This window comes from Dryobates pubescens, chromosome 34, assembly GCF_014839835.1.
Source record: "Dryobates pubescens isolate bDryPub1 chromosome 34, bDryPub1.pri, whole genome shotgun sequence".
NCBI lineage: Eukaryota > Metazoa > Chordata > Aves > Piciformes > Picidae > Dryobates > Dryobates pubescens.
The window spans coordinates 1,266,633-1,321,251 of NC_071645.1; the positions used below are offsets into that span (position 1 = coordinate 1,266,633).

The window sequence follows — 54,619 nt, forward strand, 5'->3', positions numbered from 1 at the left end:
GCCCAGCTGACCCTGTACCTCTCCCCAGCCCACTCTTGCTCATCCTCCTCTGCGAGCAGGCAGCACAGGAGGCTCTCTCCTGTGCTCCAACTGTGCCAGAGGAGGCTGGCATGGGGCTGTGGGCACTTGGAGAGCAGAGTTTCCTCAGCCTTCTCCCCCCCAGGTACCCTCTGGTGCTTGAAGGCAGGCAGCCTCGGGGAGGCAGAGGCCCCCTGAAGCCATGGCAGCAGGGGGGCTGTTGCATCACCGAGCCAGCACAATTAGCTTTAATTACACTTCCCCCCCCGGGCTGCCAGGCTTGGGGGAAAAGCCCAACAGAAAGCAAGCAGAGAAATAAAAGGAGAAGAGGCAGCACAGAGGCTCTTGCAATCCAGGGGAAGTTTCCCAAGCTGATTGCCAACACTCCAGGCTCCCAAGGGCCTTTGTTAGGCAGAGCAGAAGCACCAACCAGAGTCTTTTCTCTCCTTGCCCAGCCATCCTGGCTAGCATTCAGAACCTGAGGCCTCCATCCACGGGCTCTGGAAGGTTCTCCAGCCCAATGGGGGCCACCACACTGCAGCACTGCTCTGCAGCCCTGCTGTGGAGCAGGAGGTGCAGCTCTGACCAACTCCATCCACACGGAAAGACCTCACTCCTGAATCTCCACAGAATGGGCTGGAAGGGACCTTAAAGCTCCTCCAGCTCCAACCCCCTGCCATGGGCACCTCCCAGCAGCCCAGGCTGCTCCAGGACTCATCCAGCCTGGCCTGGAACACCTCAGGGAGGGCACATCCCCCTGGGCAGCCTGTGCCAGTGCCTCCCCACCCTCCCCATCACCAGCTTCTTCCCAACCTCCTCAAGCTTCAATCCATTCCCTCTCATCCTCCTCAAAAGTCCCTTCCCAGCTCGCTCCCAGCCCCCAGCAGGCACTGGTTAAGGTTAATCCAAGTCTCATAAGCCACACCTGGACAAACACTTCCCAAGCACCACAGCTTTGCCCTTCTCTGTGGTGAGCACCCAGGGAGGGGAGCACCCAGCACAAGAAAGCCCCAGGTGAGGCAGGACAACAGCACTGCCACCAAACCCTGGCCCCTGGCAGCAGCTTCTGCAGCTCTCCACAAGGAGCAGATTCCCAGGGGTTTCAGCTCTCAGAAAGCCCTCCCAGGAGGAGGCAGAGCTGTGTGGTCAGCAGTGCCAGCAGCAGCACTGTGCTCATTCCAACCCCTTCCCCCACCCCCCTTACACATCGTTAGCGACACTGCCCCAAGCCTGACTCTGCTCTCTGCAGGGCTGAGCCAGGGTTTCGATACAGCATCTACATTTAGCCTTCAGCCAGGGCTAAACTGTTGCTCTCATCAGGCAGTGACCCCTCCCCAGGCAAGGAAGGGGAAGGGCAGAGGAGCCCCAGGGGATGGGATGCAAATGGATTCAAGCAGCCCAGGCTGGCACCGATGCCCAGAGGAAGTGTGGAGAGCGAGACTCACCCTGAAGCAGCCACAGCAAACAGGGAGGAAGGCCTGAGGACGAGGAGCAGGGCCAGCAGGAGCAGCCCCCTCCTCCCCAAACCCCTCCCCTTTATACTGAGCATGACAATGATGGGATGGGATTCACCTGGAGCTAACTGGGGGCAGCTGCCTTGGCTGATGCCAAACTGCTAACCACCTGCAGCCCAGTGCTGGCCTGGGGCTGTCCCAGCAGCACAGAGCTACAGCTAAGTCTAATGTCTTCAAGCGTGCCCTGAGAGCATTCCCCCAGTCAGGAATCCCCTGGGAACTGAGCAGAGGGCAAAGAAACAGCAAGTGAGTAAAAGAGAAAGAGCAGAAGCTGCTTTCCTGGGCTCAAGGCTATCTCTGTCTAGATGGGAAGGAGTGAGGGCAGTGTTCCAAGGGCCCTGTGCACTGCAGTCAAGGTGTTAGCTTCATTGCTCTCATGGCAGAGAGGGGAATGGCCAATGTGCTCCTCAGGCTTGCCCTTGGTCTTGCTCAGAGGCCTCAGCTGAAGGCAGCAGGGTCAGCCCTGGCCATCTCTGCCTGGGGCAGGCTGCTCAGGAACGGCACCCAGGGCACTTGCAGGCAGGTTCCCAGACCAAGTAACTCACAGCAGATTTGCCTGCAAGCAGGACAGCCTCTGCTCACCACACCAGGCGGGCTGAGCACAGCAGATGCTGCTCCATAAGTGAACTCCACGCCTGTGGCAACCCAGAAGCTCTGCCCTGGCTCTCAGCTAAGAGGGAAACCTGCCTGGTGCCCCTCAGTGACTTCCTGGCAGAGGGAGGTCAGAGCTCTCTGCTTCCCAACCCTCTCCCTGCTGGTAGAACTTTCTGGGGCATCACTCTGGGGAGAAACCATTCTGCATTCATAACTGACTCCTGCTTCACAGGGAGAAACCAACCTCCTCCAAGCCCCTCTCTGGGAAGGGCTGAAGGAGATGAGAACTCATTTCCTTTCCAGACAGATATCAATATCCACCTTGGCTGCTGGAGAAATTTCATGCACAAGACTATTGATTTCTCCAACTTGAAATGAACTCTTCAGCTGCTCCCAGCCTTGTGTGACCAGGCTGGCTCTTGCTTCAGGGGCACTGAGACAGCCACAGGCATGGAGCAGCTCTGAGGGTCACAGCAGCTGGGTGGAACAGGACCTGCTGCATGGCTGCCTGACCCCACAGGCTCTGTGCCGACAGACCCTGACCAAGGCTCTATCAACTCTTAGGGTCCAGTGAGTTCAGCAAGGCCAAGTGCAAGGTCCCACAGCTGGGTCAGGGCAATCCAAGCACAAAGCCAGGCTGGGTGAGGAGTGGCTGGAGAACAGTCCTGAGGAGAAGGCCTTGGGGGTGCCAGGTGGTGACAACTCCCCCAGCAGCCAGCACTGGTCCCTGGCAGCCCAGAGCCAGCTGAGTGCTGAGCTGCAGCCAGAGCAGGGAGAGAGCAGCACAGGGAGGGGATTCTGCCCCTCTGCTCTGCTCTGCTCAGCCCCCACCTGCAGCACTGCCTCCAGCTCTGGGGCCCCAGCACAAGAAGGACCTGGAGCTGCTGGAGAGGAGCCAGAGGAGGTCACAGAGATGATCAGAGGCTGCAGAACCTCCCCTGTGGGGACAGGCTGGGAGAGCTGGGGTGGTTCAGCCTGGAGAAGGCTCTGGGGAGACCTTAGAGCAGTACCTGAAGGGGCTCCAGGAGAGCTGGGGAGGGACTTTTGTCAAGGGCTGGGAGTGCCAGGATGAGAGGCAATGGATTGAAGCTTGAGGAGGGCAGACTGAGACTGGAAGTTGGGAAGGAAATTCTTTCACATTTCACTCTTGCAGTGGCAGGGAGCAGTGCAGGAGGCAGCTGAGGCAGGGAGCAGTGCAGGAGGCAGCTCAGCTCAGGCAGGGAGCAGTGCAGGAGGCAGCTGAGGCAGGGAGCAGTGCAGGAGGCAGCTCAGCTCAGGCAGGGTGCAGTGCAGGAGGCAGCTCAGGCAGGGAGCAGTGCAGGAGGCAGCTGAGGCAGGGAGCAGTGCAGGAGGCAGCTCAGCTCAGGCAGGGTGCAGTGCAGGAGGCAGCTCAGCTGAGGCAGGGTGCAGTGCAGGAGGCAGCTGAGGCAGGGAGCAGTGCAGGAGGCAGCTCAGGCAGGGTGCAGTCCAGGAGGCAGCTCAGGCAGGGTGCAGTGCAGGAGGCAGCTGAGGCAGGGTGCAGTGCAGGAGGCAGCTGAGGCAGGGAGCAGTGCAGGAGGCAGCTCAGCTGAGGCAGGGTGCAGTGCAGGAGGCAGCTCAGGCAGGGTGCAGTCCAGGAGGCAGCTCAGGCAGGGTGCAGTGCAGGAGGCAGCTGAGGCAGGGAGCAGTGCAGGAGGCAGCTCAGCTCAGCTTGTTCCACTTCCAGTGCTGTTCAGGTTCTCCTCCCAGTTTTCTGCTGCAACCCCCCCCATGGAGGGAGCAGTGCAGTGACAAAGCACTGCAGGACACTCAGGACATCGCCCCAGGAGCTGCCCCACCCCTGTTAGCTCTCTCAAGCCCAAGGGCAGGCAGCTCCCAGGAGCGATGTGCTCTACTCCACATCCCCTCTCCAGCACTGCTCACTTGCAGGGAGCTGCTGGTGACCAAGCTCTGCCCCTCAAAGAGCTGCTCCCAGAGCTCCCCCAGCAGCAGCCACAAGCCAGCAATGCCCCAAACCCCCAACCAAGCAGAGAGGTTTTGCTTCTTGTAGGAAGGTGAGGTTTGGAGGCTTCATTTTTGCTTGGGCTCCAGGGGTGGCTGCACCTCAGGTTTTCCTGCTCTTGTGCTTCATTCTCTCCCATGATTCACCTAACTGGAGGGCATGACTGAAACAAAAGGCCCAGGGAAACAAATCCCACCGGGAAGTTCCTCAGGACAGCCCCACAGCCCGCTGAGGATGCAGCCCTCCCCACCTGGCAGAGCAGCAGGGAGGCAGAGGCAGGAGGTGTGATGTGTGGCACCTCTCCTCCATCAGCCCAGCCACTGCTTCAGCACAGGGCTTCCTGGGGGACAGCAGAGAAGCTGCTCTCTGTGGCAGGACAAGGGGGGGAAAGAGAGAGACATGCACATACGTGGTGGCAGCAGCACTGAGCTGTGCCCCTTAGCAGCAGTGAAACACAGCTCCACTGCAAGTCAAAAGGCCCAGGCAGATGGCAGAGAGTCAGGGAGGCTCACAGCTCCCCCGTTAAAGAGCTTCCCCAGTTATTAATTGCTAAATTGCTGTTTGCCTGATGTGGAGTGGAGTTAATTTCCTTATAGATGGCTGCACGGAAAGCCTGCTCCTGGCACAACTGGCAGCACAGGAAGGGGGGGGGAAGGAGAGGATTCTGCCTGGCCTTGAAGAAGCCAAAAGTGCTTCCAAGAGGTGCTGCCCACCCACTGAAGCAAAACACCTGAAGGGAGGCTGGGGGGAGGTAGGGGCCACGGCCTCTCCTTCTGTCACCTGAGACCAGGGAGCAGAGCCCAGTCCCCAGCTCCCTGCAGCCTCCCCTCAGGGATGTAGAGAGCACTGAGGTCTCCCTCAGCCTCCTCTTCCCCACCCTGAACACCCCCAGCTCCCTCAGCTGCTCCTCCCCAGCCCTCTTCTCCAGCTTGGTTGCTCTTCTCTGGCCCTGCTCCAGCCTCTCAATGTCCTTCTGGGAGTGAGGAGCCCAAACCTGAACACAATCTTCCTTGCTCAGAAATGTTGGCTTCCTCTCCTCTTCCCTCCTCTCTTCTCCCTCTCCTATCCATCTCCTCTCTGCATTCCATTCCATTCCATTCCATTCCATTCCATTCCATTCCATTCCATTCCATTCCATTCCATTCCATTCCACTCCACACTGGACAGTCCACATCCTCCCTGCTGCTCTGCCGTAGCCCAGCCTGGGGCACACGGAGGGGCGGGGGGGGAACACCCTGCAGCCCGGGGGGCTGCCTGGCATCCCCCGGCAGCCAGTGCCATGTGCGGGGCAGGAGGGGGCAGGGGGCGACAAGGGGGGGCAGGGGCTGGCAGGGCGGGGTGTGGCAGGGTGTGGCAGGGCAGGGAAGCAGGGGGCCGGGGCCGGCTTCCAGCGAGGCTCTCCTCGGGCTAGGGGGTCGCGGCCACCTCCCGCCTGCGGGGCCGCTGCGGGAGCACCCCCGGGCACCCCGCGCCCCGCCCCGCCGCCGCTGTCCGCCCGCTCCCGGTGCTGAAGCTCCGGCCGCCGCCGCCGCCGCACCGGGTCCCGCAGCCCCTGGGGCAGCGCAGCCGCCCGCCACCGCTGGCGACCGGAGCGGGAGAGGGGAGGGGAGGGATCGGGGGAGGAAAGTTTGCCCCCACCCCGAGGCGGGAGGCAGCGAACAGGTTGTTGGCATCTCGCCGTGGGAGGAAGGGGAAGGCTCTGAACGGCAGCCAGCCGGAGCCGGGCTCCGGGAGCCGGAGCCGGAGCGATGCGCTGAGAGCCGCGGACAGCGAATTCCTGCAGCAGAGCTTCGCTCCCGGATCGCCTCTTCCCGGGAGGATTTGCTCCCGGATCGCCTCTTCCCGGGAAGGTTTTGTCCCAGGTCACCTCTCCCCGGGAAGATTTGCTTCCGAATCACCTCTCGCCGGGAAGATTTGCTCCCAAACCACCTCTAGCCGGGAAGATCTGTTTCCAAATCTCCTCTTCCCTGGAAGCTGACTTGCTCCTGAAGTTCTGCCTCAGCCTGGACTGAAGCACAGCAAGTTTCACCTGCACCGGTCCCAGTTTGCAGGACTCAGGCAGGTGATTTTCTTCCTCTTTGTTGTTTTTTGCTCCTGTCTGAACACCAAAGACCAGGAAGTCTGCCTGGGAAGCCTGGGAAAGCTTGGGAGAAGCCGTGGTGGAGAGTTGTTTTGGATATAGCTGGACACAAAGCCTTGCCACCTCTTGCTCCAGACACTCATATGGCTTGAAGGTAAGAGGCAACTGCTTGATGCTTCCAGAAACACAAAACCTTGTTAAAAAGCCTCGAGGAGGGCATAGAGAGAAAGCAGCTGCTGGAATCACCACTGCCCAGCAGTGGAAATAAGGGCAGTGGAGAGGGAAAACCTTTGTCATTGTCCCCCCGATGAGCCACTAAGTGTCCTCGGCCGAAACAGAGTGAATCAGAGAGTCCTCAGGGCTGGAAGGGACCTCAAGGCTCAGCCAGCTCCAACCCCCAGCCATGGGCAGGGACACCTCACACCGCAGCAGGCTGCTCACAGCCACCTCCAGCCTGGCTGCAAACACCTCCAGGGCTGAGGCTTCCAGCACCTCCCTGGGCAGCCTGTGCCAGGCTCTCACCACCCTCCTGGTGAGAGGTTGGACTGAGGGCATGAGAGCTTTCAGGCTGTCCTAACTTGTTTTGTTTTCTGCCACAACTCTCCCTGCAAGGCAGCAGAGAGTTGGTTTCTAAATGCCAGAGAGGCATTTGGAGTTGCTAAGAAGCTAAGTTTGCTGCCTCACACAGACACAAAGGAGGCAGAGTGACAGGGAAAGCTGGAGGAGGAGGAGGAGGATGTGTAGAAGAGGATGTAATGTGGGTACAATCTTTTCCCCCCAGGGAGCTGAAGATTCTTCACTCAGACTCTTTGAGGGCAAACACTTCTCTCTTCTCTCTCACAACACTCATTTCTGGCACACACAGCACAGCCTGCAGCCCTTGAAACCTCCTTCTTCCTGCTGCTGTTGATGCTGAGCAGTCCCAGGGGAAGGAGCAGAGATCCCTGGGAGGAAATCTGCCCCAAACTCTCCTCTGAGCCTTGCAAGCAGATGTGGTGCAAGGTTTGCAGGAACCTCTGTGGCATGACAGAAGCCTGAGCTGCTGAGGGAGGCTGAGGGGAGAGCTCAGTGCTCTCCACAGCTCCCCTGAAAGGAGGTTGCAGTGGGGAGGGGGTTGGAGGTCTTATCCCCAGTACCAGGTGATAGGGTGAGAGGAAGTGGCCTGAAATTGAGCCAGGGGAGGCTTAGGTTGGAGAGGAGGAAAAGTTCCTTTGCTGCCAGAGTGGTCAGGGACTGGCAGAGGCTGCCCAGGGGGGTGGTGGAGTCCCCATCCATGGGGGGTGGGTCCAGAAACCTGTGGCCAAGGCACCTGGGGCCATGGTTGGGTGGCTATGGGTTGCTGGTTGGACTGGATGCTCTTAGGGATCCTTTCCAGCCAAACAGTTCTGTGATTCCCAACCTTTCCCCACTGCCCCCCAGTTAAATTTCACCCCAAAAGCTGTGAAACCTGGGGGTACAGGGCAGGGAGGCAGAGGCAGGGCTTGCTCTGGGTCCTGTTCAGCCCTGAAGCATGCCAGCTCCAACTTGTTGGCTGTGGGTGGCTCCTCCACACACAACACATCCTCACATCTCAATTCTCAAGTCTCCCTCAGCATGACTTTGCCACATGCAAAGCATGGAGCTGCAGAGCTCACAGCATGAGGAGCATGAATCACTGCTCCCCAGGCAGGGTTCAAAGCCAAGGAAGGGAGAAGGAGCTGATGATGCTCTAAGCACCCAGCCAGAGGGTGGTGGCAGAAGTGGTCAGAGGGGGAGCAGGTGTAAAGCTGTCTGGGTTATACCTCTGAAGTGCTCACTGCTGCCTCTGGCTGCTCTTCTTTAACCCCACCATGGTGGCCCTGCATGCCCAGCCCTGTGCTGGTGGGGGGGTTGATTGCTTTCCAAGTGAAGGCCTCTGAACTGCTGGCACCAGTCCAGAGGAAACCAATCCCTAACTCCTCCAGAGCAGCCTCAGGAGCTCTGTGCCTCTAATCATAGAGTCAGTAAGGCTGGAAAAGACCTCAGAGCTCATCAAGTCCAAGCTGTCACCCAGCACCTGCTGACTAAACCATGGCTCCAAGTGCCAGGTCAAGCTGCTGTCATCTTTTCCCCCCTCCCCATTTAGCTTCTTTTTCACACTACAGAACTTCCATCGCTTCAGGACCTTCATTCTTTCCCTCCTGCCCTTCCAAACTTTGTCCAAGTGCTGCCTGTTGGGTTCTGTACCATGGGATTGGCTTTTGCTTGCACAGGCACCCTGTGGCAGGACAGGTAGAGATGAGGGAGGGAGGGAGGAAGAGAAGGGCAGGCTTCCAACCTGACCATTGGGAGGGGGAAGGTGAGGAGGAATAACTCAGCAGAGGGACAAGGAGGGGGGTTTGGGGCCTGCCTTCCCCAGGGCTCTTGCTGAGGACAGCCACAGAGCAGCTGTGTGGCAAGGAGTGAATTGCCTTACACCAAGCGCCACAGGCAGCGAGATTGACCTTGGGATCCTCAGGGGGCATCTTGTCCACCCCCTGTGCAGCCAGCAGGGACCCCTCCAGCTAGAGCAGGCTGAAGCTTGGAGCACTGCAGCATTCCCACAGCTGAAGTGCACATTTCATAGACTGATGGAAGGGGTTGGGTTGGAAGGGACCTTCGAGATCACCCACTTCCAACCCCCCTGCCGTGGGCAGGGACACCTCCCACTAGAGCAGGTTGCTCAAGGCCACATCCAGCCTGGCCTCCAGGGTAGGAGGCATCCACCACCTCCCTGGGCAGCCTGTGCCAGTGGCTCCCCACCCTCACTGTAAGCCTCAGAGGGAAGCTGCAGCCCTGCATGAGCCAGGTGAGGTTGGGTTAGTGGCATAGGTGCTGGTGTAGCTACCATGGATCAGCCCAGAACCAAAGAGCTGCCTTTTTCTCCTGTCTGTTCCCTAGAGTCACAGAACTGTCAGGGCTGGAAGGGTGCTCAGGGCTCAGCCAGCTCCATGCCCCCTGCCCTGGGCAGGGAACCTCACACCAGAGCAGGCTGCTCACAGCCACCTTTGGCCCTGCGTCACTTCCACCCCCTGCAGGAAAGGCCAGGCCGGGATCTGAGCCGGAGGAGTGGCCACCACAGCATCCCTCACACCCAGCCCAGCCCCAGGAAGCCCACTGGGGGGAGTGGGTCCCAGGCAGGCAGCTCTGCAGAGCCCCAGGCGCTCCCTCCCCTCGCAGCTTGCCATCCGCTCGCTCTGCACCCCCTGCCTGCGGGCCAGGCAGCCAGCACGGAGTGCACTTCAGTCCTCCCCAGCCTGCCTGACGTGTGAGACACCTGCCTGGCACAAAGGCTCAGCCTGGCCTTTAATGGCACTTCACTGCTGCTCGTGGTGCTCCCCCAGGCTGGCAGGCACAGGCTCCTGGCTACCTTAGCAGGGGCTGCAGGCAGTGGTCACTGGGAAGCACTTCAGCTCCAGACGCTCTGGGAGCTGCTCAGATGCTGAACTCCACTGTGCTGAATGCAGCTGGGAGGAGAACAGCAGCTTCAGGGCCCAGAGCACAGCCTCACAGATGGCATCAGGTGGGAAGGGACCCTCCAGGGGCACCCTGCAGGCAGCAGGGACAGCTCCAGCCAGAGCAGGCTGCACAGGGACACAGCCAGGCTGAGCCTGAATGGCTGCAGGGATGGAGCCTCAGCCCCCTCCCTGGGCAGCCTGTGCCAGTGTCTCCCCAGCCTCCCTGTGCAGAGCTTCCTCCTGGTGCCCAACCTAACCCTGCCCTGCTCCAGTCTCAAACCACTGTCCCTCATCCTGTCACTCCAAGCCTTTTTCAGCAGCCCCTCCCCAGCCTTCAGAGATTGCAATGCAGCTCTAAGGTCTCCCCACAGCCTTCTCTTCCCCTGTGACTCAGACATGTGAAGCAGAAGGGCCTGGCACATACAGCAGGGCTTCCTGTGTGCACCTTCTGCATTAAACCAGCAAATCCCCAACCTCTCAGCCTCTCTTTACAGTCACTTTGGAATCCAAATTGGAGCTTAGGCAGCTTCCACCTCGGTGCATCCCAAAATGCCACTGGGAGCTGCTCTTTGCACAGCACAGCTGGCTGGCAGCAAGTGGGATGGATGCCTCTGTGTCCATCCCTGGATCACCAAACACCATCATCCCCAAGGGGCTTCTGGTATCCCCAGCCCCCCCTTGCTGCCCAAGTGGATCAGTTTAACCCTCTGGGTCCTCACTCCATAACATCCAAGGTGCCCTGTGAGCCTGAGCACCTCCAGGTACCAACTGCCTGAGCACCTCCAGTACCTAACTGGAGGTACCTAACTGCCTGAGGTTTTTCTCCTCCTTGGCACCCATGGGATGCTCTGAAGCTGCAGGGAAGTCTTGGATGGGAACAGAACTGGGGCCCAGTGGCACTGGGTGTCGTTTCCAGCGTGTGAAAGGAGCCATGGGATCAACTCCTAAGCCCTCTGCTCTGTTTCCTTGCTTGCCTTGGACAGCCTCGTGCTGGACACCTTCCTTTTGCTCACCACCTAAGTAATGTAACAAAGCTGAGACAGGAATCCTCTAAAGCAGCACATACAAGTGCATCCTTACCTCCAAACCCTGCACTATCTGCAGCTCCTCTGATACACATGAGCTGGATTTGGCTCAGGATCCTTCCCAGCACTGCCACCACAACTCCTTTCCAATTTCACCCTCTGTGCACAAAGTTCTTCGGAACGCTGGGGAGCTCTGGCAGTGACTCCTCTCTTCCTCACATGCACACAGCTGATATTTCCCATGCCAGGAGATAGATGCAGGACAGGAAGCATGTTCAGATAACCTGCAATGAGAGACTGACAGAATGGGTTGGGTTGGAAGGGACCTCAAGGCTCAGCCAGTTCCAACTCCCCTGCCATGGGCAGGGACACCTCACACCGCAGCAGGTTGCTCACAGCCACCTCCAGCCTGGCTGCAAACACCTCCAGAAGAGGAGGCAGCCACAGCCTCCCTGGGCAGCCTGTGCCACTGTCTCCCCAGCATCACTGGCAAGGATTTCTTCCTCATCTGCAGTCTCAATCTGCCCTCCCCAAGCTTCAATCCATTGTCCCAGGCAATAGCTCTTGGATGCCCCTGGGCTGGCTGAACCCTGCCTTGTCAGGGTCACTTTTGTAAGGCTGCAGAAGAAAATAGAGTAGGTGAGATGTTAAAATGTGTTAGGGCTGAGAGAGCTGGGGCTGTGCAGCCTGGAGGGGAGAAGGCTGCAGGGAGGCCTCAGAGCTGCAGGTCAGTGTCTGAAGGGAGCTGCAGTTCAGTGTCTGAAGGGAGCTGCAGTTCAGTGTCTGAAGGGAGCTGCAGTTCAGTGTCTGAAGGGAGCTGCAGGCAGGCTGGGCAGGGACTGCTCAGGAGGGCTTGGGGTGGCAGCAGCAGGAGCAATGGTTTGAGACTGGAGCAGGGCAGGGTTAGGTTGGGCACCAGGAGGAAGCTCTGCACAGGGAGGCTGGGGAGAGACTGGAACAGAGTTGTGGTTGAGGCTCCATCCCTGGAGCCATTCAGGCTCAGCCTGGCTGTGTCCCTGTGCAGCCTGCCCTGGCTGGAGCTGTCCCTGCTGCCTGCAGGACACCCTTGGAGGCTGCCTCCCAGCCCAGGGCCATCTGTAAGATTTGCCACACCGGGAAGAAAGCTTTTGGAGAGCTGAGTTTGAGCTCTTAACTTCCCTGCAGGTCCCAAAGTGAAGCTGGAAGCCTTGGCTGTGGCTAACTGCTTCTGTGCCAGGGTGCTGCTAACCAGATCCTCTGGGAAAGGGGGAGGCAGTTGTTTAAGTCCTGTCAAATGCATCATTCCCTCTTGCTGTTACAAAACCAACCTATATTCAATCTGAAATGATTGCTAATAAGTATTAACTCCTCTCCCAATTGTTCTGCTTCAATCATGTTTTCTCTTGCTGTCCTTCACCTGGATATTTTTAGCCTTTAGAATTTCATTATTTCATTTCTCTTTCTCCCCCCCTCCTCCTTTCTTTAAGCTGTGACTCTGAGTTCAGTTGCTGCTTCTCTGTACATCCCCTCCCAATTATCCTGGTGGGTATTTCTCTCTCTCTCTCTCTCTCTCTCCCCCCTGGCAGGGGTTTATTTCTGGTTTACTCTTCCCTGTTGCTTTCCATGTGGTGATGTGGGAGGCTGCAGATTCTTTATCAAAGCAGAGAGCCATGATTAGTCCATTCAGAAAGTGTAAATGCAGCCTGATGTGGTTATGTAGCACTGGAGGAGAGGAGATAGACTGGCAGGAGCAATCAGAGCAGGCAGGAGCAGGAGGCAGTGCTCAGCCCCTGTGGGCAGGCCTGGATGGTCACCAGTGACGTCCACACGTCAGCCTCCTCCTGGAGCCACACAGCAGCCTGCATGCTGCTGGCTGGGGACAGCTGAGCAGAGGGCAATGCAGCCCTGCTGCAGGAGCTGAAATCCACCCTCACTGTGCAGCCTCTGCAGGGAGCCTTCACACATGGGTAGATTGGCTTGGCTTGGAAGGGACCCTCAGGATCACCAAGTGCCAACCCCCCCTGCCATGGGCAGGGTCACCTCCCACCAGCCCAGGGGCTGAACTCGAGGGAGGGCTCTGCCTGCAAAGCCTAGGGAGAAGAGGAGCAAATGGACTAAGCAGGAGGGGAGCTGCTGGTGACTCCTGAATGCAGCTTCTCATTGCCCTTCCCTCTGTCTGAGCAAACACCTGAGGATCACTGAGTTGTCAGGGCTGGAAGGGACCTCAAGGATCATCCAGTCCCAACCCCCTTCCCATGGGCAGCCTCACACCAGCCCAGGCTGCTCAAACCCTCATCCAGCCTGGCCTTGAACACCTCCAGGGATGAGGCTTCTACCACCTCCCTGGGCAGCCTGTGCCAGAGCCTCCCCACCCTCACTGTCACGAATTTCTTCCTCACCTCCAGCCTCCATCTGCCCTCCTCCAGCTCCAACCCATTCCCTCTCATCCTGTCACTCCCAGCCCTCGTCAAAAGTCCCTCCCCAGCTCTCCTGTAGCCCCCTTCAGGTACTGGAAGGCTGTTCCAAGGTCTCCCTGGAGCCTTCTCTTCTGCAGGCTGCTACCCTTCTGATTGCTATCTCCCCTCCTGTCCCTGCTCCATTACTTATCCCCATTTCCAGGCTCTCCAGCCTCAGCTGTCTGCATCTGAGGCGTCCCAGGAGCTGCAAACACACTTACTCCTTGATAACCACATCTATTTGATTTTGCTCACTGCCTGAGGGTGCCAACTGCTCCGAGGCTGGGCATGGAGCAGCGAAATCAGCGCTGCTGGGGACGTGCTGTGCAATCTGCAGCTCGGGGGGGGAGGGGGAAGGTGAACTCTTCACCAGCAGCTCAGGGCTTTGAGTCATGCTCCCCCTGAATGCTGCAGCTCAAGGCAGGATCTCCACCGAGCTCCCTCGCCCCCCCTGCCACCTCAGCCCTCGCAAACGACCTGCCTGAGCCGAGCCCTCTCCCCAAGCACCGCTCAGAGGGCTCAGGCAAGGCGGCGGCGTGGCTGATTGAGATGCTGCCTGTAAAGCAGCACTCTGCTGCTCTCCAGTTGCCTCTCTGCCTGCATGCTCTGAGCTTTCAGATGTGCCTGGCAGAGGGGAGAGAGACAACGACAGGGGCACTGAAGGCAGACTTCCTTTACCTTTCATCTGCTTTCTCTGGTGACCACTCCAGGCCAGAGCACCTCTGAGGCACAGCGCTGGGAGCCTCCTCCTCACCCACAGCAGAGAGCAGGTGGTGCCCCCCAGCCAGCCTGCTTTGGGGCACTTCCACACACGTTTAGGAGGCAAACTTCAGTCACTTGTGGTTGAAAAGCTACAATTAGAAAGATCCTCTTCATTAAAATATATAACAAAGCATTAAATATAGAAAGAGCCTCCCAGGGATAGAATTAGATAGCAAGAATCACCCTGGGCCCAGGGCATGAATCATTTGCCATCCCCAGCAGGTGATGGATGCTGCATAGAGTCACAGATCCAAGCAGTGGGTTGGGCTGGAAGGGACCTTCAAGAGCATCCAGTCCCAACCCCCCTGCCATGGGCAGGGACACCTCCCAGCAGCCCCAGGCTGCTCAGGGCTTCATCCAGGCTGGCCCTGAGCACAGTCACAGCCTCCCTGGGCAGCCTGTGCCAGTGTCTCCCCACCCTCCCTGGCAAGGATTCCTTCCTCATCTCCAGGCTCACTCTGCCCTCCTCCCTCCTTGAGCATCCCCAGGGAGGAGGCAGCCACAGCCTCCCTGGGCAGCCTGTACCAGTGTCTCCCCCACAGAGGGCTTGGAGTTGAGAGGGTCCCTTCCAACCCCTGCCCTTGTGTGACTGGCACTTGGGAGCCTGACCCAGGGCTGGGTGAACCCCTCCTGGCCAAACCCACTCCCATTCCAATCAGAGCTGCTCTCCCCCCAGGGCTTCTCCACTCCACCCCCTGACAAATCCCTTCAGAATTTCTTAGCCCCCCCACATTCTGATCAGGAGAAGAACTCCTGGGCTCAGGGCTGGATGCTCCTGGGAGGGGGGAGCTGAGCATCCCTGCCTTCCACACTGAGCTGCAGAGTCCAAACCTCCTTCCTGGGGCCAGGCCACGAAAGGTTTTGCCCAGAGCAGGAGGAATCCCTGCGGGGAAGCTGTGCAGTCAGTCACTGTGTGGGAGGCTGTTTGTCTACAGGGGATGTCTGTTTCCTTGCACTTCCCTTTGTCATCCAAGTGTTGCTTTCATTTCTCTCTCTCCCTATCTATATATTTATGTTTATTTTGGTGGGGTTTGTTTTTCTTTCCCCTCACTCTGGAGGAAGAAAGCAGGCAGGAAATTGCAGCAGAGTGACAGAAACGACGCAAAGGGATGGCAGCAAGAAGGGAAAGAGGCCTCCTGGGGGGGCTACTCAGGTTGGCAACTCAGTTGCCACTTGGTGGCCTCACCTTGGGGTGGGAGATGTGGATTGCAGAGGCAATGGCCAGACTGTGGGGAAAGAGCTGACACAGGCAGAAACACTGGGGAGAGAGGGGAAGGAAAACTAAAAGAATGGGGGGAAAAAGGGGAGAAGAACACAGAAAGGAAGCCTGGAGGGGAGAAGGCTGCAGGGAGGCCTCAGAGCTGCAGGTCAGTGTCTGAAGGGAGCTGCAGGCAGGCTGGGCAGGGACTGCTCAGGAGGGCTTGGGGTGGCAGCAGCAGGAGCAATGGTTTGAGACTGGAGCAGGGCAGGGTTAGGTTGGGCACCAGGAGGAAGCTCTGCACAGGGAGGCTGGGGAGACACTGGCACAGGCTGCCCAGGGAGGGGGCTGAGGCTCCATCCCTGCAGCCATTCAGGCTCAGCCTGGCTGTCTCCCTGTGCAGCCTGCTCTGTCTGGAGCTGTCCCTGCTGTGGGCAGGATGCCCTTGGAGGCTCCCTCCTCACCTGATGCCATCTGAGCAGCTGTGAAACACTCAGGTGAAGCAACTCCTAGAGATGTGCAGGAGACACTTCCTTAACCTGGGCATTCCCCTCAGCCTTCAGTGCCCACCCCAGAGCCATCAGCCTGAAGACAGCCTTAAGGGGTGAGGTGCTGGCAACCCCTTGGTCCCTGGCAAAGTGCCTGGCTTTGAGCTGAGTGAAGAACCGAAGCCCTGGGCAACAGCAGCAAGCTCTGACCCCACAGCACAGCACTTCATTTGCAGACAGGGAGTCATTGTCTTTCTGGAGGGGCTCAGGGGAGCACAGGAGGGGCTCAGAGGAGCAAGGAGGGGGCTCAGAGGAGCACTGGAGGGGCTCAGAGGAGAGGGAAGGAGCCCTGTGTGCAGGATGAGCAGACAGAAGCCGTTCTGCTGCACTCCTTTCAGCAAGGCAAAGCCTGCTGGGGGCTGGTCCTGGGCTTGTGTGCTCGTTTCACCCTCAGCACGCAGGGCAGCTCTGTGCAAACCGTGCACAGTTTGCTTTTAGCCTCCTCCTGCATTGGGGCCGGTGGATTAAACAGCCTCTAAAGCCAGCGCTGGATTTAGCCCTGCCTCAGCTTTCCCAACACCTTGTACCTAGCCCTCGGTAATTACAAACATTAGTGGCTCCTGCTAACGTTTCGCCTGCAAGAGGATCTGCTCCCTGCCCGAGGGGCTGGGGGTGGGGGAATATTCATCACTTTGTGGAGCTCTCTTAATGACTTTGTGGCTTGCAAGAAGGTGGAATTCACAGCTGGAGCAGCTCCACAGCTGAGTGGATTTAGGAACTGGATTCATTACTGTGGAGGCCGTGTGCCATGGCTGCACTTAAAGGCCTCACATGAAATGAAAGGTTAACTGCACCAGGTGCTGGGTGTGGGTCCTGCCAGCCAGGGCTGGCATCTCTGGGCAGCTTCTGCACTTTCAGGCTCCTGTTTTGGCTCTAGATTCATAGATTAATAGACTGGTTTGGGTTGGAAAGGACCTCGGAGATCATCCACTTCCAGCAGCCCAGGCTGCTCAAAGCCCTCATCCAGCCTGGCCTTGAACACCCCCAGGGATGAGGCTACTAGCAACCTCCCTGGGCAACCTGTGCCAGTGCCTCCCCTCCCTCACTCTCAAGAATTTAATCCCCATCTCCAGCCTCAATCTGCCTTCCTCGAGCTTCAATCCATTCCTTCTCATCTTATCACTCCCAGCCCTTGTCACAAGTCCCTCCCCAGCAATCCTGGAGCCCTTTCAGGTACTGGGAGGTTGCTCTAAACTCTCCCTGGAGCCCTTTCAGGCACTGGGAGGTTGCTCTAAACTCTCCCTGGAGCCCTTCTCTTCTCCAGGCTGCTACCATCCCGATTCCCATCCTACCACTCCAAGCCCTCGGTCCAAAACCCCCTCCCCGGCTCTCTTCGTAGGCTGCAAGTGAGCCCCGAGGAATTCTCCCAGGGGAGCTGTCGGTGCAAACAGCATCCCCAGACGCTCTGCTCACCGCTCCTGACCTCAGCTGGTGCAGCTGGAGGGTCGCTGGGCTGCCGGCCGAGGGCGCCGGGGCTGATCGATCCGAGCCCTCCGCTCGCCGGGCGAGCTGCGAGCCGCCGGCTCCGGGGGGGCGGCCGGCCGGGGCCGTTCCGAGGGCACCGCTGCAAGGCAAACAGCGAGGCAACAACCCTGTTTCCTTTCTTGTCCTCCTCCCCACCCCCCGGCCCCCCGCCGCTCGGTGTGTGGGTTCGGTTTACAAACGTTCCGGGGCGCAGCAGCTGTGTTTGGTACACAGGAGCCTGGCTGCAGCCCGGCGCCGCCCAGCAGGCTGCGAGGCTTCGCTGGCAGCGCTGAAAGAGAGAGCAGCAGCTGAGTGAGAGCAGCGATCCAGCCTCAAGCACCTGCTGGGAGAGCGCACGGAAGACCTCTCTGCTTCTAGGAAGCCTTTCTGATCCCAGGCACAGTTCCAAAGGTCAGGCAGAGGAAAAGCAGATCCCCCCCCAAATGCACAGACCACAGAATCAACCAGGTTGGAAGAGATCCTCCAAGATCATCAAGTCCAACCTCTTCCCCCTGCTGCAGTGTGACCAGAGGAACGTCTCTGGGACAGAGGAGAAATCCATCCCAAAAAATCCTTTGGCTGCTGAAGGGTTCAAAAGGTAGCAGCCAGGGAGTCTGCACAGAGTGCTGAGCAGCCTCAGCAAGAGCAGACAAGAAGGAGCAGCCCCAGGGCTGCAGAGGGGCCTGAAAACCTGCCCCCAAACACTGGCAGCACCCCCAGATGGCACTGGGTTGGGAGGGAGCCTCCAAGGGCATCCTGTCCAACCCCCTGCAGGCAGCAGGGACAGCTCCAGCCAGGGCAGGCTGCACAGGGACACAGCCAGGCTGATCTGAGGGTGGTGAGAGCCTGGCACAGGCTGCCCAGGGAGGTGCTGGAAGCCTCCTGCCTGGAGGTGTTTGCAGCCAGGCTGGAGGTGGCTGTGAGCAACCTGCTGTGGTGTGAGGTGTCCCTGCCCATGGCAGGGGGTTGGGACTGGCTGAGCCTTGAGGTCCCTCCCAACCCTGACAATTCTATGATCTTGAATGTCTCCAGGGATGGAGCCTCAAGCACAGCCCTGGGCAGCCTGTGATGAAGGTCAGCTTCTCTTCCTCCTCTGTGTCTCCACGAGAGGCTCAGCAGGGCAGAGCTGTGGAGCCAGGAGGGAACAGATGCTGGATGGCTCTGGTGAGAGCTCGACTCTGGTGATGCCAGCCAGGGGTTTGGCAGCGAGTCAGGTGGGGACAGCCTGGGTGTCTTGTGGGGTGATCTGATCCCAGCTGACACTCCCTGTCACATTGCATCTTTCATCAGCTCAGCCAAGAGGCTGGGGGAAGGCTGCCTGGCTCCTCTGCTGCATCTGCCGGGAGGAGCGGCTGCCTGCGGCTGCCCCGGGCCGGGGGGGTGAGCAGACAGCCCCTGCACCAGCCCGGCAGGAGGACAGGCCTGCCAGTTTCCCCAGCCTCTGAAAGTGTGAATGACACCAGGCAGGGGCTGCTGCCAGGGATTCCAGCACTGGAAACACCACACCAGGCTCTTGCCTCCCCCTCTGGTGTCTGCCCTGACACCCAAATCCACATCCTGCCTCTGCTGCACAAGCTGAGGGCCAAATCCATTTGAAGTCAGCCCTGCTGGGAAGGGAATCGTGCCCAGGAGCAGTACATCTTCCAAGAGCACGAGCTTTTGGAGCTCAGCAAGCAGCAGTGGGAAGGATCTGGTGCAGAGGGAGTTTGTGTCTCCATGGGGAGGCTTCAGAGAGCAAGGGGGGGACACAGCAGCAGCGGAGTGGGAAGGCAAACTGGGGAGGGGATGGCAATTGCCCACAGAAGAATAATCAACTGGTTTGCACTTCTGGAAGGCATTCAGGAAGGTTTAGGTGGAGAAGTTTGGTGCAGGGCAAGGAGCCACAGGACTCTCCCAAGTGCTCTCCAGCACCATGGCCATGATTGCAGGCACTGATCCCCAGAAGCTGAGCAGCCAGCCCTGCTCCTCCATGGAGGAGCACTCTGCAGGAGGAGATGCACAAGCACAGGCCCACAGCTAGGCACATGCCCTTCTCCTGCTCACCTTCTCCTTGCAGAGGGCACAGAGGTTGGCTGGCTGTTGGAAGTCAGGATTGAAGCTGAGCAGTGGAGCTGATGTGGGTCAGGGATTAAATGATTAAAGATCATCAGGATTTGAAATGTGAGGAGCACTGCCACAGGGAGAGCAGAGAGAGCCTCCTGCATGTGGCCTCATGCCCCAGGAGGGACAGGACAGGAGCTGTCTTCTCCTCCAGCTTCAGGCACTCAGAGCAGGGAGGAGGCACAAGAACATTGCACTGATTGACACAGAATCATCAGCTCCTGTGCAGGGAAGCTATTAAAAGGACTTCGTGGCAATTGTTAGTCATGGTTTGGGGCAAACACCCACAAATGAGAGACAAAGAGAGGGAAGGGAAGGGAAGGGAAGGGAAGGGAAGGGAAGGGAAGGGAAGGGAAGGGAAGGGAAGGGAAGGGAAGGGAAGGGAAGGGAAGGGAAGGGAAGGGAAGGGAAGGGAAGGGAAGGGAAGGGAAGGGAAGGGAAGGGAAGGGAAGGGAAGGGAAGGGAAGGGAAGGGAAGGGAAGGGAAGGGAAGGGAAGGGAAGGGAAGGGAAGGGAAGGGAAGGGAAGGGAAGGGAAGGGAAGGGAATTCCTCAGGGATTCACTTTTGGCAAACATTGTTGCAGACCAGCTGGGCACCAGGAGGGGCAAGGGAAAGAGCAGATGTTAAATGAATGTTAGATGGCATAAGTGGAAGGCAAATATTTGATCTCCCCCAATCTGAATCCTTATTTACCTTTAATAAAGTATGGCTGAAGGACTCAGAGCTAAGATATCCTCGTGCTAGGTGCTGCATAAACAGAGGGAGCCTGACTGGAGGGGGTGTGTGGGGGTGGGTGGGTGGAAAGGGTTTATTCAGCTCAGGAATCAACAGCATCTACTCCTGCAATCAGATGAAGTTATACACTACAAATGCCAGGCACCAAGCTGCACAGCAAACAGCCAACAGATTAAAAACCCACCCCAGAGCTGGTTTAATTTCCAAGCCTTCTTGGGCAGCCCTTGGAAGGAAAGAGATTTGTGTGCTGCTCAAACCTCAGCTGCCTCTGTAGGGAGCTGCTGGGGATGGAGAGCAAAGGGATTCAACCTTTGCAGCTGCTAAAAAAAGGAAGAGAAAGAAAAGAGCACAATTAGCTCCACTACAGGTGAAGGCAGTGCTGGGTGAGCTCAAGCACCACAGCAAATGCTAACAGAGCTTGGATCACCAGGATCATAAAGCTGGGAAGTGATTAGATTAGTCAGAGGCTCAGATCTAGTCAGAGAGATTTGGTGTTGGGATACCTTCTGGGGGAGGGGGAAGGGGAGGGGGAGAGAGAAAAATATTGTGTGCAGAGCAGGATGTGAGGTCTGTAGAGATGATCAGAGACCTACAGAGGTGATCAGAGACCTACAGAGGTGATCAGAGACCTACAGAGGTGATCAGATGTCTATAAACTGATCAGAGATCTACAGAAATGATCAGAGACCTACTGAGATGATCAGGGACCTGCAGAGATGATCAGGGACCTATAAACTGGTCAGAGGACTACAGATATGATCAGAGATCTGTAAGATGATCAGAGGACTATAGAAATGATCAGAGACCTACAGAGATGATCAGAGATCTATAAGATGATCAGAGGACTATAGAAATGATCAGAGACCTACAGAGATGATTGGAGGAGAGACAATCAACATCAGCTCACAACTGCTGCTGTGGTTGCTGCCAGGACCTCCTCAGCTCAGCCAACTCAGCTCCTGCTGCATCTTCAGAGCCTCCCCAGTGCTGGTGAGGGTCAGCTTTATTGAAGGGCTCTGGGACCTGGCCTGCTGTGGTCAGTGTTAGATGCCAAGGCAGCAGCTGGCATTGTTTTCACCAACATGAGCACTGGGCACCATCCTCCATGAGTCAAGAGAGGATTTCCAACCTTTTCCTACTTCCTGACCTTTCCTCCTCCTTTTCCTTGCCTGCAGACACTGCCTAGAAGTGACTGGGAAGAGTTTCTTACTCTGCTGGCTGTACACACCTGCCTTGTTCTCCACTGCCCAGGAATCCACAGCACAGATTATCAGCTCAGAGAGGAGGAAAGAGAGGAGGAAAGAGAGGAGGAAAGAGAGGAGGAAAGAGAGGAGGAAAGAGAGGAGGAAAGAGAGGAGGAAAGAGAGGAGGAAAGAGAGGAGGAAAGAGAGGAGGAAAGAGAGGAGGAAAGAGAGGAGGAAAGAGAGGAGGAAAGAGAGGAGGAAAGAGAGGAGGAAAGAGAGGAGGAAAGAGAGGAGGAAAGAGAGGAGGAAAGAGAGGAGGAAAGAGAGGAGGAAAGAGAGGAGGAAAGAGAGGAGGAAAGAGAGGAGGAAAGAGAGGAGGAAAGAGAGGAGGAAAGAGAGGAGGAAAGAGAGGAGGAAAGAGAGGAGGAAAGAGAGGAGGAAAGAGAGGAGGAAAGAGAGGGAGACCCCCCCAAAACTGCTCAAGAAATTGCTTTCCTTTGCTTTCCTTTCCTGAAGAGGGAAAGCAGACAGCTCCTCAAACACACTTTCCCCTTCTCTGTTTTCTCCTTTCACCATCTCCCCACTGCAAGAGGATCTGTCCCCTGCCTTGAGTGGAAGCCTCAGCCTCACTTGGCTGAGTGGAGCCAAATCAACAGCACCAAGCAGCTTCTCCCAGGGCAGGCAGGATGGCAGTTTGACAGCTTCCCTGTGGCCCACGGATCCCAAAGCCTGCGAGGGAAATGGCACTACTCAGGCAGGCACTGGGCTGTGCAAATTTGACTTAGACATTGATTTCTGGGAAACAGGAAAGCTCTGGGAGCCAATGCTGTCTCCAAACACCTTTCTCACACAGTCCTGGGCTAGCCTCTCAGTAACCTGCTGGCTGCAGCTGGGTAGCAGCAATCAGCAGGAAACAGGCAGCCTGGCAGGAGCTGCACGCAGGAAATACCTTGGGGAAAGGGAGGCAGAGACTGTGCTGAGGCTGCTGGAGAAACAGCTGCCACCAGGACGTGGTTGCTGCTGGCTTTTGCTGCTGTTCTCCTCTGAGCTTTGCACAAAGTTCAGTCACTGAGGCACCCTGGCAATCAGAGAATTGTCAGGGCTGGAAGGCACCTCGAGGCTCAGCCAGTTCCAACCCCCCTGCCATGGGCAGGGACACCTCACACCACAGCAGGTTGCTCACAGCCACCTCCAGCCTGGCTGCAAACACCTCCAGGCAGGAGGCTTCCACCACCTCCCTGGGCAGCCTGTGCCAGGCTCTCACCAAGAGCCTTGAGCTGAGCAGCAGAACTGTGTCTGGAGTTCACACCTGCAAGCATCCCAGCCCCCAGCAGTGCTGCCAGCCCAGGGGAGCTGCAACAGCCACGGCTTGGCCATTGCAGCTTCCATGCCCCCAGCCCCTGCTCCTCCTGCCTTGGTCAGCCTGCTCCAGGTTTCACCCTGAGCACACCACTGCTAGGGCAAAACCTCAGGGAATTTCTTCCTGGTTTATGAAGCAGCAGAGGCTGTTCTGGCAGCCAGGGCCAGACGAGCTCAGATGGCCACAGATCTCCACCCAACAGAGAGCAGAGGCTGCAGCGAGGCTCAGCACGGCGCCTGCTGGACACAGACTCCAGCTCAGGATCAGAGCTGTGGATATTTTATGCCTGAGGGTGTCTGCAAACACAGTGAAAACCCAAAAGAGTGTCAAGACCTTTCTTATTCATGAGGCAGGAGAAAAAGAAAGAGAGGGAGAGAGATTTGCACTGAATCAAAGCAGCTCTGACCTAGCACAGAACCAAGAGGAGCAGAGGGCAGACCCAGGGTACTGCCTGCCCTCAAGTTGTGCCAGGGGAGCTTTAGGTTGGATTTCAGCATTAGTTTGTTTGGGTTTTTTCACTGCCAGAGTGGTCAGGGGCTGGCACAGGCTGCCCAGGGAGGTGGTGGAGTCCCCATCCCATCCCTGGAGGGGTTCAAGAAACCTGTGGCCGTGGCAAGTCAGAACATGCTTGGCTTGGCTTGGTGGCTTGGACCTGCTGATCATAGGATCAACCAGGTTGGAAAAGACCTCAGAGGTCATCCAGTCCAACCTCTGACCTAATACCCAACACCTCCTGACTAACTAAGCCATGGCTCCAAGTGCCACATCCAAGCTGGAGGTCCAGTCTCAGAGGTCTTTTGCAGCCCTCATGATTCTATGACTCTGTTCAGCAGCAGGCAGGCTGTAGGCAGAGCTCCTGCTGGAGCCTCTTACCCTCTGCTTCCCTCTCACCTCTCTCTCTCTACATGGCAGAGCAAAACTCTGCATCTCTGCTTGACACACATTCCATGCTCCACACCTTGCCAGGGAGACAAAAGGCTTTGTGGCTGCCAGGTGTGAAGGAAGGCTGCAGGTTTGCCAGGGGGGGATGTGGCTTGCTTGGCACCAATGTGATGAGATGATCAGTGGTGAGGAGCTGAGCAGGAGCACTGGCATGGCAAAAGTGCTTTGCAGTTTGCTTTCTGAGCAGGACAGGGAGAGAACTGCAAAGGAGAGAGAAGCTCTGGCTCTGCATTCCCAGCCTCTGACCTGGGTGCCTTCCCCCCTGCTGTCTACAGCCAGCCAGCAGCTTTCCTCCAGCTGCTGAGAGACATCTGGGAAGCCTGGGGACTCGTTGGGAGAGGCTGCTGCTTTCCTCTGGGTGGCAGGAAAACTGCTTCCCCCACAGAGCACAGGATCATGGAGTGGAAGGGACCTCTGGAGGTCATCCAGCCCAACCCCCCTGCCAGAGCAGGAGCACCCAGGTCGGGCCACACAGGAACACATCCTGAAAGTCTCCAGAGGAGACTCCACAACCCCCCTGGGCAGCCTGCTGCAGGGCTCTGTCACCCTCAAATGGGACACCCAGGGAAGTTCCTGTGGAGGGGATGAGCACAGCCCCTGGTCAGAGGCAAGGAGGCAGCCACGGAGATGCTCTGCGCCACGCAGGCACCGCTGGCACCAACCACAGCACCGCTGGCACCAACCACAGCACCGCTGGCACCAACCACAGCACTGCAACCTTGCAGCACTGGCCTGCCCTTGACCTGCCAGTAAATCCATAGCTGGATTAGCTCAGCCATCCTAAAAACCTGGGTGGACTCTGCCTGGGAATTAAAGTGGCTTTGCTGCAGCTCATTGACAAGGAGTTTGTCCCATGCCAGCACTCCACCCACGCCTGTCTGCAAAGCCTCAGCTTTAAACCCAGCACTGCTTTGCTCCTGGTGCACAGGGCCAGAGAAGCTCCCCAGGGTCCCCCCAGGACAGTGGGCAGTGAGATGCCACTTTCTGCCCTGCCTTTTCTCTGCATTCCTCATCCCTTCCCTCTGCCTCCACGCAGATGCAGGTGCTTGGATGAAGGCAGCAAAACCAAAGCCTTCTCCAGGCAGCTCTTGGAAGTGCTCCTTCCCTCTCCCCCCAGAGACTGTCAGCACTCAAAGTGCTCCTGCAAAGCAGCCCTGAAAGACTTCCAAGGCATCCTCATGGCCACCATTAATGCTCCCAGGTGATGCCAGAATGGGTTGGGTTGGAAGGCAGCTTAGAGACCATCCAGCTCCAACCCCCTGCCACGGGCAGGGACACCTCCCTCCAGCCCAGGCTGCTCAAGGCCTCATCCAGCCTGGCCCTGAGCACCTCCAGGGAGGGGACAGCCACAAAACCTCCCTGGGCAACCTGTGCCAGTGCCTCCCCAACCCTCACTGTCCAGAATTCCTTTCTGCAAAGACTTTCTCATCCTGCACAGAAAACCATTCCACTGCCTTCAGAGTTCTTAAGACACTTTTCCACGTTCCTGCTTTTTCTTTTCACCTTCCCTCCTCACCCTGCATTTTTTCTACACCTCTCCCTTTTTCTTTCCACCTTTCCTCTCCATCCTGCACTTTTTCTGCATGTTTCTGCCCTTTTCTTTTCATCTTCTTCCCCTCCCTGCATTTTTCTACACATATCTCCCCCTTTTTCTTTCCACCTTCCCCTCCCTGCATTTTCCCTGCACATTTCTGCCCTTTTCTTTTCATCTTCCTTCCAATCCTGCAATTCTTTGGCACATTTCTCCCTTTTTCTCTTCACCTTCCCTCCTCATCCTGCATTTCCCCTGCACATTTCTCCCTTTTTCTCTTCACCTTCCCTCCTCATCCTGCATTTCCCCTGCACATTTCTCCCTTTTCCTTTCCACCTTCCCCCTCCCTGCATTTTCCTGCACGTTTCTCCCTTTTCCTTTCCACTTTCCCTCCTCATCCTGCATTGTTCTGCACATTTCTGCCCTTTTCTTTTCACCTTCTTCCCCTCCCTGCATTTTTCTGCCCCTTTCTCCCTTTCTCTCTTCACCTTCCCTCCCCATCCTGCATTTTCCCTGCACATTTCTCCCTTTTCCTTTCCACCTTCCCCCTCTCCCTGCATTTTTCCTGCACGTTTCTCCCTTTCCCTTTCCACCTTCCCTCCCCACCCTGCGTATTTTTTTTTTTCGGCACGTTTCTGCCTTTTTCTGGATCGTTTGCCACGATCAAAGGGCAGCAGGAGAAAAGAAACACACAAGGAAAAAAAACCCCGAACCCTTCTGCTGCTGCATTTAGCATTGATTTTCCCCCCCCCCTCCTCCCCCCCCCATCACTCTGAGTCACAGAAGCTACCATTTAATTAATTTCTTGACACTTTGACAGTTTCTAAGACGACATTTGTAGAGCTATCAAGTGGTGCTGATGGCACTGTCAGCCAGACACTTTCTGAATTATCAGCTATTAAGGACCCATCGGCAACAAATTCCCCGGGATTATTATCCAAATTGCTCTTTGAATGAGCCGAGCACACAAAGGCTGCGGGAAGCAGAAAGGAGCCATTGTCCCACCGGGAATTGGAGCTTTCCAAATGTTTGGCTGTTTTGATGGCTCCCCGCGGAGCAACGAAGCCAATTCCCCTTTGGCTTTTCGGGGGGTGGGGGGAGGGGGCGGCTGAGAGCGCGGCCAGAGGTTGGCAGAGAATCGCAGGATCCTCAGGGTTAGGAGGGAGCTCAAGGCTCAGCCAGCCCCAACCCCCTGCCATGGGCAGGGACACCTCACACCACAGCAGGTTGCTCACAGCCACCTCCAGCCTGGCTGCAAACACCTCCAGGCAGGAGGCTTCCAGCACCTCCCTGGGCAGCCTGTGCCAGGCTCTCACCACCCTCAGATCAGCCTGGCTGTGTCCCTGTGCAGCCTGTCCTGGCTGGAGCTGTCCCTGCTGCCTGCAGGGGGTTGGACAGGATGCCCTTGGAGGCTCCCTCCCAACCCAGTGCCATCTGGGGGTGCTGCCAGTGTTTGGGGGCAGGTTTTCAGGCCCCTCTGCAGCCCTGGGGCTGCTCCTTCTTGTCTGCTCTTGCTGAGGCTGCTCAGCACTCTGTGCAGACTCCCTGGCTGCTACCTTTTGAACCCTTCAGCAGCCAAAGGATTTTTTGGGATGGATTTCTCCTCTGTCCCAGAGACGTTCCTCTGGTCACACTGCAGCAGGGGGAAGAACTTCTCTGTGCCAGTTTCTCACCACCCTCATGGGGAAGAGCTTCTGAATCTCCCCACTTCTAGTTTTGCTCCATCCCCCCCAGTCCTATCCCTCCCTGACACCCTCAAAAGTCCCTCCCCAGCTTTCTTGGAGCCCCCTGCAGATCCTGCAAGGCCACAATTAGGTCTCCTTGGAGCCTTCTCCTCTCCAGACTGCACAACTCCCTCAGTCTGTCCTCATAGCAGAGCAGCTCCAGCCCTCTGCTCCTCCTCATGGCCCTGCTCTGGACACCTTCCAGCATCTCCAGATCCTTCCTGGAACAGAGGCTCCAGAGCTGGACATGGTGGTGTTCCTGGAAATTTAGCTTGAGAAACAGGGAATGGTTTGGGTTAGGAAGTGCTGAGCAGTGGAATCTCTTTCAGACAGGATCTTAGGGGTTGGAAGGGACCTCTGGAGATCATAGAATCAATCAGCTTGGAAAAGACCTCAGACACCATCAAGTCCAACCTGGCCTAATACCCAACACCTCCTGTCAACCATTCCTGCTGGCCTCACTGCACTCTCACCATTTTTTTCCCTACTATCTAGGGCAGATTGAGGCTGGAGATAGGAAGAAATTCTTCCCAGAGAGTGTGGGGAAGCACTGGCACAGGTTGCCCTGGGAGGCTGTGGATGCTCCCTCCCTGGAGGTGTTCAAAGCCAGGTTGGATGAGACCCTGAGCAGCCTGGGCTGGTGGGAGGTGTCCCTGCCCATGGCAGGGGGGGTTGGAACTGGCTCCAAAGAGCCCTGAGCGAGGCAGCAGCTGTCCATCTGCTCTGTGGGTGTTTTACTTTGGCCTTTGACTGCCTTTTCTGCACCTCTGTGTCAGGGTGGAGCTGGAGCCTGGCACCTTTCCCTCCATGGATCCCCTAAACCTCTCCTGGTACAACGGTGACCTCGAGGACAGGAACTGGAGCAAGCCCCTCAACGAGTCCAATGCAGGGCAGAAGCCTCACTACAACTACTATGCCATGCTGCTCACCCTCCTCATCTTTGTCATCGTGTTTGGCAACGTGCTGGTGTGCATGGCTGTCTCCAGGGAGAAGGCTCTCCAGACCACCACCAACTACCTGATCGTCAGCCTGGCCGTGGCAGATCTCCTGGTAGCAACTCTGGTCATGCCTTGGGTGCTCTACCTGGAGGTAGGTGGCCCAGGTCTCCTTGTGCACTACTGAATGTTCATGTGGAATGAGCAGGGAGAGGGAACAGAGAGGTTCAGCAGCTTGGCCAGCAGCTCTTTCAAGACCTCCTGAACCCTTCCCCCAAAAGAAATGGGAGTCGACTTTCCTAAGCGCTGCTCAGGCTCCAGCAGAGCTGCCCGGGGGCTCCTTTGGTAACACACAGCTGTTCAGAGGGCTAAATTGCCACCTAAGTGCATTGACAATGTGGCCTTTAAGCAGAGGAGCTGAGAGGGAAAGGCCCCCGGGGGTGTTTTCAAAGCCGGAGACGAGGAGGCTGCAGCAGCATCCTGGCTGCCAGGCTAATGAGCTGCGGCAGGAAGCAAAGCCTGCTCCTGAAGGGCTGCAGCAGGCTCTCCCCAGTCCATACCCTGTCGTTCTACCACCAAATGACCCTTCCCCAGGCGAGAAGAGAGGAGACCCGCGGGGGTGAAATGAAAAGGGATTTAAACAGCCAAAGGGATGACAATAGGAGGTGTGGAAAGTGATACTCAGCCCAGAGGTGCGTGGTGGCCTCAAACAGGGAAGCAGTCCTCGGGAGCAGCGAGGTGAAGCCCTCCAGGGCTGGGGCAAGCAGCAGAAGGAAGAGGAGGAGCAGGAGAAGCCTCCACCTTCGGCAAACTCCCCACTTTATCCTCAGCGTGGCATTTATGGGATGGGATTCACCTGGAGCCAGCTGCCCTGGCTGACTCCAAACTGCTAACAGCCTGCAGGCTGGCCTGGGATTGTCCCAGCAAAACCAGGACAAGCAGGAAGGAGAGCAGGAAACTGAGGCAGGAGGCTGTGAATCCAGAGCCCTCATGCCACAGTCTGCAAGAGAAACAGCACCACAAGCCAGCTGCTTTGCATGGGGGCTGCCACTTTGGTCCAGCAGAGCTCTAAGCCTCTGCACACAGAGGCACATCTGAGTGGCACTGGGGGCTGGGGAAGCCAAATACTCCCCTGGGTGCCTCCTCTTTGCTTGGTGGCAAAGGCCTCTTGCAACAGCAAACTGCCTGGAAGGACGAAATGCTTCCCTAGAGGAAAGGTTGAGAGAAGCTCCCACAGCCCTCCAGCCTCCTTCTCTGGGCTGCTGAGAGCTGGTGAGGGAATAAATGGGGGTGAGAAAGTGTAAGAGTGAAGCTCCTTTGGGTTGCCCATTAATTTCCAGGCACTTTGGGTGGGTTTTCTTCCTAATGAGAGAAAATGATAAACCAGAGAGGAGAGCCCAGAAAGAGGCCAGAGTCAATCAATTAGCCTGGTAAAGATTAATGCAGAGCAAACCAAGCCCAGTGACAGGGCACAGCCTGGTGAGGAAGCACTGCCCTAATTAGCACTCCAGTTAATTATTGGCCCCTTTTACAATGTGGAGCATCAGGCATCTACTAAAGCTTCTCAATGTGACCCCAGGCTGCTTGTGACTGCAGCCAGTGCCTCCGGGTCTAGTTCTGCTCTCCTCTTCTGCCACGGCTCGGTTTAGGCTATGAGAAGCTCCTGGTCTCTCAGACCCAGGCCTAAGTCTCTCAGACCCAGCTCTAAGACAGAGACCTGCTGCAGTTTACAGCATCTCCCATGAGCTTGAATCATAGCATGGCTCAGGCTGGAAGGGACCTCAGAGCTCCTCCACTCCAGCCCCCTGCATGGGCAGGGACACCTCTCAGCTGGATTTGCTTCCCCAAGGACTCACCCAGCCTGGCCTTGAACACCTCCAGGCAGCCACAACCACCCTGGGCAGCTTATTCCAGAGTCTCACCACCCTCATCCTGAAGAGCTTCTTCCTCAGCTGCACTCTAACCCAGCTCTCCCTCAGCTTCAAACCATTCCTTGTCCTGTCTCCAGACACCCTCAGGAGAAGTCCCTCTGCAGCCTTCCTGCAGCATCCCTCCAGCTGCTGGCAGGCAGCTGTGAGGTCCTCCTGGAGCCTTCCCCTCTCCACGCTGAGCACCCCCAGCTCCCTCAGCCTGTCCCCACAGCACGAACCTGAAGCTGCCTTCGGGACAGCGATTTTTGCAGAGGCTTGTGGCTGGTTGGGAACCTTTTTTGCCTTTGGGCAAATTCTCCTCCGAGTTCCTGCTGGAACTGCCTCTTAAGTGCTTTTTTAATCACTGAGCATTCATCTGTCACTCAGGCTTCAATGCAGTCATTTCTTCCTTCTTTCTGCTGCCTATGGTTATGTATATCAGAGCAGAAATAACTGCAGAATAGGTATCTTATTCATTCTATTTTCAAATGCAGTAGGACTCTATTTTTATTAGAGGGAAATATACATTTTTATTATGTTTTTTTGTCTCCCCCCCCTCCCCTCCCCATCACATGTCAAATACAGCAGGTCCTGATAACTGCTGTTGAACTTCGCTGGCAAAGTTCACTTTGAACAGCAAAGAGAAGGGAGGAGAAAAAGGCTACTGGCAACTGCCAGGGTTGTTGGCATCAGGTCTCTGTCTCGACATGGAGGGTGTCAAAGAGTTTTGACTGGGGATTAATTTGGTTCAAAACTAACCAACCCAGCCAGAGAAGGGAAGAGAAGGAGAAGAGAAGGAGAAGAGAAGAGAAGAGAAGAGAAGAGAAGAGAAGAGAAGAGAAGAGAAGAGAAGAGAAGAGAAGAGAAGAGAGAAGAGAGGAGAGAGAAGAGAGGAGAGAGAAGAGAGGAGAGAGAAGAGAGGAGAGAGAAGAGAGGAGAGAGAAGAGAGGAGAGAGAAGAGAGGAGAGAGAAGAGAGGAGAGAGAAGAGAGGAGAGAGAAGAGAGGAGAGAGAAGAGAGGAGAGAAGAGAGGAGAGAAGAGAGAAGAGAGGAGAGAAGAGAGAAGAGAAGAGAGAAGAGAAGAGAGAAGACAAGAGAAGAGGGGAAGGGGAAGGGAAGGGGAAAGAAAGGGAAGGGGAAGGGAAGGGAAGAGAAGGGGAAGGGAAGGGAAGGGGAAGGGAAGAGAAGGGGAAGGGAAGAGAAGGGGAAGGGAAGAGAAGGGGAAGGGAAGAGAAGGGGAAGGGAAGAGAAGGGGAAGGGAAGAGAAGGGGAAGGGAAGAGAAGGGGAAGGGAAGAGAAGGGGAAGGGAAGAGAAGGGGAAGGGAAGAGAAGGGGAAGGGAAGAGAAGGGGAAGAAAGGAAAAGAGAATAGAAAAAAGATTAAGAGAAAAAAAAGAAAAAGAAATAAAAAAGAAAAGCAAAGAAAAGAAAAGAAGAAAAGAAAAGAAAAGAAAAGAAAAGAAAAGAAAAGAAAAGAAAAGAAAAGAAAAGAAAAGAAAAGAAAAGAAAAGAAAAGAAAAGAAAAGAAAAGAGAAAAGAAGCCAAACCCAACCACCACCTAACAAACTCCAGGAGGAATTTCTGCCCTGATTCTTTGAACTGAGAAGTGAAGCCAAGCTTCTGCTTCTCTGCTGCTGATCCTTGCTGGGTGGCATTGCAAAGCTGCCTCTCACCCAAAGCTGTACCCTGAGCTGCTCAGGGTAGAAAAATTGCCTAAGCAAAAGCTGTGAGGCACAATCAGAGGTGCTGAGGATGTAAAGTTGATGTATTTGCTTCCCAGTGCTTCCTTGCAGTGCTCCAGAGATCTGTTTAAGCTCCTACATACTTCACTCTGAGGTCTGCACTCACTTCTGTCATTGGAATGTGAGCCCAGGAGTTTGTGTTTGCTCTTTGGGCTGGGGATGGAATCAGGAAGGACAAAATTCGCAGCAGCCCTCAGGGGGATGCCCTGAGGAGGGGTTGGGATGGAGCAGAGTAGCTCTGCTGTGGCCATGCCATCACCTGAGAGCTTTAGACTAGGCAGGACACAGGCCTTGAAGGCACTCAGAGGCAAACAGCCCTCCCTGATACACCACTGGGCACAGCTAGAGCTTCTGTGGGGGCAGAATGTGGATCCCTCCTGAACCAGCAGGCAGCTGTCTCTGTGCCCAGCTCTGCCTCCAGAGCCTCTCAGCAGCATCTCCCCAGTGAATCCTTTCACTGACCTCCTTCTCTGTCCCTGCAGGTGGTGGGGGAGTGGAGGTTCAGTCGGATCCACTGTGACATCTTCGTGACCCTGGATGTTATGATGTGCACTGCCAGCATCCTCAACCTCTGTGCCATCAGCATTGACAGGTGAGGGCTCCCTGGCAGCAGGGTCGTGTTGCATCCACAGCAGCAAGTCACAGCCAGCTGTATCTGGGCTAATTTTACCTGTGACTCAGAGGCAGGGAGAGCTGCTGGTGCTGGCACCCTCTGAAAGGGACCTGACGGAGGTCTGAGCATCAGAAGGGTCCCATCAGAAGCAGCTATCGAAATGCTGCTCTCCAGAAGGCAAATGGAACTGTCCCCAGTCGTTCAGCCCTTCTCTTCCTGTAGCTGGGTGGCAGAGCAGACATCAGTGGGGAGGCAGCAGCTCAGGGAGAGTGGAAGGAAAACCACTCTGCTAAGCTGACCTCAGGCCCCTGCCTTCCAAACCAGGGGAGGCAAACCTCTTGGAGCCTCCTCAAACTCCACCTGCCTGGCCAGGCTTCCAGACACAGCAACTCTGTAACTTCCCAAGGAGTGTGCCCAGCCCTGGCAGGATGACCACAGCCTGGCTGTACCCTCAGGTGTGCCCAGCCCTGGCAGGGTGACCACAGCCTGGCTGTGCCCTCAGGTGTGCCCAGCCCTGGCAGGGTGACCACAGCCTGGCTGTACCCTCAGGTGTGCCCAGCCCTGGCAGGGTGACCACAGCCTGGCTGTGCCCTCAGGTGTGCCCAGCCCTGGCAGGGTGACCACAGCCTGGCTGTGCCCTCAGGTGTGCCCAGCCCTGGCAGGGTGACCACAGCCTGGCTGTGCCCTCAGGTGTGCCCAGCCCTGGCAGGATAACCACAGCCTGGCTGTGCCCTCAGGTGTGCCCAGCCCTGGCAGGATGACCACAGCCTGGCTGTGCCCTCAGGTGTGCCCAGCCCTGGCAGGATAACCACAGCCTGGCTGTACCCTCAGGTGTGCCCAGCCCTGGCAGGATGACCACAGCCTGGCTGTGCCCTCAGGTGTGCCCAGCCCTGGCAGGATAACCACAGCCTGGCTGTGCCCTCAGGTGTGCCCAGCCCTGGCAGGATGACCACAGCCTGGCTGTACCCTCAGGTGTGCCCAGCCCTGGCAGGATAACCACAGCCTGGCTGTACCCTCAGGTGTGCCCAGCCCTGGCAGGATGACCACAGCCTGGCTGTGCCCTCAGGTGTGCCCAGCCCTGGCAGGGTGACCACAGCCTGGCTGTACCCTCAGGTGTGCCCAGCCCTGGCAGGATGACCACAGCCTGGCTGTGCCCTCAGGTGTGCCCAGCCCTGGCAGGATGACCACAGCCTGGCTGTACCCTCAGGTGTGCCCAGCCCTGGCAGGATGACCACAGCCTGGCTGTACCCTCAGGTGTGCCCAGCCCTGGCAGGATGACCACAGCCTGGGCTGTACCCTCAGGTGTGCCCAGCCCTGGCAGGATGACCACAGCCTGGCTGTACCCTCAGGTGTGCCCAGCCCTGGCAGGGTGACCACAGCCTGGCTGTACCCTCAGGTGTGCCCAGCCCTGGCAGGATGACCACAGCCTGGCTGTACCCTCAGGTGTGCCCAGCCCTGGCAGGATGACCACAGCCTGGCTGTCCCTCCCCTGCAGGTACACCGCGGTGGCCATGCCCATGCTGTACAACACTCGCTACAGCTCCAAGCGCAGGGTCACCGTCATGATCTCTGTGGTCTGGGTGCTCTCCTTTGCCATCTCCTGCCCTCTCCTCTTTGGCCTCAACAACACAGGTGAGTGTTGTGCCAGCAGCACCTGCAGCTGCTGGCATCTCCTTGGCTTTGCTGGCTCCTCAGAGAGTCTTCTGCTACAAGGCAGGAGCGCAGGTGGGGAGCAGGCTTGAGGCGCACCCTCTGCCAGCTGTCCTCCCCCAGCCTCATCCCAGACCAGCTCTGCAGCCACTTCTGGGTCTGATTCATAGAATCATAGAAACAGTCAGCTTGGAAAGGACCCCTGGGATCATCAAGTCCAACCATTAACCCCTACTCTCCAAAGCTCACCCCTCAACCATATCCCCAGGCACCACATCTAGACACATCCAGGGGTTGGGACTCATCTCCTGCTCTTCCAGGGCAGTGTTTTGGCTGTGCAGAAGTTTACACAACACTTGTTGGTGTTACACCAACTTTACAGACCATGCCCTGAAACGTGGGAAGGAAAGGCACAGGATGAGAGGAAATGGCCTCAGGGTGCCCCAGGGGAGGTTTTAGGTTGGGTGCCAGAAGAAACTTCCTCCCTCGAAGGGTTCTCAACCCCTGGCACAGGCTGCCCAGGGTGGGTGGTTGAATCCCCATCCCTGGAGGGGTTTCAGAGAGGCAGAGATGTGGTGCTGAGAGACAGCAGGCTTGGCAGGGTTAGAGAATGGCTGGGCCTGGTGGTCCTGAAGGTCTTTTCCAACCAGAATGATTCTGTGCTTCTGTGATGGGGATATGGTTCAGGGGTGAGCTTGTCCCTGGCTTAAAGGCACAGCCTGCAACTGTGGGAGGATTAGGATAGGGTAGGGTAGAATAGGATAGGATGGAGTGGAGTGGAGTGGAATAGGATAGGATAGGATAGGATAAGATAAGATAGGATAGGATAGGATAGAATAGCATAGCATAGAATAGAATAGAATAGAATTAACCAGGTTGGAAAAGACCTCAGAGCTCATCAAGTCCAACCTGTCACCCAACACCAGCTAAGCAACTAACCCATGGCACCAAGTGCCTCATCCAGTCTCACCTTAAACACTTCCAAACCTTCACACTACCACAGCCAGGTTGGAAAAGACCTTTGAGGTCGTCAAGTCCAGCCTGGGACTGTAAAGAGCTTCCCTGAGGCAGGAGGGGCTGAGGCGGGGAGGCTGCTCAGCCAGCAGGCTTTCACAGCGAGCGGGGATGCAGCCTGGGCTCCGCAGGCTTTTAGTTCTAAGGGCCAGCAGCAGCCAGGCACTCTGGGTGGCATACGACTCCCTGTGCCTGAAGGGGAGCTTGCTGCTCAGGTTCCACTGCCAGCTGACACAGTGGTCCCCATTCAGAGCCTGAGCACCCCAGCCCGAGCACCTCTGAGCCTTCCCACGGAGGAGGGGGGCGGCGCCGGCCGCGGGGAGCCCGAGCCCGAGCCCGATGGCAACCCTTTGCCTTCCAGATGAGAACGAGTGCATCATTGCCAACCCTGCCTTCGTGGTGTACTCCTCCATCGTCTCCTTCTACGTGCCCTTCATGGTGACCCTGCTGGTGTACGTCCAGATCTACATCGTGCTGCGCCGGCGCCGCAAGAGAGTCACCACCAAGCGCAGCAGCCACAGCCGCGGCCCCGACACGCAGCCCCCGCTCAAGGTAGCCTCCCTCCCCCCTCCCCCCGCTCCTCTCACAAGCACAGAAGCATTCAGCTTGGAGAAGTCCCTCAGGATCCACCAAGTCCGAGCCAGAAGCCTGCTCTGCAAGGGTCACCCCTGCAGCCTGTCCCCCAAGCACCACGTCCAAGCCGCCGTGAAACACAGCCAGGCTTGGGGACTCCACCACCTCCCTGGGCAGCACATCCCAGTGCCTGGCCACTCCTGCTGGGAAAAACATCGTCCTAATGTCCAGTGTAAACCTACCCAGTTGTGGCTTGAGGCCATTCCCCCTTGTTCTGTCACTAATTACCTGTGAGACCAGCAGCAGCCTCTCCACAGCCTTCTTTCAGGTGGTTGTAGAGAGCCAGGAGGTCTCTCCTCAGCCTCCTCTTCTCCAAACTAGCCACCCCCAGCTCCCTCAGTCATTCCTCTTCAGATTTATTCTCCAGGTCCTTCACAGCTTCCTTGCCCTCCTCTGCCCTGGCTCCAGCACCTCCACATCTCTCCTGTATTGAGGTGCCCTAAGCTGGACACAGCACTCGAGGTGTGGCCTCCCCAGCACTGAGTGCCAGGGGACAGTCCCCTCCCTGCTCCTGCTCTCCCCTCCCTGCTCCTGCTCTCCCCTCCTTGCTCCTGCTCTCCCCTCCCTGCTCCTGCTCTCCCCTCCTTGCTCCTGCTCTCCCCTCCCTGCTCCTGCTCTCCCCTCCCTGCTCCTGCTCTCCCCTCCTTGCTCCTGCTCTCCCCTCCTTGCTCCTGCTCTCCCCTCCCTGCTCCTGCTCTCCCCTCCCTGCTCCACTGCATACAATCACAGGATGCTTTAGGTTGGAAGGCACCTTCAAGATCAGCCAGTTCCACCTCTCACCAGCCCAGGCTGCTCAAGGGCCTCATCCAGCCTGGCCTTGGACACCAGCTGCAAACACAAAGATCCTCTTAAAACCCCCTCCCAGGGATAGAATTGAACAGCAATGAATAAACCCCTGGGCCCAGGGCATGAATCATTTACCATCCCCAGCAGGTGATGGCTGCTGCATAGAGTCACAGCTCCATTCCATGGGTTGGGCTGGGAGGGATCTTCAAGAGCATCCAGTTCCAACCCCCTGCCATGGGCAGGGACACCTCTCACCTGCCCAGGTTGCTCAGAGCCTCATCCAGCCTGGCCTTGAACACCTCCAGGGAGGAGGCAGCCGCAGCCTCCCTGGGCAACCTGTGCCAGTGCTTCCCTGCTTGAGGATCTTCAGAGGTCCCTTCCAACCCCTTACCCACCAGCAGGTGTTGGTGGTTCCCTCCCTTTGCTGAGACACACAAGGGATGCTCAGTGCTGCTTCCCAGCAGTTTCCCATCCTCCTGAGCCCCCTCAGCCACGCTGATTAATTCCTGCTTCCTGCTCTCTGTGTGCCTGCATCTCCACAAGCCTCCCTTCCCAGCCTCCCCTTCCCAATTACTCTCTGCTTGTGTAACCTCTGAGCTGGTGCTTGCCCCTCAGGACAAATGCACTCATCCAGAAGACGTCAAGCTCTGCAGAGTGATTGTGAAGTCCAATGGGAGCTTCCAAGTTAATAAACGCAAAGTGGTGAGTGCTGAGGAGAGGAGGGAGCTCCTCAGAGCATTCAGCTTCCCCCTGCCCTCCCCTCAGGACACACAAGGAATTCATGGGAGGGGGGAGGAGGAGGAGGAAGAGGAGGAAGGGAGCAGGAATAAACTAAGAGCAAAGGTTAGCAGCTGGGTCTTGAAATTTCAATGTGCTTCCCGAGGCTGGGAGCCAGGCAGGGGGGGAGGGGGTTAAGAGCCCAGAGATCACAAAGCCAGGCTGAGCTCTCACCTAAAGATCAGCTGCAAAAGCCATGACATTTGAACACTTTGTGCCTCTGAGTTTCCTCTCCTCTCTGTTATTTGCTTTAAGCCTTGCCCAAGGCTTGCCCTGGCTTGGTTGGGTTCTGCTTCTTGGTTTCATTTTTGTTTGGGTTGGGGTTTTTCCCCCCCCCCTCTCTCTTTTGTTCTGGAAGTCTGACTAGGAGCTGAGGAGTGGAGGTTGCCTCTCCCCTTTCTTAGCCTCTTGGTGCAATAGAGGAGAGTCAATCCCTGCAGCTGTTGTGGCCTGTGAGGTCTTCACCACCCTTCCTCCAGGCATCTACCAAAGGCATAGGGAGGGAGAAGAGGGATTGACCTCCAGCATCCTCCAGCCCCACTCTGCCAGGGAAGCTCATTGCTCCTCTCTGTATATTTATCTGTCTTTATGTTGTGGACATTTGATTCTTGTCCAGGAGGAGAAGAGTCACATACAGATGGACATGGAGATGGTGTCCAGTACCAGCCCCCCTGAGAAAACCACCATCCAACCTGCAGCACCAAGTAACCATCAGTTGGTTGTGCCATTTCCTTCTAACCAGGGCACCAACTCAACCCTACAGGCACCCTTGGACAGCCCTGGGAAAGTGGAGAGGAATGGACACACCAAAGAGACACCACACACAGCCAAGGCCTTTGAGATCCAGTCCATGCCCAATGGCAAACTAAGGACCTTCCTCAAGGCTGTGAACAGGAGGAAACTCTCACAACAGAAGGAGAAGAAAGCCACCCAGATGTTGGCCATTGTCCTGGGTGAGTGTGCACCTCTTGGCTTCCTTCCCCAGGAGGGTGGTGAGAGCCTGGCACAGGCTGCCCAGGGAGGTGGTGGAAGCCTCCTGCCTGGAGGTGTTTGCAGCCAGGCTGGAGGTGGCTGTGAGCAACCTGCTGTGGTGTGAGGTGTCCCTGGCCATGGCAGGGGGTTGGAGCTGGCTGAGCCTTGGGGTCCCTTCCAACCCTGAGGATTCTCATTCTGCAGACAAACCAACAGCTACCCAGCACTGCAGCTGCCACTCTGGGTGCCTGCTGTAGGCTGCAGCTCGCAGCCACCACGGAGACAGTTTCACCTGCTGCATCCAGGCTGTGCTAGGCAAGAGGCTGCCAGCAGCAAGGTTGCCTCCTCCCCCAGCTAGGAGCAGTTGACAGCACTGTAGAAAAGGCTCAAGAAGCTCTGCTCTGCGTCCTGGGGAGGGGGTTTGGAGTGCCAAAAGGCAGCTGGGGGTGGGGGCAAGAGAGCCCAGGGGAAGGCAGCGTAGCTCAGCAAGAACCTGGCAGCTCTGAAGGCCACGTTTGTGGCTGCAGCTGGTCCAGCTGCATCAGCAGAGAGATCCTCATTACCTGGGTAGCCTGAATGCAGACTTGGGAGGCTTAGCAGAGGATTTATTTCCCAGGGAGGAAGACTTATTCCCCAGGGAAATAATTCCCCCCCCTCCTTCCCTTTATACCTAAGAGAACCTTGCTGCTCTCTCCCAGCCTCAGGAGGTGTCCAGCTTTCAGCAACCCAAAGCTGCCTCTCTTTGTTTCTTTCTTTGTTTTATGTTTTCCATTCTTCTTGCCCCCTCCCCCAGGGGTTTTCATCATCTGCTGGCTGCCCTTCTTCATCACTCACATCCTGAACATGCACTGTGACTGCAGCATCCCCCCGGCCATGTACAGCGCCTTCACGTGGCTGGGCTACGTCAACAGCGCTGTCAACCCCATCATTTACACCACCTTCAACGTGGAGTTTCGCAAGGCTTTCATGAAGATCCTCCACTGTTAGGGGGGGACACAGCCCCCAGACCACCAAAAGGAGCTCCAGTCCACTCTAAACCCAGCCCCCTCCCCCCCAGCGCTTTGGAGAAGCAGGAGGAAGCAGCCGACGCCATCCACGCACACCCGGAGAGGTCTCCAGCTCTTGTCTTGAGGCCTGCAGAGCCACAGCAGTGCCATGCCCATGCCACCTCCAGCTGGGCATGCTGGGAGGGGGCCTGCAGCTGGGAGGTTCTCTGAGCCCCTCGAGGTGACCTTGTGGACTGTGGGACACCCAAGCCCCGAGGGGCTGTTCGGAGCCTCCCCTCACCCGGTGTTTAAAGGCGAGGTTTGGCTCTTGCCTGTGGCCATCTGAGCTGGAGTGCATTGAGCACAGAGAGCCCCAGAGCCACGGGAAGGGAGGGACAGGTCGCTGCCACCACTGGCTGGTGGTGCCACATCACTGGTACAACCCTCACCAAAGACAGGATCATCTCTTCTGCTTTGCAGTAGGAGCCAGCCAGAGCTCGTGGAGACTCCCTGCAGTAGCTTTGCCTTCGCCTCCAGCTGACTTACCAAGCAGGAAACTGCTGCAGCCTTGAGAACAGACTTCTAAGAGGTGCCCAAAGGGGGCTGGGCAGCTTCTGCCCTGTACAGATCCAACCCCTGCAGCAATGCAGGCCTGCAGGTGACAGGCAGAAGGAGGAAGGGGGGCGCAGGTCTCGTGTGGGACCACCACATCGCTGTACATAGGAACCAATGCAATGAGCTGAGCAGGAGCCCAAGCCAGAACCACAGGTTGCCTCTGGTTGGGAGGGACCCTCAGAGGTCATCTTAGTCCATCCTCACCAGAAGTGAGCCCTTGCATTGCATGGTAGACACTCAGCCCAAGCGGGACTCCAGCCCTCATCCATCATCAGCCAGCCCAGCAGGGGTTCCTGCCCACCAGCATCTCATCTCCAGCCTTTCACAAGGAGTTACAGCCCTGGGGGAGCAGCCTTGGTGTGGGGACTGGAGGAACATGAGGAGAGTGGCCCAGGTGAGGCAGCTGCAGCCATGGCCCCTTGGATGGGAGCTTGAACAGGTCAGCTAAGCTAGGTCCAGCTCTTCTCACCTCGGGTGCCGTGAAGCCAAGGACCAGCTCAGCTCTCTGCCTGTGGCTCTTGGTCGAGGGAGTGCAGAATGACCTCGTGCCTGATTCCCATGGACAGCAAGTGAGAGAAATCTCTGTGCCTGGGGTCAAACCCAGCCAGAATGAAAGCCCCAGGAAGCCCCTGGCTGGATGTGCTGCGTCCAAGCTGGGCTCTGGACAGGTCTGGCTGTTTCCAAGTGTCCCTTCCCCTTTGCTTCCTATCTCTCATGCACTGGAACAACTGACAGCTCCCAACAGCATCACCTCCCCAGGCTGGCTCTTGGCACTGCCAAACCCACACTGCCCTCAGCTGTGCTCAGCCCATGGATCTCTTTTGTAATGCCTCTGTAAATAAACCACAGGAAGCTGAATGAGCTTTGCCATGGAAATAGGCCTGGCTAGACCCTTCCTGGGGGGCTAGAGGGTGACAACAGCCATAAGGAGAGGCAGGCTCCCAAGCTGCACTTCCCTGCTGTTCAAACACAGTCTGGAGAGCAATAGAATCCCAATTCTCTCTATGCAGTTTGTGGTCACAGAGTTGCTGCCTCGACAAAGAGCACTGCCAGGGGGTGCTTCTTGCGTTCTCTGGGGTTCCTGCACTGGTAACAAAGCATTTGGCTGGGGGGTGAGCTGTGCTGGCAGGCTGTGTGCCAGCTCTACATCAAGCAGCTGCAGGAGATGCCCTCAGGTCTTTTGTGGAACAGGAGTCCCACCTGGATCCAAAGGCTTCCAGTCCCTCATGCTGTGAGCACAGGCTGAGGGAGCTGGGGGTGTGCAGCATGGAGAAGAGAAGGCTCCAGGGGGACCTCAGAGCTGCCTTCCAACAGCTGAAGGGATCCTGCAGGAAGGCTGCAGAGGGACTCTTCATGAGGGTGTCTGGAGACAGGGCAGGGGGCAATGGTTTGAAGCTGAGGCAGAGCAGGGTTAGAGTGGAGCTGAGGAAGAAGCTCTTCAGTAGGAGGGAGCTGAGACTCTGGCACAGGCTGCCCAGGGAGGCTGTGGCTGCCTTCTCCCTGGGGGTGTTGAAGGCCAGGCTGGATGAGTCCTTGGGCAAACAAACCTAGCTGAGAGGTGTCCCTGCCCATGGTGGGGAGGTTGGAGTAGATGAGCTCTGAGGCCCCTTCCAACCTGAGCCACTCTGTGATTCTATGATTCAAATAATAATGCAGAGTCAGCATGATTTTGGGGGGTGGGAAAGAGCAACAAAGTCCTGCTGAGTTCTCTGCCATCACAGAGCAGGAAAGTGGGGAGCTGGTCCCAAACAGAAAAGAATGGCAGGGACCAAAGCCAAGCTTTCAGATCTTTGCATGCTGCCACTGGTGATATTTGCCCTGCACCAAGAGCTGGCATGGAGCCCTCAAGAGGAGTGGAATGTGAGCCATGAGTGAACTCTGGGCCATGGTTTGATCCTTTGTGTTCAGTGTTAACCCAGGACAAAAATCACCTCCTTGTTCCAAACCTGTGCTTCTGAACCTGGATGCAGAACCTTCAGCTCAAGTCCTGGGAACCACTACCAAGAAAAACCTCTTCCAAAACACCATGGTGGAGCAAAGCTGCTGAGGAAGGGCCTCTGAGGAAGGGCCTCTCTGCTGCATAGGTTTGCTGACCTGGACCCCCCAAAAAAGCCCTGGTGTCATCTCCTAGAGATGAATCATCTGCTGGGAGAAGTTGCTTGCAGCCCTCCAGCCATCCCAATGACATTTTAAGCCACTTCTTCCTAACACCCCAGGCTCAGAAGGGATCTTGTGGGGGTCTCTCTACCCCCACTGCCCTTGGGAAGGTGGCAATGCCAATGTCTGCTCTCCTCTGCAGCAGCTTTTCCTCCCCTGTGAAACCTCTGCAACTAAAGCACTTTTCCACCCACGAGCCAAGCCTTCATCACTCTTCTCTGAGGGAGGACCAAAAATATATCAGCACCTCTGGCTTTACAAAGAGTAAACTCCTGCCAAGAGCAGGGAGAAGCCTCTGGGAGCTGTGCACAGCCTGCCACTGCCACCAGCAGCCCAGAGCTGCGGTGGGAAGCGTCTGGAGGAACCTCTGCGAACTGTGAGAGGCCAACTGCAGCACCACAGGACTCTGAGGCCTCTTGCCCACAGATCTGAGCCTGGCAAATGCAGATTCAGAGGCTGCATCAGGTTGGAAGGGAGCCTCCAAGGGCATCTTGTCCAACCCCCTGCAGGCAGCAGGGACAGCTCCAGCCAGAGCAGGCTGCCCAGGGACACAGCCAGGCTGAGCCTGAATGGCTGCAGGGATGGAGCCTCAGCCCCAGCCCTGGGCAGCCTCTGCCAGTGTCTCACCAACCTCATTGTGAGGAATTTCTGCCTTCCCAAGGACTTCCAAGATGTGCTGCTGCTGGGAAGGGTACTGAGGTCTGGGGGTTTTCAAACACATTGGTGAGAAGATCTCATTTCTTCATTCCAGAAGAACTTAAGAGCCTTGCTGAAACCTTTGTTTTGTGACTCATTATTTGTAACTGAGACTTTACTTCTGCTTTATTGAAGTCTTCCTGTTCCTGTTTCTCTTCCCTGCAGCCCACAGCTCACTGAAGCCCATTCCTGGGTCTCTGCAGCCCCTGGACAGGTTTCCATTAAGAAGCTAACTGAATTCTGCCTGCACTGCATTTGGCTCTTGCCTGCTTTGCTCCCACCACACTCATGATACTGTTCATCTCTCTGACTCAAGAGCAAACTAATTACAGTAAATCCAAGCAGCTTATTAAATCCTGCTGAAATAAAAGGAAAACAAGAGGGGGTGGGAAAAGGAAGGGGAAACAAAAAGGAAGGAAGGGGAAAGAGAAGGAAGGAAGGGGAAAGAGAAGAGAAGGAAGGAAGGGGAAAGAGAAGAGAAGGAAGGAAGGGGAAAGAGAAGAGAAGGAAGGAAGGGGAAAGAGAAGAGAAGGAAGGAAGGGGAAAGAGAAGAGAAGGAAGGAAGGGGAAAGAGAAGAGAAGGAAGGAAGGGGAAAGAGAAGAGAAGGAAGGAAGGGGAAAGAGAAGAGAAGGAAGGAAGGGGAAAGAGAAGAGAAGGAAGGAAGGGGAAAGAGAAGAGAAGGAAGGAAGGGGAAAGAGAAGAGAAGGAAGGAAGGGGAAAGAGAAGAGAAGGAAGGAAGGGGAAAGAGAAGAGAAGGAAGGAAGGGGAAAGAGAAGAGAAGGAAGGAAGGGGAAAGAGAAGAGAAGGAAGGAAGGGGAAAGAGAAGAGAAGGAAGGAAGGGGAAAGAGAAGAGAAGGAAGGAAGGGGAAAGAGAAGAGAAGGAAGGAAGGGGAAAGAGAAGAGAAGGAAGGAAGGGGAAAGAGAAGAGAAGGAAGGAAGGGGAAAGAGAAGAGAAGGAAGGAAGGGGAAAGAGAAGAGAAGGAAGGAAGGGGAAAGAGAAGAGAAGGAAGGAAGGGGAAAGAGAAGAGAAGGAAGGAAGGGGAAAGAGAAGAGAAGGAAGGAAGGGGAAAGAGAAGAGAAGGAAGGAAGGGGAAAGAGAAGAGAAGGAAGGAAGGGGAAAGAGAAGGAAGGAAGGGGAAAGAGAAGGAGGAAAAAAAAAAGAAGGGGAAAAAAGAAGGGAAAAGAAAAGGAAAGAAGAAAAAAAAGGAAAGAAGAAAAAAAAGGAAAGAAGAAAAAAAAGGAAAGAAGATAAAAAAAAAAGGAAAGAAGAAAAAAAGGAAAGAAGAAAAAGGCAAGCAAAAGGCAAACCACACCACCACCACCACCACCTAAATCTCACTACCTCTGTGGTGAAAGTCTCCAGTGCAAACAGGGCTCCTTGACGAGTCCAGAATGTAGAATGCCCATCCCAAGCACCTGTGGCACCAACCAATGTCTTCATGCAGCACTGTAATTAAAGAGAGACTTGCACAAAGCCCTCCTGATCTCATGATGCTTATTTCAGTCCTTGGAATGCCAAGCAGCAGCAGCAGCAGCGGTGGTGGTGCTTGGCTCTGAGGGCTCAGGCTTATGCCACAGGTGGAACAGGTTAAGATGCTGGCCTTCAGGTGAGCTCCTGTATGTTCTCTGCCTTGCTTTTTCACATTAGATGCATTGCTGCTGCTTTTCTTCCTTGTCCCAGTCTGTCTTTAAGAATCCCAGCTGCTGGCTGAAGCCAGGAGCATCAGACAAGGGGAAGAACGAATCACAGAAGGGTAGGGGGTGGAAGGGACCTCCAGAGATCATCCAGTCCAACCCCTCTGCCAGAGCAGGGGCAGCCCAGGGCAGGTCACACAGAACACATTCAGATGGGTCTTGAAAGTCTCTACACAAGGAGACTCCACAACCTCTCTGGGCAGCCTGCTCCAGGGCTCTCCAGCAGCCTCACAGGGACAAAGTTTCACCTTAAGTCCCTGTGGAACCTCCTCTGCTCCAGCTTGCCCCTGTTAACCCTTGTCCTAACACCACTCACTGAGCAGAGCCTGGCTCCATCCTTTCACACCTTTATCAACAGGGCATCCCTCAGGCTCCTCTGCTCCAAGCTCCAGAGCCCCAGCTCCCTCAGCCTGGCCTCACAGGGAGATGATCCTCTGCCTTCCAACCCAAACCATTCTATGATCCTCAAGGTCCCTTCCCACCCAAACCATTCTACAGTGATCTTCAAGGTCCCTTCCAACCCACACCATTCTATGGTTATCTTCAGGGTCCCTTCCCACCCAAACCATTCTGTGGTTATCTTCAAGGTCCCTCCCAACCCAAAGCCCTCTGTGACTCCATGAATTCACACCAGTGAGGGTACCTCAGCTCTCCACCTCCATCCCCTGGTCCTGCACAGCAGGTTTGGGTGCAGACAGCTGCACCTGCTGATTGATTCCCTTTGCTCCAACTCAATGCCACCCTGACTGGTGGAAGATGAGGTGCTCCAACGACTTCCCCATACCCTGAGACTGCAGAGCAAATTACATTGCAAGATGAAACAGCAGGGGGGGACAGCCCAGCCTGTTTGCAGCATGCCTTAGCCCCAGCCTGGCAGGACTCTCGAGGTCCTCCCTTACAGCCTCTGGACCACAAAACAACCCCAGCCAGCAACCTTCTGTTCGCACCATGCCAAAAGAGACAAACCAGAACTGCTCTCCTGGGGCCCTGGAGCAAGCCCTGGGGTTTTGGGTCATTCCTGGCTGGGTTTTCTTCCACCCATCTCGTGGAGAGGGAGAAGAAAAGGGGAGAGAACCAGTTGCACTCGTTGAGTGAACTCCCTCTCTTTAATCAAAGCTCCTTGTCCTAATTAAAGCTGCTTCCCCCCCACCTCTCTCCCAGCTTTCTGATGGTTCCAGACTGTCTGCTTCACAAATCAGCTTTTTGCCTCCTAAATAACAACTTCCTTCCCCAAAGCAAGAGGGATGCTGGGGGGACTACATACAGCTAAGCTCTGAGATGAATAGTTAACAGCCCTAGAAATGGATTTAAAGAGGCTGGGGGGAGGAAGGGGGTTGGACTAGATGACTTTCAAGGACTAGATGATCTTTCAAGGTCCCTTCCAGTGTGATAAAGCAGCAAAGCAAACCCCAGGCCCTTTAAATGAGAGGGGAAGGGGGGGGGAGAATAAACCCCCCCCCAACCCCAACCCCAAACCAACCAAATGATGTTTTGCATTCCCAAGCTGCCATGCTGGGCCCTGTGGAAGGGAGTGGAAAAAAAACAACCCAGAAGAAGTGGGATAATGAAAACAAGTGAGCACATTTAGCCAGGCTTAGCAACTGCTTCCCTGCTGCATGCAATCAACTGCACCCAGAGCTCTGATGAGGCTGGGAAGAAGATGACATCACTCACGGCTCAGGCTGCAGGGTTTCACCCCGGGGGGGCTGAAGGGGAGCCAGCAAACCGGCACAGAGGGTTTGGTGCTCGATGCAGGTCAGAAGCCGTCCCTCCTGCCTCTCCCCAGGCGGCTGCAGGGCTGAGGGCACTTTGGAGCTGCTAACAGGGACCCCGCAGGGGTGGTGGAGGGAAGGCAAAGCAGCAGCCACCGACATGGAGGGAGCTGATTGGAATCAGCTCTGCAGGGGGAGTGAGGGTGGGGGTCAGCTGCTGCCACTTCACTGGAGAGTCTCCTCAGCACAGAGGAGGTGAATCAGCCCCCAGCCCACTGCCCCCTCTCAGATGTGAGAGATTCATAGAGTCACAGAGCTGTCAGGGCTGGAAGGGACCTCAAGGCTCAGCCAGCTTCAACCCCCCTGCCATGGGCAGGGACACCTCACACCACAGCAGGTTGCTCACAGCCACCTCCAGCCTGGCTGCAAACACCTCCAGGGCTGAGGCTTCCATCACCTCCCTGGGCAGCCTGTGCCAGGCTCTCACCACCCTCCTGGGGAAGAGCTTCTTCCTGACATCCAGCCTGACTCTCCCCATTCCTAGTTTTGCTCCATCCCCCCAGTCCTGTCACTCCCTGACAGCCTAACCAGTGCCTCCCCATCACAACAGAGAGGAGGTGAAACTGATCCCAAGTCTGTGGCATTTCACAGCTCCATGGACTGGGTTGGGTTGGAAGGGACCTTCAAGACCATCCAGTCCCAAGCCCCCTGCCGTGGCCAGGGACACCTCCCACCAGCCCAGCTTGCTCCAAGCCTCATCCAACCTGTTGGGATGGAGCCCTTGTGAGCAGGGCTGCCCTCTCCCACTGCTGGTGCCAGCTTTACTGCAAGGCTTCTGAGCTCAGATATCATTTCCAGCACCTTGCTTGGCTTTCCTCAGACACCCTCCCATTGTCAGACTGGCTGGGTGGGGAAGAGTCTGCCTGCAGGAGCCCTTCCCTGTGCTTGTTTTAATTAAGGAGCTGGAATTTACTGCCCTTTCCCCTCTCACTGCTGTCTCTGTTCCCAGCAGTTCACTCTCTAATCTCCCTGAGTGGTTCTGGTTTCATCTCTGAAGTAATTTACTGAGCTTGTTTATCAAGGAGGCAATCAGACAACCTTTGCTGCAAGGTGCCTTGAGAACTGCCACCCAGACCTGCAGATTTGGGGTGGGTTCTGTGTTTGCTAGGTGGGCTCAGACACTCAGGCATCTCCCCGTGGCTGAACAGCTCACCAGGCATTCCCTGAGCCCCAGGGAATGGCTCTTGGCACAATCCTGACTCCTAGCAAGTGCAAGGCAGGCAGGGTAATGTGAGCACAAGGGAGGGATGTGAGCTGCCAGCAGCTGGGGCCATGCACAGCCTCAATTACCACAGCACAGTGAACTGCCAAGCCACAACCATCCAGCCAGACACCTCCATCCCCAGGTCCCTTTGCTCTGAGCTGTCTTGCATCTAGACTCCAGCCTGGGAGCTGCTGCCCTGCACTGGGGCTGTCCCTGGCAGCAGAGCAGAGTGCCAAGAGGATGTGCAGTGCCACAGGGACAGGAAGAGGATCACTGGTGGAAGAAGCTCTTCCCCAGGAGGGTGGTGAGAGCCTGGCACAGGCTGCCCAGGGAGGTGGTGGCAGCCTCCTGCCTGGAGGTGTTTGCAGCCAGGGTGGATGTGGCTGTGAGCAACCTGCTGTGGTGTGAGGTGTCCCTGCCCATGGCAGGGGCTTGGAGCTGGCTGATCCTTGAGGTCCCTTCCAGCTCTGACAATTCTCTGATTCTCTGACTGTTGCTTTTCCTCTCCCTCCTCTCCTTTCCCTCTCTAAACTGCCTCTAAGCTTCCTGTCCTGTGGCATTTCCACTGAAGCCTCCAGAGACAAAAGCCACCAAGAGAACTCAAACTGTGTGCAGCCAAAAGGGAGCCCACACCTTGGCCAGCAAATAAACTCCCTCAGCTCTCCTGGGAGCAGTGATGCTGGGCATTAGGCAAAGAGCTCTCCCACACAAAGGCCAAGTTAGACTCAGCAAAAACCTTTGGGCAGCCCTGGAATCTTCTTTTCCAAGCAGCCAAATGAATTCCCTGGGCTCCTTGTGAGGAGTTTTATTTTTACCTGCTTGGAGCAGACAAAGGTTTTTGTCCAAAGGATAGCAGTGAAAATCTTGCTGGTGATGAGGACACCACCAGCACTCCCCTGGCTCAGGCAGAAAGCAGCTTCAGCTGTAGAAGTGCCATGGAATGAGGCCAGATGGGCTCCAAAGCTAAGTTCTAGCAGCATCCAGAAAAGTTTCTGTGCCACAGGATTAAGAACAGCAAACAAAGAGGGGGAGGAGGGACAGGGAGGGAGGGAGGTTGGAACTGGATGATCCTTAAGGTCCCTTCCAACTCAAACCATTCCATGGTTCTGTGGGTTTTATCCTCTCTTGCCAGCTGGTGACTGCAGAATGGAGGGCAGCAGGAGCTGATGGAAGGATCAAAAGATGCTAAACTTGCTGGGGCTGAAATGCTTGGCAGGAGGGGACAGCAAGTGCCCCTTGCTGCCCAGCCAGGCTCTTGCTCCAATGGAGCTCACAGGATGTTAGGGGTTGGAAGGGACCTCTGGAGATCATCAACTCCAAGCCCCCTGCCAGAGCAGGACCACAGAATCCAGCTCAGGTCACCCAGGAACACATCCAGATGGGTCCTGAACGCCTCCAGAGAAGGAGACTCCACAACCTCTCTGGGCAGCCTGCTCCAGGGCTCTGTGAGCCTCACAGGGCAGAAGTTCCTCCTGGTGAGGTGGAACCTCCTGTGCTGCAGTTTCCATCCATGGCTCCTTGTCCTGTCCCAGGGTGCAGCTGAGCAGAGCCTGGCCCTGTCCCTTTCCCTGTCCCCTGCCTCCTGGCCCCCAGCCCTCAGATATCCACAAAGCCAGCTGCAGGCACTGTGGAAGTGGAGTCTGGAGGGGCTGCTCTCTAAGTGCTGCACGGTTTGGTGTCAAAGCAAGAGGGGGAAAAGGCTGCCTGGGGCTGGGCAGCAGCAGAGCTGGGGGCTGGGGAGAGCCTGGCAAGAGAGCAGCCAGAGCAAAGCCAGCTCCTGCCAGGCCCTGCCGAGGCTGTGGCAGCAGCCAGGCACAGCTCCTGCTGACGTCTGCTGCAGCACAGCTCCTGCAACCACCTCCTTGCAAGGCAAAGACACACACAGAACTCTCTGTTTCTTCTCACATGAACACCACCTCCTCCTACCTTCCCATCACTGCTGTCAGAAGCATCTTGCTTCCCTCCACACCTAAGGGGGCCATGGGTAAACCCAAGCAGCATCCCACAGACCGCTGATGGCCTTTGGGGGTTTTGTTTGGTGCCCCCAAGCTGTATTTGTTCAAACCAATTGCCCTCCAAACTCTAGGAGCTGGTTTCATTTCAATCAGCCACTCTGCAGCAGGTTCAGTGCTGCCAAACACACACATTGCAGCCACAGGGCAGCAGGAGCCTTTCCCACCCTCCTTTCCCAACCCCCTCCCAAGTTCCCACTGCAGAGAGGAAAACCAGCACTGGAAACACAGCCAGAAGAAAGGGACTGGCTGCAGGAGCTGGGGCTGCTCAGGCTGGGGGGGAGAAGGCTGCAGGGAGGCCTCAGAGCTGCAGGTCAGTGTCTGAAGGGAGCTGCAGGCAGGCTGGGCAGGGACTGCTCAGGAGGGCTTGGGGTGGCAGCAGCAGGAGCAATGGTTTGAGACTGGAGCAGGGCAGGGTTAGGTTGGGCACCAGGAGGAAGCTCTGCACAGGGAGGCTGGGGAGACACTGGCACAGGCTGCCCAGGGAGGGGGCTGAGGCTCCATCCCTGCAGCCATTCAGGCTCAGCCTGGCTGTGTCCCTGTGCAGCCTGCCCTGGCTGGAGCTGTCCCTGCTGTGGGCAGGGGTTGGACAGGATGCCCTTGGAGGCTCTCTTCCAGCCCAGTGCAATCTGTGACTGGTTTTTCACGAGGCCTGGAAGTCAAGAGTTTGATCTTCCACAAGGTCCAAGCAGTGCACTGCAGAAAAGAGCTGCTGGGGAGGGTTGGTGCCCTGCTGGGGAGGGTTAGATCCTGCTGGGAAGGGTTGGTGCCCTGCTGGGGAGGGTTAGATCCTGCTGGGAAGGGTTGGTGCCCTGCTGGGGAGGGTTAGGTCCTGCTGGGGAGGGTTAGGTCCTGCTGGGGAGGGTTAGGTCCTGCTGGGGAGAGTTGATGCCCTGCTGGGGAGGTTTAGGTCCTGCTGCTCCCTTCCAAAGCCACCTCTGACAGGCTCTGCCTGGGCTGTCAGCGTTGGCAGCTCCTGGGTGAGGAGCATGATATTATCAGCAGTGTATTTATCAGCAGGGACAAAAGACTCAGAGGTATCTGAGCAAGGTGGGGAGGGGAGGGGATTAATTTTAGCAGCACCAAGCAGCAGCAGCAGCAGCCAGTTGCAGAGGCACAAAGCGGAGGCTGCGCTGCAGGCTTGGCAGAGTTTGCCTCAGCCTCATTTAGCTCCTGAGCAGCAGCAGGCAGGGGATTTGCTCTGCAGAGTGCCTCTCTCCCCTCTGCCAGAGGAATGCATTTCCCCTGGGGCTCCTTAATCCCCTCTTATTTTCATTGTAAACTTAGTTAAGCTCTCCTGGAGAACCTCCCCTGGCACAGGAGCTGAGTTGGGTGTTCTGTCAGGGTGGGGAGACAGAGAGGAGCTGCTGAGTGATGCTGACCCTGCTGCCTGCAGGGGGGTGGGCAGGATGCCCTTGGAGGCTTCCTGCCAGCCCAGTGCAATCTGTGACTGGTTTTTCACGAGGCCTGGAAATCAAGAGTGTGATCTTCTACAGGGTCCAAGCAGGGCACTGCAGGAAGGAGCTGCTGGGGAGGGTTGGTGCCCTGCTGGATTTCTTTGTGTTTCTTTTTCATCCTGGCTGAGTGTTTCCAATGCTATTAAGCAGTGGAGCCATCCCCTCAGCCCAGCTGGATCAATACAGATGAAGTGAAGAGAAATTGGTGCCCAGGAAAGGCCTCATCCAACCTGGCCTTGAAGACCTGCAGGGAAGAGGCATCCATCCATCCATCCATCCATCCACCCACCAGCATAAAAAGAAGCTTTGGGAAAGCCTTGGGAAGCTTTTTGGTGTCCTGCACAAAGCTGCTGCCTTGCTTCTGGGAAATAAAACAACCCACAAATGAAGTTCCTTTCATCCAAGTAGAAACTAAAAGTCCTTGAGACTCTGAAGCTGTTCCAAAAGGGCAACAAAAAGCACACAGCTACCTAAAACATCTCTGTTTCAAGCCATCCTGCTCCTTCCCTGAGCAACCTCAACCATGGCAGGGGGTTGGCACTGGATGATCTTTAAGGTCCATTCCCACCCAACCCATTCAGTGAATTCTCTCTGTGCAAAGCAGGTGAAACCAAATCCCCCAAACCCCATCACAAACCAAACCCCCCAAACCCAACACAAACCCCAAACCCAGCACAACCCCAAACCCTAAAACCCAACACAAACCCCAACCCCAACCCAAAGCCCCAACACAAATCCCCCCCCAAAACCAACCCTCCCAAAGCAAACCCTAAACCCAAACACTAAAACTCAACACCACCCCCCCAAAACTCCAACCCAAACCCCAGCCCAACCCAAAGCCCCAACCCAACCCAACCCAAAGCCCCAACCCAAAGCCCCAATCCAACCCAAAGCCCCAATCCAAAGCCCCAACCCAAAGCCCTACCCCAACCCCCCCAAGTAAAACCCCAACCTCCCCTCCCCGGACTGCCTTCAGTCACCACTGAGCTCTTGGGTGGCAGTTTTGGGCTGTTGGAGTTGCTGTTTGGCTCTTTGCTGAGGCCACCTCTGGCAGAGGGAGCTTGGTGCTCCTGCTGCCGCTGCCAGCCAGCCTCTTGCAGAGCTTCAGGCACCACTGCTGAGGCAGAAGAGCCTCAGAGCGGTGCTGGAGTACAAATGTCACGCCGAGGGAGAGCTCTCTTGCTGCGCCTCACACTCCCTTTAATCTCCTGCTTCTGACAGCTCAACAACAGCTCAACAGCTCAGGTCTCAGCAAGAGCTTTCCAGGCTGGTGGAGAAGCAGAAGGATGACATCTTAATGAGAGGAGAGGCTTCCAGGGGCTCCAGGCAGAGCCCAGTGTGAGGCTCGGCGCGAGCAGGGCTCGCGGCAGCACCGAGCGGCTGCTGGGGTCTGGGTCCTGCTCTCCCCACTGGGGCCCAGGATGCTGCTGGGGTCAGTGGGGGCTCTCCACAGAGAGAGCTGCTGCTCCTCTTCACCTGCACAGGAGCCATTTGCCAGCTGCAGGTCGAGTTTAGGGTCAGGGCATTGTTTGGGCTGGAAAAGCTCTCTGAGGTCCTTGAGGCCAAGCAGCAGCCCAGCCCCACCCTGGCCACCAAACCCTGGCCCCAGGTGCCACAGCCACAGGCTCCCTGAGCACCTCCAGGCATGGGGACTCCACCAGCTCCCTGGGCAGCCTGGCTTGAAGGTCAAGCTCCCAACTTACCTGGAGCACTTCAAACCTGATGTTCTGCTCTGGCCTGAGCAGACAACTTCCAGCTTCCCCCTGGGCAAGAGGAGTTTCTCAGCCACCAAGCTGAGAGGAAACCACTGAGCAGAACCTGCTCATAGCTCATGCCAGTGTCTGGAGGGGACCTCCAGGGAGGCTGGGGAGGGACTGCTCAGAAGGGCTTGGGGTGACAGGAGCAGGGGCAGTGGCTTGAGACTGGAGCAGGGCAGAGTTAGGTTGGCCCTCAGGAGGAAGTTCTGCCCAGGGAGGCTGGGGAGACACTGGCACAGGGAGGTGTCCCTGCCCGTGGCAGGGGGTTGGGACTGGGTGATCTTTAGGGTCCCTTCCAACCCAACCCATTCCAGCAGTCTTTCCCCCCCACCTCCAAGGGATGGAGCAGGGTTCTGCTGGGTTCCCTCCTCTCTGGGTTGCAGCCACTCAGACACTGCCTGCTGGTGATTATTTTTCCCCCCTCCCTCGCTTTATTTTGTTCTCCTTACAGAAATGAGATGTCAGAAGCTCTGACACATTGCTGTGCCATATGCTGGCTGCCTTGCTTCCAGCAGCAGGTGAGAATCCCTGGAGTCAATTCCCACCTGTGCCAAGGCCATTTTACACCAATTTGCTTTGTGGGAAAACAGGGAAGTGAAGCAATAAGCTCAGTGGCAGGCAGACACAGGCTGCTGGGCACAGTGGCAGCCTTGCCCTCAGGAACAGGCAGCACAAAGATTCTGCTTCCATCCCTGCACAGCAAGCAGCAGAACAGGAAAGCATTGCCCGAGGCAGCACCACCAAGCCCGAGTGTTCTGCCAGCTTGGTCAGACTGCAGGAGCTGCTCAGCCTCCTTCTGCAGCTCCATTTTCTTGTCCTCCTCTTGTCAATGTCCCTGCAAGCGCCCACACAGCAGCAGAGGGGGTTGTGATCAGCAGGGGACAGGAGCTGGTGGCTTGAGGCACAGCAGCTGGTAACTCATCTCTGAGCTGTGTTCCAGCGGAAGGCAGGTTGGAACCGGACGATCTTCTGGGTGCCTTCCAACCCAACCCAGCCCACGAGTCTGTGACCCTACCCAAGCCAGACCTGAGGAGCCTACAGATCTGTCCTCCCCGAGACCAACCTGGCTCTGGGCAGCTGAGCCTCGGTCACCGCAGTCCTGCTCCCAGGCCTATTCCCCAGCGAGTCCTTGCCCTGCAGCAGTGTGATGATGTTCTCCCTCTGGTGCCTGAGCGCCAGCTGCAGGGCCGTGGAGCCTGTGACGTCCTCCAGGTCGAGCTGAGCTCCAGCCTTCAGCAGGGTCTTGATGATGGCCATGTTGCCCTTGAGCACGGCCAGGTGCAGGGGCGTCCAGCCCACCTTGTTCCTAGCGTTGACGTCCGCCTTGCACTCCAGCAGGTTGATGACAGTCAGGAAGGAGCCCCTCTGCACTGCCAGGTGCAGGGGGGCCCACTCCGACTTCTCAGCAACGTTGGGGTCCGCCCCACACCTCAGCAGCTCGCAGACCACCGGCTCCTCGCTGTAGCGCGTGGCCAGGTGCAGGGGGGTCCAGCCCATGCCTCCCCTGGCGTTCAGCTTGGCCTGGCCGTCCTTCAGCAGGTGGATGATCTCCACGTGGCCTTTGAAGGCAGCCAGGTGCAGGGGGGTCCAGCCTTTGTCCGTCCGCAGCTCCACGTTGGCTCCGTGCTTGATGAGCTTCTCGCAGATCAGGTACTTGCCCCTCGCCGCGGCCAGGTGCAGGGCGCTGCAGCGGTTCTGGTCCAGGCTGTTGACGCAGGCGCCCCTCTTCAGCAGGCAGTGGACCACCCTGAACTTGCCTCTCTCCACCGCCACGTGGAGCGGGGTCCTGTGGTTCTTCTGCTTCCGCTCCAGGTCGGCTCCTTGGCTGGCCAGCAGCTTGACCAGGCTGACGTGCCCGAAGCAGGCCGCCACGTGCAGGGCGGTTTTGCCCTCCGCCTCCTGGGCGTTGGAGTCGGCCTGGCGAGACAGCAGCACCCTGGCCACGTTCTCCAGGTTGTTCTGGGAGGCCAGGTGCAGAGGGGTCCAGCCCTCCTGCTCCTGGGCGTTGACCCCCGCCTGGTGGTCCAGCAGCAGGCGGACGAGCCGGTCGTCGCCGCTCTGGGCGGCGAAGTGCAGCGGGGTCCAGCCCTCGTCGTCGGCCACGTTGGGGTCCGCCCCGCGCTCCAGCAGGGCCGAGCACAGCTCCGGGGACCTCCTCTGCACGGCCAGGACGAGCGGGGTGTAGCCGCACAGCGCCCGGCGGTTCACGTCGGCCTTGCAGCCCAGCAGGAACTTCACCTTCTCCACGGTGCCCTGCATCACCTGGAGGTGGAGCGAGGTGAGGCCATCCCCCTGCAGCCTGCGGACCCCCTCGGGCAGGAGCCCCTCGGGCAGCGCCTCCTCGGGGCTTGCCGCCTCGCTGGGCGAGGGTGGGATGGGAGCCTCCTGGCTGGCAGCTTCTGAAGGCAAGGGGGGAATGAGACAGGAGAGTGAGGCCGAGGGGAACAGCTTGGTGGGCAGGAGGTGGGAGGGAGGGAGGGAGGGAAGGAGGCTGTGGCCTCAGAGCACGGCAGGAAAGAGCACTTTGGGGATGGGGAATGTGAGAAGAGGCAACACAGCTCCATGCAGCCTCCTAGCAGGGAGGCAT

At 56.9% G+C, this 54,619-nt stretch overlaps 2 protein-coding genes across 3 annotated transcripts in view; one reads left to right on the forward strand and one right to left on the reverse strand.

The window, feature by feature from the left end:
- Positions 1-6,275: 6,275 nt before the first annotated feature.
- On the forward strand, positions 6,276-38,915 carry DRD2 (dopamine receptor D2). 2 transcript variants are annotated; one of them, XM_054176063.1, is made up of 8 exons: positions 6,276-6,341; positions 27,427-27,739; positions 31,718-31,827; positions 33,344-33,480; positions 34,874-35,064; positions 36,547-36,633; positions 37,325-37,661; positions 38,474-38,915. In XM_054176063.1, the coding sequence occupies exons 2-8, from the start codon at positions 27,458-27,460 to the stop codon at positions 38,665-38,667; spliced, it is 1,338 nt and encodes a 445-aa protein (XP_054032038.1). In that variant the 5' UTR covers positions 6,276-6,341; positions 27,427-27,457; the 3' UTR covers positions 38,668-38,915. The 2 variants fall into 2 exon arrangements, with proteins under 2 accessions (XP_054032038.1, XP_054032039.1); XM_054176064.1 differs by lacking the exon at positions 36,547-36,633.
- Positions 38,916-53,067: 14,152 nt separating this feature from the next.
- The window catches only part of ANKK1 (ankyrin repeat and kinase domain containing 1), an 8,956-nt gene continuing 7,404 nt past the window's right edge, over positions 53,068-54,619 (reverse strand). Inside the window, exon 9 of the mRNA XM_054176144.1 lies at positions 53,068-54,421. Coding sequence (XP_054032119.1) covers positions 53,068-54,421 — 1,354 coding nt within the window. The remainder of the gene's footprint in view (positions 54,422-54,619) is intronic.

What these genes read in the sequence shown, in the direction of transcription:
- DRD2 (XM_054176063.1), top strand. Translation starts at nt 27,458, where the DNA reads ATGGATCCCCTAAACCTCTCCTGGTACAACGGTGACCTCGAGGACAGG. An exon ending in TGTGCCATCAGCATTGACAG is followed by an intron (nt 31,828 to 33,343) that starts GTGAGGGCTCCC and finishes CCTCCCCTGCAG; the next exon opens with GTACACCGCGGTGGCCATGC. An exon ending in CTTTGGCCTCAACAACACAG is followed by an intron (nt 33,481 to 34,873) that starts GTGAGTGTTGTG and finishes TTTGCCTTCCAG; the next exon opens with ATGAGAACGAGTGCATCATT.